This window comes from Oryzias latipes, chromosome 3 (genome assembly GCF_002234675.1).
Source record: "Oryzias latipes chromosome 3, ASM223467v1".
Lineage (NCBI taxonomy): Eukaryota > Metazoa > Chordata > Actinopteri > Beloniformes > Adrianichthyidae > Oryzias > Oryzias latipes.
Window position 1 is genome coordinate 35,808,968 of NC_019861.2, and position 72,089 is coordinate 35,881,056.

The 72,089-nt window shown below is 42.1% G+C and overlaps 1 protein-coding gene and 1 long non-coding RNA gene across 2 annotated transcripts; one reads left to right on the top strand and one right to left on the bottom strand.

The window, feature by feature from the left end:
- Positions 1–48,248: 48,248 nt before the first annotated feature.
- Positions 48,249–51,641, top strand: LOC111947174. Its single transcript, XR_002873000.1, has 2 exons — positions 48,249–48,638; positions 48,881–51,641. It is a non-coding gene; the product is annotated as an uncharacterized LOC111947174 (long non-coding RNA).
- A 1,799-nt stretch (positions 51,642–53,440) lies between these two features.
- On the bottom strand, positions 53,441–57,126 carry LOC111946710 (dynein heavy chain-like). The gene is given in 3 exon segments (XM_023950490.1): positions 53,441–53,829; positions 54,057–54,205; positions 57,040–57,126. Coding segments are annotated over 3 exon segments (384 nt in total). The 3' UTR covers positions 53,441–53,681.
- Between the last annotated feature and the right edge of the window lie 14,963 nt (positions 57,127–72,089).

Consider the following 72,089-nt stretch of genomic DNA (forward strand, 5'->3'; position numbering starts at 1 on the left):
GAACTTTCGCTGGCACGAGCCACGTTTCCCCCAGGAGGGCAGTTAGGCCGTGCACAGGAAATCGTAGGGAATGCCAAGTTACTTCCTAATTCCGTGAGTGGTTTCATTACCTCAGACACGGGATGAGTTCTGGCCAAACGACGGACCAGGGAACGGCGATTTGCACCGGCTTCAGCTCAGATTAGCATGTGATGAGCAGAGAACTCGTCAGGACGTGGACGTTGTCGCGAAGATCTCCTCCTAGCCAACGTGCACCTCGACAGGGCAATCGAACCCTCTTCTTCCAAGCGTAATTAAATGATAACTTCATATTTGATGGCACAATAGTGCGGCGGTCGGTCATGGCGTGCTGTCGTGACAAATACCCTTATTAGAGGCCGCGCTGCACCCTGTCAAGAACAGGGCTAACCGGAGAGTAGAGGTCCCATCCTGGATCACACTCTGGTCCAAATGCGTTGTCACAGAATCGACACGGCCGCCGCTGATGCTGTAAGATACGGCGGCGGAGGGCAGATGGAGGTAAAGGGGACGTGCTCTCCGGAGTGTCAGTGCAACATGCATCTCTCTGTAAATCAGTGAGAGATGATGCGCGCTGCGCATCGCAGCTGCTTGATATGCAAACGGCCTTTCTATGTAAATCTGTCCTGACACCGAGTGGGAGAGAGGCTTTAAGGCCCAGGTGTGCTCACGGATGGGGGATAAAAGAGGGAAATAAAAATCACCACCGGATGACAAACACATGATTTAGACTGGAGGTTTGCTTCCCCCCCCCCCTCCCTTCCACCGCCCACCCACCCACCAAGTCTCTTTTATTTAGAGTGAAGCTGGGATCATCTTTCAAAATGGCAAAAAGGTACTTTGCAGGCGTGATGCACCAACAGCTGTTCTGACGGGCCGAGCAAACATTTCCACTAAATGTTTTCATCAAATAATAAAACAGAGCGCACCTAAAAGCATTCTGTGCACACAGCAGCCCCTCCTTTTCCTGGCATGGGGGGGGGGGGGGTATTTAAGTGTTTGGCTTTAATCTGGTATGGGGGGGGCTCGGTGTAGTGCAGGCCGGCTCTCAGCAGGACTCCCATTGTGCTTTTGGCTCATTGTGTCTGTGGAAGAAAGCTGCCTCTGTTGTCTCGCCAGCTTCCTGCTTCAAACACCACTGGCTGCTGTGTGAAGATCTCCCTCCTCCCTCCCATCCTGCCGCGTTCTCCATCTTTGTCTCCCCTCGCTCTGTCATTCAACCTCTAATCTCGGTTGTTTACCTTCAAGTTTCTGGTCTGTCTGGACGGCTCCGGCTCCGACTCTGGGCCTGCTCCTCCCATTTCCCTGTCAGAGGGGAGCGAACCGTCTCCTTTGAACCGAGGCTGCACAGAGAGGAGCGCTGAGAGAGGCGAGAGGTTGAAATGACACCAGAAAGAAAACAAAATGCCCAAGAAGGGACAAAAAAGGTGACAAGGAACGCTCACGAAGAACGAGTCTCTGCTCAGAGAGGATTTTGAAAGAAAAGTGTCAGCGGCTCAAAATCTGAGACAAACCAGAGAAACATGATGTTTTTCCCCTATATACCATCATGTTTACAAGTCCCATCAAAACAACACTGAATGGTATTTATGACAACCATATAATAATAAATACAAGTTATATCCTCTAAATATAAATTAATTTCTGAACAGCAATCAGGTAAAGTTTCACAGACTTCTTCGTTTGGCCGCTCCCTTTTGACGATTGAGTGCGTGTGACGTCACTCACAGGAAGTCAGTGCAGTCGCCTTTTGTTTTTTGTTTTTTTTGCCCCATGTTGGAGCCAGACTTCATCAGTAAGCAGTCCAGGTCGGTCTGAGTCGACATTTCTATGGCAACCACTCTCACCAATCCGCAGTGAGCTGGTTGGAAGTCCTGCCCTACCAACTGCACACAGGCTACAGGAAATCTGTCAGATATTTTGGACATGGGGGCCAGCAGGCCCCCTACTACTTTTATGGAGGATTGGTCAGTTTATAACTTGAATAACTTAAAACACAGAAGAAATATAATGAACAAAATAAGGATCATCAAGAACAGGTTTAAAAAAATGTGCCAGATCAAGAACGGTTCTTCTGACCAATAGAATGACTAACAGCTGTTTGTTTCTCCATGGAAGTCTATGGGGTTTTGGCTTCTTGGAGCCAGCGGGTACTTCCTGTTTGGTACAACAGGGGTAGGGGGTCACTCAGTCCAATTCTCACAGTACTTCCCTGTTTAACACTGAGCATGAAGGCTTGGGTTGGGGGCGTCAGACCGCCATGACTGCAGCTCAGCGCTCATTGGAGGGATGGATGAGGGACAGATGTGACCCCTGATGGCACGTTCAGGTTTGGTGTGTGGTCAATCGGCTGCTGGTGCGACTCTCTGGGTGCAGATACGACGATGACATCTAGTTTTGGTGTAACTTTTCGCTCTTCCCCCATGTGCACACGAGGGTTAATCTCCACGGATGCTAAACTTTTTCTGCGCTAAAGCAGGACTGAGCTTGGGGGTGGTGGGACCGCCTCCCTGATGGATGGATGGCTTCTAGATGACTAAAATGAGCGCAGTGTCCATCAAAGTAATACTTTAAAAAAGCCCCCCCTTCCACCTCTCCTCCCTGCCCTCTCCCTTCACTTAGAAAGGCCTGTCAGATGCACTTTGCGCTGATGGCTGACGGATCGGGCCAAGACATTCGTCTCAGGGCACTCCTCTATATATTGTTAATTTAATGCATGATGACGTGGCCAATTACAGCCGGGCTGCAAGCTCAAATGGCATGTCAAAACCTGTGTATCAATCTATTAGGTCCTGTCTCCTCACACATTACAAGGTAGCTTAAAGGCCCTCTGTGGCGCTACAAGAAAACGCTGACCTCATGGAAACGGGCCTCTGATCCCCTCTTCAGCCTTTTAACATCCATAAAAACACAACAGGATTTACGCCGGGATGAAAGCGCCATCGGAGCAGAGAGGAAGGAATATACGAGCGCACATCTGCATGGATTTGTTCCTCTAATACCTGAGCTGCTGTGGTCCACGGTAATGGAGGGGTTGGGCGTTGCTCTCTTCAAATCCAACTATGGATCATAAATCTTCCCTTCAAACCCTTTCCTTTATCTTCATCATTCTCCCTCCTCTTCCCCGTCTAAGTGGGATTTTCTCCCTGACAGGAGGGGCTGTGAAGTTTGACTGCTTCAGCTCACGCTTTGATGCTGTCACTTCCCATCCTCTCAGAGAGATCAAGGCCATCAACTCCTTCAAATGAGCCGACTTCGGCACCGGGAGATTAGCTGAGTGGAGAGGCCAGGGGCATTTCGTCTGTCCCCACGCCCAGAGCACATTTTCTCCACCATCGCAGGTCTCTGCAGACTGTGACGGCTGGGTTTGCTCAGGCAAGGCTTTCTTCTGTTACAGATGTTGGATTTAAAACACGTTCTGCCTTATTGTTCATAAACAGGTTTTATTGAAATCCATACTTGGTTTTTCTCTGTACAATATTTTAGATGACATCCATGAAAACTGCAGTGCGGTAATTTCATGGGATTCTTGTCTGGTGTTGTCAGAAGAAGCTGGATGTCTTTATCTTGAACCTTTGTCTCCCAACTATGGATCATAAATCTTCTTTTTATTTTCTTGTCCACAGAACAAAGTTGCTACATTTGGGTATTTTATCTGGTATATGATACAAATATAAATTAAAGCCGCAAGCGGCATTGTATGACCCGCCGGCGCAACTCGCGCCCGCCTGCCTCTCTGACCACTTCTCCTATCGCTGCCCACCTCTACGCAGCACCGCCGCCCTCACCGGCTGCATATGCTAAAAATCCTAACTATCCTAGTTATGCTAATGTGGCTAAAAGTGCAAACATCGTGATCAGCATCATCAACTTACTCAGAAAAACATATTGCTTAAGATGCTATTTATGTTAACTATGCTAGTTATGCTAATGTAGATAAAAGTGCTAGCATCGCGATCAGCATCATCAACTCACTCAGAAAAACGAATTGCTCCATTGGTAAGAATTGGGGGCTTTTCTGTTGATTTTATCTCCATATCAACCACTTTATATTTCCATCTCCTCGGGATGATGAACAGATCGATGTCAGTCTCAGATGAATCGGAAAAAGTAAACTTTTGGCCTTGGATGCATGCATTCAATTTTCACAGTATTCCATTTAAGGACATCGGAGTTATAAGAGTGCGCCACTTTTGCTAGCTCGCCACACGCACACCATTCCAAATCTACAACTTCTAATTCCAACATTTTTTCCACAGTAGCTTGCCATTGATGCCCAAGACGTTTCAAGACGATTGATAAAAATCCCAACTACACCTTTAAGGCCTGTTCACACCGGGACGAATTTCGCCGGCGATTTTCGCCGACGTTTAACGCCTCGTGACTAAACAAAGGGCACCAACGAGAGTGTGCACACCGACGCGAAAAAACGCCAGGCGTTAAAGCGTCAAAAAAATAAAACGCCTCGGGTTCGTTTTTTTTTTTCGACGCGTCGCGTCGAAATCTACTCGACCAATGAGAATGGCGCTTTTGCTCACGTGTCTGGAGCTTCTGAAGTTACAGTAAAACACAACTTGGGGGCGCTCAAACACAAAACTGCCTTGCTGAGCACACATACCAGCGAAGAAGATAGACGCCAAGTAGCGTCTACACAGCCGCGAAGCAATAATGACGGACATTCTAAAATATCCCCGAACCAAGCACCAGTTGGAGCTACTGGTGCTTGAAATATTCATGTTTTCTTTGTATGATTCTGACAAGCACGTAAATACTTGCTCTCTTCTTCTGAGTGAAAAGCGACTTTAAGAAGCGTAAAGTTGCGCAGCGCCACCTTGTGTACAGGAGTATTTCTGTTTTACATTAAGCGCCATCTAATGTCAGGGAAGGAAATTGCATGTTCACTCCACTCATCGTCAGCGAAAATCGCCTGGGTGTGAACACAACAGACGTGGCGAAAAACGCTGGCGAATAACGCCTGGCGAATATTCGTCCCGGTGTGTACGGACCTTTACGCTTGTATCCGGTAATAAAGGTGCTTTTCATGAAAAATTCAAGATGGCGGCCTTTTTCCCGAAGTTAAAAGTCAACAGACTTTAGACTTAAGTTAGCAACATGTGTGTGAAATTCGTGAAAATAGCTTTTTTCATATTATGTAAAAACGCAATAATTGTGAAATTGCAGATTTTGGCAGCTACTGGACGCCGAACCGTGGGTCATGTAGCCATCTCGTAATGATTTCAAAACTTTGTTTGGACAACCCCGACAACATTATATCAGTTTCTTTAGACGATTGTTAAAAAAAAAGAAAAAAAAATCTGATTTTTTTTTTTTTTTTTTTTTTTTTTAACGAGTCAGCACTTTTTTATTGTGACCGTTTTTGCTTACCACGCCCACATTCCTTTATTGGTATTGTCGTATCTTACGTTGTTTTGTTCAGCGTGGACCAGGGAATCGAAAATTTAATTTTCACGACATTCCCATAAAAAATGTGCAAGCTAGCTAGAATCGCAACAGTTGCGAATTGTTTTAGTTTCGTAACTGTATTTAGAAATATTTTTTTTCCGGCCCATAAGCAATATTCGGCCCATTTGTGTTTTTTTTTACAGGATTGCTCGTGGAGTGACATTGACTTTGTGGAAAATTCATTGTCAGTTTATCCCAGGGTTGTGCACATTTTGGTGACTTTTTGAGAATGCGGCGGGGGTCACATTTTTGCTGAAAGGCGCCGAAATCATTCCAACTGTGAAAACAATATGGTCCTTGTAGTCAGTGACTGCTGACCATAATAAGGTATGAGGAAAAGCGGTGCACGACTTTGCGAGCTCGCCGGGGCGCGGGCGCCATTCAAAACCTACAACTTCTAATTGCAACATTTTTTCCAGAGTAGCTTGCTATAGATGCTCGAAAAGTTACGAGACGATCAATGAAAATTCCAACGACAGATTTGTGCATCATTTATTTATTTAAAAAAAAAAAAGAATTAACGGCTGGGTAATATAAACAGTTTTTATTTAGTCATGATAAACAGGAATTTATATTTAAAAGAGTTAACATTGTTTTTTTAAAGGTAATAATAATAAATGTACTTAAATTCCCACTCAGAATATTTTTTAATCTATTTTTAAAGTGTTCCCAGTGGTTCTTTGAATCATACTTAGGCAGTTTGTAACCAAAATATAAAAAAAAAAAAAAACCCTGTGTGGTTTTTTTAGGACACGGTTTCTGCAGAGCGGCAGGATTTTGTTAGACATTCAGATCTGAGTTGTTGGCACGGAGTAAGCCCTTTCCTACTTCTTATCATCCTTCCATTTACTCTCTACCACTAGCTTAGAACCCCCCCCCCCCCCCCCCCAACCTGACATTAGCAGTGCAACAAAAATGGCAGCAATATCATAGTTCTCCAGCTGTACAGTTTGGATCAGGATTCCAGCTCAGACCAGGAAAACAAAGACATCCATGGATCTGTTTGTCTGCAGGTGGATGATCAGAATGGAGCGGAGCAGGAAGCCTGTGGCCTGCTGATTGTTGCTCCTTTTACCTCACACCATTTTCAAATGCCAATTGTTCGTCTGCTCCTAATTCTCAACAATTTGAGTGAAGAAATATTCAGAAATGCATATTTCTTTACATGTCCTCCATCATGAGAAAAATGCCACGAGAACATGTTAAAAACACCAAAAATACTCAATTCATTGGATTTTTCAAGATATCCCTCTACCATGGTTGTTTGTTCCCTCGTTGTTTGTAGCTTTGATTCTGTAAAGTTTGGATTAGAAGCTAAGTAAGTCTTTTGGAAAAGGCTGTTTTGGTTTAAATGTTTACATTTTGTTTCAGTAAAGGTTCGTGCCAATTCAGTTTGATTCCACGTCAAAGTTTTAGTATTTTCCTTAAGCTTTGCATTTGTTGCATCTGTTTTCCTTTAGAGTTTTTGATTTGCTGCAGGCTGAGATTTCTGCATTTAGAAAAAACCTTAGCTTTAAAGATTAGAGAGTTTGAGGAATAAAAGCAGTGACCCATAGATCCAAGGATGGAAGGTTAAATAAAGATAAAACAAGATGCAACAGCAGCATAAACGTGCGTGTCTGTGTGAGTCTGTGTTGGACGGGGCCTGAGCACTGATGGGCACTGATCTCTGGAGTGACAGGCCTAATCTCCCAGCTCCTGTCCCGCTCTCCTCGTCCCGTCGAGCTCCCAGCAGCTCACTGATCATCTCGCGTTTAGGCGAAACTCTTTGACTGATTTGGAGGGAAATCAAAATCAATTTGCAGTGGGGCCTGGATTCAGAGACGTCTCCCCCCGGGGCCTCGAGGTTGTCACATCGCCTCGGTGTGGAATTGACATTTTGACGCACATGATTAAAAATGAGACTGGACGGAGTTGAGTTTTCCTCTTGTTCACTTCTCTGAATCTGGCCCCGAGGTCCAGGTGGGCGGGACGCGTCAGCAGTGACAGCTGTCAGTCACGCGGCGCCGCTTGGCCCTGAGCTAACAGACGCCTTTGTCGTCCTGCTACGTGAGCGGGATCGAACTGTCGGCACGCGCTCGGGAGACGAGCGGAGTGACAGGTCTGATGGAAAGCAGGGCCACGGAGGACTAACAGACGGACGTTCAGATGCGGTGTGACAAGAAAAAGCCGCCGTGACGCCTAACAGCATCAGACGCACGGCGACAGCTCCGGCATGCTGACGGACGGAGGGCTGTCACAGCCGGTCACACCGGGAACGGCTGATCGCCACGCCGACTTTTCCTCTGCCTCAGCGTTTGGGCCTATGAAGCCAGCAGACATGGGGAGGGGGAGGGGGGGGGGGGGGGTCAATCTGTGTTTATCAAAACAGCAATTTCATGTGTTTGACAACATGGATCAGCCCAGACGACCCCCTCCCCTTAATTAGCCTGATTACACTGTTAGTTTTTCCCAACACAACCAAAGCTGCTCATTTAATTAAAATTAATTGCAGTCTAAATGGAGGTCTTTCAAAGAACATTAATATAAATTGTTAACTAATTAATCATCTGGTTGCTGACTCTTCCACCGCGCATTAAAGCCTGTCCTGACCTGGGGAGGCCCAGGAAATTTCCCCCCAAAGGGGAGCTGTCGCCTTGGATCCCCGAGCCGTCCCGTTTTCGGTTTGTCCGGGGTCACCCCTTGACCTTCTGACTGATATGATACCACGGCAAGCGGATGAGTCGGCCGCGCTCGCTGACATTAAAGGCAAGCCGTGCTCGCTAATGGGCGACGGCTCTGACGTCCAGTGACACGATGTGGTTCAAGCCTGCGATGTCATAGAGCTGACAGGCCTATTAGCCGGGATGGGGGGGTGCTGACACTGATAGCCCCTGACAGGGGGAGACGGGGAAGCAACTTGTCGGTGCTCAGACAGGAAGCCCGGAGAGCAGCAGAACGCTCACATGAGGAGGAATCTACTGGAAGTTTGATGACCCTTTTCTTGCCACAGCACAATAAAAACCATTAAATGCTTAAGAATCCACAGAAAGCCCATCCTAACCCCCCCCCCCCAACAGCATCTCATCGAGCTGTCAGGACCTGCTGAAGACCAAACTGCTGAAAAACACTCACATCAGTGACAGTTTTCAGTTGGAACCAGACATCACAGGAATCAACGCTACTGAAACGCATGGTAGGTGAAGATGATCCAATCGTCTGGCTGCAGCTGGTCCAGGAAACCCAGGAGCAGGAAGGACTCAACAAATCCAGAAGGTCAACAAAAAGTCACCACAAGTGTGGGAAAAAGGGAAGATGCAAAGACGAATAAATACTGGATGTATAAGACCTTGATGATGTGCTGTGTGTTTTTGGAGTGCACGGCCCCGTGGAGCGTCGTAGACGGGAGCAGCTGCATCCTAACGGTGTGTTTTGTAGGACGTCATGTAAATGGAACGTACCATTGTTCTCACCCTTAGGTGTGGTATAAATGGTCACTAAGACCTGTCGCCCGCAGCATGGCTCTAGGAAAAAATGTTTTCTTTCTACGGGTTCACCGAGCGGTCTACGACCTTGATATTCCACGAGGGTCACCTGTGCGCTCCATACAGATTTGAGCATTTTTCACCCTCAGACACCTGTCAGGATGGACGTGTAGATGAAGAGGATAGAGCAGACAACCCCATAAAGAAAAGTCCCAATGAAATAATTCCAGGAAGCTTCAACCATCTCCGGGAGAATCCCAGAGGGGGCGGGGCTTCCAGGAGAAGGCACAGCTGACCTTCACCGAACAAATCAAATCAAAAACTCAGAAACAAAAACAGAGGAAATCTATGGCAGTAGCTTATAAAGTTTGTCACATGTAAAGTAATAATAAAAAAATGTAAAAACTGCAGCTTAATTAACCATCCATTTTCCAAACCCGTTGATTCCCTTTTGGGGTCACAGGGTCGCCAGAGCCTATCCCAGCTACTGTTCAGCCTGGACAGGTCGCGTGTCTGTACCATGGCAACACAGTCACACTCACATGCACACCTAGGCACAATTTAGAATCACCACAAGCAGATCGAAAGACTTGTAAAAACAAAGTTTTTTCAAAAACTGACAAACTTTTCAAAGTCAGGCTTAGGCTGCTGGTGTCGACCTGCAGTCACAGGACTGACACGTCACGCGACCGTCACGTCACAAAACAGACACAAAGAAGCACAGTTGTGGTGAAGTCTGGTAAACAGTAAAAAGCTGAGATCAACCTTTTTTTTGTGGTGAAGAACTTATCAATCAGTCACTCATTATTTATATCCCACTGTTCATACGAGATAATAAAGAGTGCTGTAGACAAACAATCAATGGCACATAAAAATAATAATAATCAAATAATATAATATAAATATAATATACTAGATTTTAGCTAGTGGGAAATAATATTTTCATCCAATTATCCATACATTCTCTTCTACCGCTGACTTCCTGTTGGGGTAATGGGGTAGCTGGAAATGATCCCAGCCATCACAGTTCATAACGGGGGCAGCACAACGGCACAAGCAAACCAAGGGACGCTGATGCAGCGTTCACGCTCAAGTGACCACTTTCACTGAATCTATGTAAACACGCGTTTCTGCGCATTTCGGGCTTCTGCATTCAAAGCTCTCGCCTTCACACGTCGCCGTGCTAATTTTTCAGTCCGTCTTTGGGCTGCACGTACAAACCGCGTGATAAAGTCAGACCAGTTGAACTTTGTCCAATCAGGGACTCTAATTTGGTAGTGACATGCGGATAGCGTCCTTTTCAAAACATGGAAGTTCCAACCGTATGAAAATCAATCATGGGGCGAAACTAATACGTTTGTGTCCGTCCGGAATTCTATAAGACGAAGTTGATACAAGCTTTTCTGCTAAGACCCGTAAGAAGAAGGTTTGCTTTGGTAAAAGCCCGTTTTTAGGATCTCTTCCGTCTGTAACCTTAGGTCCCTCCGGTGTCTGAACCGCCGTCGTCAGCTTCCCCCCTCAGAGCTCAGCAGACTCCCTGCACTCACCAGGGTGTAATCTCTCTTTGTTTACACTGCCAAGGGGTTATTTGGCTGTCTGTTAGAGTGTGACACAGACACTGTCAGAGACAGCCGCGGCGTGCTGCAGACAAACACGTTCAGGGCTCGCATCAGCCCACACTGACACTGTGTGAGGGGCTGCAATCACACAATATGCTGAGGAACACAAACATGACAAACCGGGGGGGGGGGGTCGGACGCTGCTTCACGAATATCTCACGTCAGGGATGTTGGGTTGGGATTCTGTTTTAGTTGCATTGCAGTGATTTCTTTTACTGGGCATATTTATCAGTTAATGATAACACATGTCTGCAATAATTTGGAATATAAAAACACAAAAAAAAATGTTTAGTTTCCTACAAACCTGTCAGTGACTCTTCTGGAGGCTCCAGAAGAGTCCCAAAATGAAAAAAGATCAAGTTTTAACACTTTATCACCTGGCAAAGTGTTTCATGAGCAAAGGTGTTAAATTCTAAAATATGTCTGAATTATTGCTGTTTATATAAGTGCTTCTCCTATTTGTTCTGAATTTTGACAAAACATGCAAAAGTTCCCTTTGCTATGTTAGTAATGGATATTAATAAAAACTCAATTATCTTTAAATCTCAGCGCAAATCAGCTGATAATCATCCTTATGGCTAACAGAGATTCATACTTGAGTTCTTCTTTTTCTTTTAGTCACCAACTGAATTGAAGGATTTTCAAAGGTGAGCAGCTTCATCCAGAGTCTTCATCAGTTTTTGAAGGAGGCTGCAGGTTGTGTGAAACAAAAAGATTCTGTAATCCTCGTTAGTGACCGGAGCAATAACATTTGCTTTTTTTTTTTTTTTTTTAGATGCATTTTCTGAGAAAGGAAATCATTTTGTCTCAATGGGTTTGAAGATTCACAGAATAAATGGTTTCTCGGCTGAAACCATCAGGCAAAGGATGGAGTTTGGTCAAACGTTCGGTCAAACTGGATCCAGCAACTCAGTGAAAAGGCTTAAAACTAAACATCTTACAGCATCAGAACTAAAGAAACGCCGTCTTTTTGGCACAGGTGGTGATGATGGTCAATTTAAAGCTCCGTGAAGCATGAAAGAATATTTATTATTATTACAGACTCAATGTCCATTTGCCACAATACATACAAAACCAATAAAAGACATAAGTATCCAAATAAAAATGAAAAATGTTCATAATAGTACAAGTATAGAAGCAGTGACATAAAATGACCAGGTATCATGAACTTCAAAAAACCTCAAACTATTGCAGACTAAAAAACGTAAAAGTGTAAAAGAGGCGACCATACCAAAACCTCCATATAGGGGACTGGTATCTAAAACTGCTGTACCTTGTCTTTGTGAGAATTAAGATGATTTTGCTATTTCAAGTAGTAAGACAATAAATGAAACCAGAGATAAAACCATTTGTGCATCACATGGTTTCTGTCAATCAACTGGTGCAATCTTCATTTGAATCGTGAGAAGCAGCAGATCTTGTGTTGTGGAGGACATTCTCTCTCTCTCTCTCTGCATGGTGGATCTTTGCTCTTCATTGGGGCTTCAGGTTCGCGACGCATCTTTTCTTCGTCCACACAAAGACGAGCGTCCACCGGTCAAACTGGAGCGTGTTTGCGTGCGCCTGAAAACGCCCAGAGACACGTTTCATCAATTACGCCAATTATGAAGTGGCACCTCTCTCTCGGCTCTACCTTTCTCCTTCTGTCGGCTGCTGTCTTCGTTAGCCAGACACGGGACATCGTCTCATTCTTCTAGCTGCCCACGCTCATCAGCAGACACACACACACACATATATGCATGCAGACGCACCAAGAAACTAGACGACACACGGAGACGAGACGCCCATCCACAGGATAACTGGAGAGCTGAAACCAGATCTAGTACATGCATCAGATACAGCAGGATTCACATTTATGATGAACTAATATAAACGCAGCAACAGACAAAGAGTTAAAGTATTAACAGCTGCACATTTTTAAGTAAATCAGGGTCGTGTTTGATCATTTTTCTGTTTCTACTGATTACTTATGAAGGAACTTGGTTGGCCAGCCGAGCTGTGGTGCAGTGGGTGTTCCTGACCTCCAGTTTATAAGTTACAGTTCAGTTAAGTTCAAGCAAAAAAAAAGAACAAAACCCAAACACATGATGAGAATAAACCATGTGCAACAGGGTGAAAAAAATTCAAAAATATATAAATCCTAGTTGTCTTTCCTTGTTTTAAAAACAAATTTGAAAGAAAAAAAAAACAAACTTCGTTCTGCAAAAACTGCACAGATGAACAGGCCCATGAAAAGTATCTGATTATTTGGATATTCGCGATCTGTTAAAGAAAAGCTGAGTACAATATCTGTGATGTCTGAGATCGCTGATTAATGCTCTTTATAAATATGCTAGAGAGTGGTAAAAATCCACCTCAGAGAGTTTAGTCATCTTTCTAAAATTGCATAATAATGTTGGATTTTGGGTATTCATCAAACCAAATGCACTACTGTCACTGGCAGTGAAAAAAAACGTGTTGGTTCATTTTTAAATTCAATTCAATTCAATTTTATTTGTATAGCCCAAATTCACAACAGCAGTCGTCTCGATGGGCTTTCGTATAGGTTAAAGTAAAAGTATCAAATGTTTTTGGTAAATACAAAAAATAGGATTGAAGTTCAGTTTGTTCTGAAAAAACCCTTTGTTCCAAATGTACTGGACAATTTGAATGAGAGAAACTGAATGTGAAACCTCGTAAACGGTTAAGCGACGTCACATGGTTCGTCCATGCTAGCATGGTGGAGAAGCCGTGCAGGAAGGCAACAGTCAAATGTTCATCTACTGTTTGGGAGATGAGAAGAAATAACTTTGGAGAGCATTTTCAGGATTTATTGCTAAAGGATCCAACACAACAGTGATGTTTATGAAGTTGACAGAAAAAAATTTGAGTGTGATAAATACCTTTTTTCTCCCCCTTCAAAATAAAGGTATAAACGAAGGTGATCCGATACACTTTATTTTGATTTTCATGTATCCAGTAGAACCAACACATCACAACCATTTAGACATAAAATATGAGATGGTAAAAACTGTAGTTTGATCTGTGAATAATTGATCTTGATTTATGAATCAAATCAGAACGTTCGTAACGATCCACAGCCCTTCAAATGAAGCCCCGCCCACTACTTTCTTAGCTAGATTTGTACTTTAGTTTTGTATTTAAAAAAATGCGCAGCTGTCTGAAAATAACTTTTTTTCAAACCAATGTATCTTCACAAGCTTTATTTTATTCTTTTGTATTTCATTTCAATCCACTGTAAAGACCAACAATTGCTTGAACACTTCAGTGCTGATTTCTAGTTTCTACTGAAAAAAAACAAAGTCTTGTGGCGGCTCAGTTTCTTATCCAGCATCAAACAGGCTTTTTTTTTTTACACCGAGCTAACCAAGTTAAAACTGGGCTGCTGGCTCTGTAATAAAGCGTTTAATGGACACCCGGCTCCCCCCTGCCTTGTGGGAGCAAACACTAAATCCCTCTTTACTGTCTCTGGCCCAGATGTTACCGAGTTATCTGTCTCTCTCATCACCCCCAGAGGCTGGAGGCTCAGATTCACAAAAACTTGCTTGTTTCCAGAACACAGCTCATGAAAGTGCAACCGGAGGCGTCCTCTGCTGCACAGCACTGGAGCGGCTCCTCTGGAACCAGGACCAAGCAGCTGGACGAGTCGCCCAGGATCCCAGGTTTCACGATGGGATCTTGGAAAGAATTAACATCGTTTTTTAAGGAAATTTGAAAAATCTCTATACATTTACAGGTTTTAGAAATAAAATAATGAAAAATAGATTCTTAAAAATATGTTTTTATGGCTGACACAGAATTATTTCTTTAGATCATAGCATTATTTATTAGTTCAGTTCATGTAACACCTTTTATCTATGCAAAGTAACACTTAAAAACTCAAGAATTTCATAAACGTTAAACAAACTACTGTTTTCACACATAATGCTAAATCATCTGCACGTGACTAAAATTTAGGTTGTTCATTATGAAAATATTTTTAAATTTTTTTCAAATTTAACATGTGATTATAATTATAGACGATTAGAGTCTCTTGTGGAAGCGTCTTTGCGATTTTCACGTCATCAGTGAAAAATAACGCAAACCCAGTCATTAAAAAAGGTACAAAGGAGATAGTGATAGTCAAATAAATTTTTAGGTTTCTTGATTAAGAAAAAATCATTTTTGTTGCTTTTAACGGAAAGTTTGGATAGATCAGAAAAATAGGGATTCAAGTCAAATTCTTAACACATTTGAAATTAATGATCTTTGACCCTTTAGCGCTCTTGGATGCTGTTGGTTTTTCAAAAAGCTGACAGTTAATCTGTTTTTTAAATGTTTATACCAGACTAAACCAGAAAAAACTACATTCATCATTTTCACAGTAAATGTCAGCCGATATGCAGATGATGTGTGACTTTGCTTTTAAGCCACAACCTGCTTAGATGGTTACAAACGAAAGGTTATATTGATCTCTATCCTGATGTCCACAATCTCTTAATAAATGCAGGTTAAATGTAATCTGATGTTTTTTGAAGCTCAAAATAATCTGAGATAAAAAGATTTTTTTAAATCTGCCACACGTAGAACATTTGATTCTGAAACAGAAGGGAGTTTTTAGGTCAGAAACAATTTAAATTAAGGTCAAACTTAAAATTTAAGTTTTAGACAAAAATAACAGCAGTGGTTTTTAAAAATATTTTAAATTCCTCTGAATTATGTATTAAAAACGGCTGAAAAGTCACCTTAAAAAAATCTGACATATTTGACCATCAAGTCCATGTCAGGAGGTTCAGAAGTGAACCTGCAGGATTCCTGGGACAGCTCCTCAGATCCTAAGCAGACCCTCATGGTTTGCATCTCTTTGTATCTCTGGATCCGTCAACAATTGAAATAATCTGTATACTGCAGATTAACTGGGATTAGTACGAATCCGTTTAGGCCTTTATGAGGAAAGCTACCTCAGGAAAATAAACTGACGGTGATGTGTCCCATTTCTAACCTGGGGGAGGACAGACTGAAAGGAGCAGGGGAGGGGGGACAGCAGCGAAAAATTCAAAAAATGCTCATATCTGGAAGCGTGACAAAAGCAACTCTGCTGGAGGCTCCTCCCCCTACGTTTGTCAACGGGTGTCATACTCCAGACTCCTCTGTCCTCTCTGGTGCTCCACCACCTGGACAACCCCCCCCCCCCCCCCCCCCCACATTCACCTGCATTAATCGAATGTCAAACAGCAAAACCAGAAGCTTAGATGATGTTCGGAGGATCTCCACCTGCAGGGCGGCGCTGCGTGGACGCTCCACAGAGGGGTCATTCAGAGTTCAAAGACGGCGGCGCATGAGTGATGGCAGTGAAGTGGTGGGGGTGGGGGGGCCTGTTTTCCCGGGCCTTGTTCTTTTCTGTGCTGCCTGTCGACCCGCACAGCGGTACACCGGGCCTTGATGGATTGGCAGCCATTGAAAGGAAACTAACCCCCCCCCCCCCAGTTTCTTCTCCCTCCTAACCAGAATGCTTCAAGACCCCCCCCCCCCCCCCACACACACACACACACACATTCTTCATGCATGCAGCTGATGTTATGGACGTGAAACAGAAACACACAGATGAAGCAGAAGTGGTGAGTGTTTGTAGGCCTTAAGTACAGGACATCCCATGACCTGGGTCAAGCTCACCCCAACCCCCCACCCCCAAAAGAGGTTTGCTTTTCCTGCAGCGGGGATTCTGTTGTACCTGGGCGAACACAAAAGCAGGCCAGGCGGGGGGGCTGGCAAAAATAAACATCAAAGCCTGCAGGCCCTGTCCTGCTTTTGTTGTTTGGAAATGGCGGCCCTGCTCCCGGGAGGAGGCGGGGGAGACGAGGTGAGAGGGATGGCACATGCTCCATCTTCAGCCGGACAAACTTCCTTTGGAATTCCCGTTTTTTTCTCCGTCTTCTGATGAATGAATCGGGCGACCTTTGTGATCCGTTCCTTCATTCTTCATTCTTCTGGATTTCATCTATTCTGGTCACAAAGAAGTCTAATAAAGGAGATGAGGACTGACCCTAGACTAAGAATATGAAGTCATCCCTGAAATACTGACTAGTCTTTGTGGTCAGATCAACTGACAATGGAAAATTCCACTGCTTCACCAGGATCATCAGAAAGTGTCAGGAACTGGTGGTGAAGAACCCAAGAAGCAGGAACTTCAAGCCTCCAATAAATAAAACCTCATAAGGGAGAAACAAAACATGTGGCCCGAGGGATAACCGGACAAAGATGAACTAAAAAAGTACACAGAGGACGATGAACTGAAATGAAGACAGTTGTGGATCCCTATCCTATCAAATGAAAGCAGGTGAGAAACAACCCTGAACGGAACAAGAGCCAAGAAAACACAACCAAAATAAAGGAACGTTTACCTGAACTCTGGTTCAGACCAAACAAGAGAACCCTGGTCCTCTGGTCCAGTTCAGTCTCAAAGGAGACAGAAGTTCTGGTCATATAGCCTGAATGTTCTGTACTACTGCCCCAGTTGGTGAATGATCTTGCAATAACAGATAGATAGATAGATAGATAGATAGATAGATAGATAGATAGATAGATAGATAGATAGATAGATAGATAGATAGATAGATAGATAGATAGATAGATAGATAGATAGATAGATAGATAGATAGATAGATAGATAGATAGATAGATAGATAGATAGATAGATTTGCTTTTATTGTCATTGTCCATTGTTCAATGAAATCGAAGCATCACCATTTCAGTGCAAGAATGACAAAATAACGAAATATAATATTGAATAAATCTGTATGTGCAACATATACAAGTGTGCAAATATAAACTGTAATGCAGAATGTCCAAGGTTTGTGTGCAAAATTGAGTACAAAATTGTGTCCAAACATGTCAGATGTGCAAGAGCTAGCTAGCAAAGAGGTAGAGTGGTGAAGTTAGGTGGACTATTAAGTGGACAGAGGTATGGATGAGCATATATAGATATACAGATATATATATAAGCATGTACAAATGAGTGTGCTATTGCAGATTTTACCTGTGCATTCTGGAATTGAGGATGGTTATTGCCTTGGAAAGTCTGTTCGTTTTGCTTCTGATGCCTCTGTAGCGCCTCCCAGAGGGCAGCAGGTGGGACAGGTCTGAGCCGGGGCATGAACTGTCCTTGATGATGTTCTGGGCCCTAGTGATGCAGCGTGCGGAGTAGATGTCCGTCAGGGTGGGAAGAGGGCACCCAATGATCTTACATAACAGCGATGTAGGAAACTACTTGTGGACTTTGTTTCTTTGAAAACAGAATTTCTCTTCGGTATCTGGACGATAACAAGCGATCAAAGGTGAACTTTCCCTCTGAAATGACGCTTTGGATCACCTAAGATGACGTTTGGCATATATACCACTTTCTTTTGGAAGCGAACATGGTTTAGGCGGGATCATATCTGACAAGGTTTCCATGAACAAGGTCGTCCATTCATTTCAAACAGTGGCCACCTTGTCGGGATTATGCCCTTTCTTTTAATGTTCTTTTATTTTGGAGTTTTAGGAGTAATGGTACTCTGTTTTACTCTTTACAATACTTGGTAAGTTTTTTGAGGGAATACACAAAATAGAACATTAAAATCGTTTTTTGTTTTTTTTTCTTGGTAGTTTGGACAATTTTACACATGAAGTTTACTTAAAAACAAACCTAAAAGAGACAAAAGACATCAACACTTTAACTATACAGTCACATTCCAATATAGTGCTCATAAACTGAACCAAAGATGTGATTGTCTCTGAAAGTCTGCTTCCAGTCGTCTCCTCTTATCAGTTTTGGTTTCATCCTTTCTCCAGTAAAATTAGTTTGTCTTGATTGTGTACTGATATGAAAATGTGTTTTTATTTAAAGTTTATGTGAAATTTTTACTCAATCAAAGCCAAATTAAAGTGTCTTTCTGTGATGATAAAGCTTTTGTCAGCTGGACCAATTCGGATAATTCAACACTGCTGTGATTGCTGCTCAAATCAGAGCGTATGAGTGGACTCATTTTGCTCTGTGCATAGGAGTATTCGTGTGTGTGCGTACGTGTGCACGTGTGAGTGCGCCTCCCGGGAAGGATGATGTGGCGGGGTGGTGGAGGGTGGAAAGGAATGGGGGTACTAGGGAGATGATTATGCCCATCTGTGGTGGATGCCAGGTGTGCACCGCCACCATCTTTCCCTGGTGTGCATCTTTGCAGAACACCCCGCCTCCTCCATGCACACGCACACACACACACACATTTGTAATGCACTCAGTCTTCACTTGCATACAATTACGGTCCTCCGGCGGTCTCCAGCTGGCAGGAAAAGCAACAGTCACTGTCACTCTAACTGGTATCACGGGGCAGCAGTCTGTGCATATGTGCACGTACAGATTGTATGTAAATGTTGGTGCAGATGTTTGCGTGCATACCTTTACATGTCACTGTGTGTCAGCACACCCGCGCCTCTGCGGTTGTTAAAAACACCTCAGGTGTGCATCAACGCCTCACTGGCGTTTTGGACCTGCAGCAGCATCATACTCGGCTTGATGCATGAATTCCTGCAAAGTCGGATGTCACTGGATGCAAAGATTTAGCCCACTGCTGTCGGAACTGTGTTCAAACTTCACCATCTTCCCTCCGAATGGCTGAGTTTTGAAATAAATCCTATCCTAAAACCACACCGTACAAAGCGTTTCTTTATTTGTGTGTGAAAGACAAATGATTGGTTGCTGTTTCTTTCAACAACAAAAAACAATACAAATTGAATAGTCTATGCTACATTAAATATTCATGATTTTTTTTCTTTTTTTTTCTATTTCACCTTGATTTAATAAGTTTAAACCATTGACTGTATATCTGAGAACCGGAGCGAGTGAGTGGAACCGCCATGTCGGAACCAGAAATAACCAATAACCAGTGATCGGTCCGATCCGCTTATAGTCATCGTTTCTATGGCAACCACTCTGGCCAATCAGGAGTGAGCTTGTTGGAAGACTACACCCCTACCACTGGAAGGCAGGCGACAAAATCTGTCAATCAAACGTTCGACGTGAGACCACCTCCTTTTATTTAGGCATCTGTTTGTTCAGTTTATAACTTGAATAACGTCCCATAAAGAAAAATAACATTTAAAAACAATAAGGAGGATGATCCAGAACAGGTTAAACAATGGAATCTGATCAAGATTGATTGTTCTGACAAACAGAATGACTGAGCGCTTTCATTAGTCTATGGGTCTATATACTGCATGTATGGGATTTTGGCTTCTTCCTGTTTGGCTGTTACAAGAACAGGACTGGCTTTCCAATGACCTGACTTTGAAGTTTATTTTCTATGTTATAAAGTAAATGTTTAAAATGCACTTTGTACATTCATATACAATGTTGAACTTTACTTTTTGCATTTTTAATTTAAAAAAACACAGCAGGAATAGATGGGTCCCTGAAGCCCCTTTAGCTCTTCTTTTGTAAAATGGAAACTGTTTTGATGTGTTTCTCAAATTTATAATGCATTTGACCAGGAATAGAATCATCAAGGAGTTGTATGTTAAATACAAGGCGTTGGTATTCGAATAAACATTCAAGGTGTTCAAGGTGAAGCCTGGTTAAAAAATAAAATAAAAAAGGTTTACAGACTTTACTGGTATACAGACAAGAGGCAGAGCAGACTTTTATTTTGAAAGCTGTTTTACTTAAGTAGAGATTGTAGTTTCTGAGATCTTCATTGTGTTTCGGCTGATCCGTTCATCCACCTCTAACTCTGCTGTCTGCATCCTCATCCTCATCTTCGCCACATCCATAAACCTCCTCCGCGCCTCCAACTTTCAGAGTAAATTTGTTTTTGTTTTAGCGCGTCATTTTCAAATAGCAAGGACTGAATCTTTGTCGTGTAGGAATTAGACAACTGAAAGAGGCTGAAAACGGCTCCTGGCCTTGTTTTTGGGTATATTTCTTTGGTCCTGGAAGCTGAGAGTCATGCTTGAAGTGCCTGCAGATCGATGCTGTCGCTTGTCAGGATGTTGGAAGTTACAGATCTGTGGACAAAGGAGGACTCAGGGGAGAAACAGAGGAGAACTCTGGACCGGAACCGCTGGAGATCAATCTGGTTTGAAAAGCCTGACTTTCACAATAAAAGCCATGCAGTCATATTTCACATAAAAACTTTATTAGAAAAAGCCACACGCAAGAATAAAAGAAGAAGAAAATAAATACATTTTAAAAAAAAGCAAAGCAACCATTCTGGTTTACTGTAAGTAAATCTGATGAGGTTTGACGTTTTTAGCTGAAAACAAAGTTACAACGGCTCCACAGTGAGGCCATGAGGAAAATATTACAGAGAAGTTTTCAACTTTAGTAGAAACTTTGAGTTTGTGCTCCAATATGTTCATAGAAACTACAAATATCCATATAAAACTTTACAGAACAAATCTAAAAATGAGTTTTTCCACAAATTCTCCTCTGGGGTTTGTTTCTATATGAAAGTGGATCTATTCATCTTTGATTTTATTGTTTTTTTGTCATTTTGTGAGAGGAAATAGTTTTGGTTACCAAGGTAACCTGATGGAAAAAATGTTTTCACAAATAGTACCTTAACTATAATAAATAAAGGATGTAAAGATTTGGGTTCAAAGCCACTGTTCAGAAACGTAAATAAATAAAAAGGATGCAAACCGTCCGCCTTCTAAAGAGGACACGCTCACGTGCACGGAGGCTGTGAAGCAAGGGGTGACGAGCTGATTGATCCCTAAGTGAAAATAGGCGATATTCCCCCAACATCGATATCAATAAGGTCTCTTTGGCTTCAGGCTCTCTGGCTCCTCTTTTGTTTCTCCTCTGAAGAGAGCAAAGAAAATCCATAGACAATTGATGGTGTCTGGTAAAAAAAGGCGCCATTGAAGTATATCAAATCAAGATATTGGAGAAAGGAAAGTTGTGCGAATGAAACCATTTTGTTTTTTTCTCCACGATGAACAGCACTGAAGAGAGCAGATAGAGCCGAGGTTTAGAGCTGAGGAAAACGGGGGTTTGTGTTTGTCAAAGAGACGCACGCCAAAGAAAACTGGATTTTGGCTCCGAAAAAGTCCCTCTGGGTTGATGCAGAACTGGAATGGAAAAGTTGCCGTTGCATGGAGCAATGGTTGTACAGTGAGAAGCAAATGTCTCAGGTAAAACAGGTGATGCATGAAGCTTTGAAGACAAATAATTACACCTTTGTCAAATAAAAACCCTTAAAATAGAGGACAATAAAGACATTTAAAAGATCATAAAAACAAAGGTATGGAATGTTTGTCCGATAGTCAAACCTCGGATTCAGGAACAACAGTGCGGTTTCCGTCCTGGTCGTGGAACAGTGGACCAGCTCCACACCCTATCTAGGGTGCTGGAGGGATTGTGGGAGTTCGCTCATCCAGTCCATATGTGTTTTCGACCGCGTCCCCCGTGGTATCCTGTGGGGGGTGCTCTGGGAGTATGGGGTCCGGGGAGCCTTACTGAGGACTGTCCGGTCTCTGTATGACCGGAGTAGGAGCTTGGTTCGCATAGCCGGCAGTAAGTCAGACCTGTTCCCGGTCCACGTTGGACTCCGGCAGGGCTGCCCTTTATCACCGGTTCTGTTCATAGTTTTTATGGACAGAATTTCTAGGCGCAGCCAGGGGCCGGAGGGGATCTGGTTTGGGGACCACAGGATTTCCTCCCTGCTTTTTGCAGATGATGTCCTGTTGGCTTCATCGAGCCAGGACCTCCAGCGTGCATTGGGGCGGTTTGCGGCCGAGTGTGAAGCGGCTGGGATGAGGGTCAGCACCGCGAAATCCGAGGCCATGGTTCTTGACCGGAGAAAGGTAGCTTGCCATCTCTCGGTGGGTGGAGTATCCTTACCCCAGGTGGAGGAGTTTAAATATCTGGGGGTCTTGTTCACGAGTGAGGGAAGACCGGAGCGTGAGATTGACAGGCGGATCGGAACGGTGTCCGTAGTCATGCCGTCGCTGTATCGGTCTGTCGTGGTGAAGAGAGAGCTGAGCCGAAAAGCAAAGCTCTCAATTTACCGGTCAATCTTCGTTCCAATACTCACCTATGGCCATGAGCTATGATAGGGTGAGAAGCTCGGCCACCTGCGGAGAGCTCGGAGTAGAACCGCTTCTCCTCCACATCGAAAGGAGCCAGTTGAGGTGGCTCGGGCATCTAGTCCGGATGCCTCCTGGACCCCTCCCTGGAGAGGTGTTCCGGGCATGTCCCACTGGGCGGAGGCCCCGGGGAAGACCCGGGACACACTGGAGAGACTACGTCTCTCGGCTGGCCTGGGAACGCCTCGGGGTTCCCCCAGAGGAGCTGGAGGACGTGGCTGGGGCGAGGGAAGTCTGGGCATCTCTGCTTAGACTGCTGCCCCCGCGACCCGGTCCCGGATAAGCGGAGGAAGATGGATGGATGGATGGAATGTTTGATCTATTCTCTCCATACACTTTAGTTAAAAGGTTTTCCGGAAACATATTTAGGTATTATCGGACAGAATTATCAGATATGAATGAATTAGAATCAACTTTCATGTGGATTCACAGTCAACAACCGATTTCCAGACTTTAGGCTCAAATCAGTCGGGAGAATCATCCACATTACACAAATACAAAAGAAATGCTTTAGGTTTTATGCACCGCCTCTGTTCTCTCTTTGTGCCTCCTACAGGCCCCTCCCACCCTGAGAAGGTTTCCAGCAACGTCTAGTGGTCTTTCCCTTCAGGTTTGGTTTTTCTCTCTTGCATTTGAACATTTTGATTTACCTTCTGTTCTCTTGAGGTCAGGATGAAGACCGGTTTATACTTCACAGTAGGATTGGGCGATGTCCCTTAAATTGGCCGTTGACGATGTTTGCTGTCAACCATCGGGATGGACGATGATATCGTCGTGGGGGGGGGGGGGGGGGGTATTTTTAATATTTCGGTCTTATATAATTGCTATTCGTTGTTTTACTTTATTAGTTTATTTATTTTATTTCCCAACTAATGACTCATCCGCGATTATCCAGTATAAACTGAGGGAAGTGACTTTAACAAAAAAAGTAACAAACAAACTAGAAAAGAAATGGTCCGCTCCCACACTTAACTAGTCAAGTGGACCGGTGGAGCGCAGACTTACAGCTTTGTGTTTGAGGGGAAGGGTGCTTTGTCACATGAGCGCTAGTATGTGGGAGATTTAGAACTGCGATCCGTTCCGCAGCTCTAGGGGAACGGGCTACCGAACTCAGACCTGGGTCTAAAAGTGTGTGTCTGAGCAGAGGATCATGAGCACACACACAGCGCTTTGGGGCGGTGTGAGCTTCAAAGCAGAAAGGCCGCTCAGTCCTTAGAATTCATTCAAACAATCACGTGGATTTGTGTTTCGAGTCGTGTCCCGACTAAATAAAGGCTGATGTTATTCCCACATGTTTACATGCAGCCAAGATGCAGATTGCAGCACCACCCAAAGCTAATGTTGTTCATCGCGTCAATCCTATCCACAATCGTGCGGTCTAACTCACACTACTGATGGCTGGTTTTGCTTGCGACCGTCCCCGATAACTGTGATGAACTTCAGAGTGGCATTTCTAATTTCTAGTTTTCTAATTTCTAATTTTTTCTCCGTTCATTGCAAGGAATTGCATTCTCTAGTGCTGCAAGAGTCATAGACATATCTTTCCAGTAAGTCGCTCTATTTTCTCTCTGATTGTCCGCTCTCTCTGTGTCTGTGTGTGAACTAACTTCTTCAATTACGTTTTTATCATTTGAAGTGTAAAAATATTGAAAGACATTTTTCTGGACACAGTTGCTCCGTCACTCAAATCGCTTAAAATCAAATCAAGATAAATGAGGCGAATTGCCCACGATTTTACTACGGGCGTACAATCCCAGTCATGGATGATGTCATCACACTTCCCATCAATCGGGGTGGATCCGCTCCAATGGCCCTGCGACCAATGCGACCCGACTGTCCTCCATGACTTGAACCCTGCCTTCATTACACTGGTTCTCGCTCTCTCTCGTCTTTGAGTTTTATGTTTTGGCCACATTTGATTTGATTTGGTGCCACATGGTGGGTTAGTGGTCGGCGCTCTCGCCTTAAAGCATGAAGTCCCTGGTTTAAATCCCAGCTTGGTCATTTTTGGTGTAAAATTGTGTTCTCCTCCGAAATGCATTGGTTTTCTCTGGACCCTCCGGTTTCCTCCCGCGGTCCAAAAACCCGCTTCATAGGTTTACTGTTGATTCTAAATCACGGATGAGCGCTGAGGGCAGCATTCATGCTCTTTTTCCAACATATACTTGTTCTGAACGCCTGGACACACCTGATCCAGATAATCCACTGTGAGTGAGGCAATGTTTTCCGGGAAAGCAAGGTACACTGCCCCCTAGAAGCCTCGACTTGTCCAGCCCTGTTCTGATTCGGCCCTAAGTGTGAACATGAGTAAGTAGTTGTTTGTCTTTGTGTTGCCTTGTGATGAACGGGCAAATCATCCAGGGTGAACACCACCTGGGGTATTTTATTAGCCACGCCCACATTCCTACTAGGTTCATAACGTATGTCATATCTTTTCGTTCAGCTTGAACCAACAACTCAAGGATTACATTTTCATATTGCAGGTAAGGGTACGGAGGGTACGCCACTTTTGCACGCTCGCCACGCTAACATCGTTAAAAATCTACAAACCAACTTTTTTTTCAAAATTCTCTATAATGCTCACAGAGTTAGGAGGCGATAGATGGAAATCCCTGGGAGGAGTCTAAATTTGTGAAAAGCAAAAAGGTGATTTATTAAGAAAATTCAAGATGGCAGCCTTTTCTCGAGGTCAAAGGTCAATAAAACTTTGTTTGTGGTTGTAGACACAACCTGGTGGTGTGTGTGTAAAGTTATTTCATGATTGCTAGAAGATAATGTCATGAAAAAAAATGTAAAATTTGCCAAGTTTCACATTTTCCCAATAAGGGGTTGGGAAATTTATACTCTCCGTAATTTGTGAGCTTCTCCTCTTCTCTGCAATTTTTACTTTTTCCGCTCCTGGATCAATGTTGTCAAGTCTTCCGGGAGGTCATGTGGGTTGTTCATCTTTGTTTGGTCAGGTGGAGGGGGTTTAATTGAAGGTCACCTTACCTGTTTGGTCTCGAGGGTCTTTGAACTGTGTTCTGTCCCAAAACCGCATCCGTCTCAGGAATGATTATTTTTAGCCCAGCAAGTTTTAAAGTGCTTTTTTTTTTTACAGTTGTGCTGAAGATGAGAAGGTCCTAACCAGGACAAATCCTTGCTTGTTTTCTTTTAAAGTCACTGTGATTCAAATTTATGTACGTCTTTGTTTTCTTCTGAAAAATCACATGGAAAAACACACATCAAACGAGTTTTGATATGTAAAGAATTGAGCTAAGAAGGCAGCTTGAGTAGAAAGTCCTTGTTATTTTCACAACAAGTCAGAAAATGAGGGAATCGAAAGTCAGATAATGATGTATGGGTCCAAATGTGGAGCCAAATGCATTTTTTTTTTTGCTCCACTTGAATACATTAGCATATGTTCTATGTTTATCTGCCTTAAGCCCGAGTTATGTGGGGCAGACTGCTGACCGTCATTTCCACGCTGTTTCTGCTCAGAATGAGGATCTCACGCCGCCAATGTTTGGATTGGAAGGAAGAAAGCTGTGATGTGGTTGGCGCTGAATGAATGCGCATAAGCAGCTGAGCCCCCCCCCCTCCGTTCACACGTGCTGACACCAGCGCAGATGGGAACGGCTGTGTCTGCTTTATGCATGAGGACAGGTAAAAAACACAGGAATCCACAGTGGACACAGACTGTAATTGAATGTGACTCCCTCTGTACACTATCCATAGCTCGGGGATCCGGCCCAGTAATTGGAATATACAGCTTCCCAAACCAACTCCATGGAGAGGCCGGCTGTCAGGTGCTGATGGCCCACCTCTGGTACAGGCGTGTTGCGGTGGCGTCGTATGTCATGCTAACATTCAAGGTGAGCTCCTGGATTAAAGATGCATGGAAAACCTCACTTTATAATTTCTACAATCAGTTTGCCGGAGAAAAAAAAAGGTTTGTGCCGCAGGTGTGACCAGAAACATAAAACCAACCGCCTTCACTTCTGACTGTACCACATGCAGCAAGTGGATGTCACAGCATTGAAGTGATGGCGATGGTGGTCCTGGCATCAGCATCCTGGAATATCCTTTTCCTGGAACGCTTCTCAGGTTAGCTCCATCATGTCCGTTGTCTTTCACACAAATGTGAAATGGCAAGAAAATATGCAGATTTTACCTTAAAAATGATCTGGAGTGGAGGAACCCAATCCAGTTACAAATCCAGTTCTAAGTCAGATTTTCTGACTTCAGACACATGTGGATCCTTATTTTCCCCAAAGATTTTTATAGATTTCTTTTTCTGACTTCAGGAATCATCCGGGGTGACTGGTTTGTCTCAAATTAAGGAAACCAGCTCCCCCATAAACATGAAGATATTTGAGGAACTACAGCTCACAGTTATTGGCCAATAGTTGGAGCCCCCTACATATTTGCCCCTTTCCCCCTGCAGACTGTCAGGATCGGTGTGGACACAATATGTGGGAAGCAGAAGGATCAAAATCAAAGGGTTCCTTTTTCTCAAAATACTGCTAGATGCTTGTATTTCTGAAAACACACAAAACAATCCGGCAACGAATGTAGGGAAGATTCAGATTATAAAACAGGAGGAGTGATTGACCAACGACTAACAGGTGCGCACACAGGGAGAACAGGTGATGACACTGAGGGAGAAGTCAAGACCCCTGGAATGAGAGGACAACAGGAAGTAACAAACACACAAAATAAAAGCAGAAAAACCCACCCTGGCGCCAATACCTTACACAGACGGCCCGTATCCACCTGTAAGGGCAGTTGAAAGGGACTTCTACACCGGACGTCATTGGCTCATCAGATTTCTGCTCGACGTCTGTCTGAGATGGGTCTTCTAACCAAAAAAGCATCTACATTTTGGGTTCAACGCAGAGAATTTTTTCTGTAAAGCTCATTTTTTTGCTGCTGTAGTGAGAATCCTTCTTTCACAGAACGAAGGTTATTCTGTTTAAACTCTTAAAAAAAAAAAGAGTTTTGTTCTTTTCAAATTTCTTCCACACAGCAGCTCTATAAACTCAAGGTTTGAAACCTTTTGATATAATTCTTTCTCTGCCATCTATTAAAGACTGCAGCAGGAATAAAACATTTGCATGTTCAGAGAAGTGTAACGGCGTCTGGAGCGTTCTGCCCCTTTGCTGCTTTCATTTCTCTAATCTCAGCATCGCTCATCTGTCCAGCCTGAACTCCTCTCTCTTCTGACCATCCTCTGCTGGTTTGAGCAAGTAGTAAGCCTTGAATCTTTTTCACATCAATAGTGAAACACATAATTATCATATCATAATTGCAGTCAAGATGGCTTTGACAGAAACCATTTCCCGTATCTAATACAGCGCTAATCAAATCTGTTCCCCCACTCGCTAATGCGACCTCTGGTGATTGAGTTCTGGACATTTGTCTGCGCGCTTTGGCGGCATCCACAACCCAAGGGTTCATCAGACAGTCAAAGCCAAGCAATCAGCAGCTGAACTGAGGATCAGTGAAGAAGAGGATGAAGAGCAGGGAGCTTCATAGCAAAGTGGTCCTCACAGGTTCTGGGAAAAGTTCTTATCAGCACAAAACTGTGGCGGTCTGAAGCTACGGACACACCCAGGGTGTTCACACCGGACAAGCGTGGAGGGCTTTTCTTCTTCTTCTTTTACTGTTCTGCTGCGCATGTTGGCCACCTACAGTTGGACAGGCTTGGTGTGAAATGTCAACCCGATGCAAATTTGGTCTGTCTTGCTCCAGGGTTTTCTGTCATCCATCCTGATGAATCAAAGACTTGGAATCATTTCCATCAATTAAAATGGACGTCATCCATAAGTCACTACCAAACCCTGTTTGGGCAAAGTTCAACTGGTTAAACTTTCAACATACATTTTGTACGTAGAGGCGGAAAACTGATGTGAAAATCGGTGTAGCTTCCTGAACACAAGAGATTTGAACGCAGAAGCCCTAAATATAAAAACAAACAAAGTACACCCATACATATCCAAATATATTTCAAAGTATTTCCATAGACTTTTCACTGGAAGTGGCTGCTTGAACGCGTTTTGCCAAGGCTGGTGTCACGCAGTTTGAGACGAGATCCTGTTAAACTCGACGTGCATCGACAAAAAGTGAGAAAAATGGTTGGAACTGACATCTGAGTATGTTTCTGCTTCTGCTGCGATGCTGAGCAGTTTCACATTCAAGTGAATAGGAACTGGCTTATTTTGTGGGAAGTCACAGTCAGTTTAAGGTAATGTGCGATGGCTCCACTTTTGGCCGCAGACAAAGCCTTACGGTAGGAATGTTGCTCCTCTTGCAAAGCTGCCTTTGCTCTCCATACATCTCCCCATATAATACTTTATTTATCTTTTAAGCAGTTTTTATCTGTCTCCCACACAAAATAAAACCAGAAAGTCGTCGGGTTACTGTGTCTAGATCTGCTGAAGGCTTTGCTGAACCTTTTTAAATTTAGTTTCTTTATTTCTTTTCATTTCCACAAGAAAAATAAAAGATCGAGTTCAAGTTGTTTTACAGAGGAAACAAAAGGGAACAGAATAAAGGAAGCTTGTTTTTCGTACATCTTTACATTATCTGAATAGGAGAAATACGTTTAAAGGATAAAAAGGTAAATATATAGATAATATATTAATGCACAAATGTACATATACATGCACGTTCATAAAAACAAAAAAGACATTAAAATAACAATATTACTAATAAAAATAAATGAACTGTATCTAAACATGCATTTCTGCAATATAGCCTTTAGGTTATGTAACTAAAGTTACTTCTAACTACAACTAAAAAACCTTAGTTACTACTACTACTACTACCGTATCAATTCCAGATTTCAAAGATTAAAACTTCAAATCTTCAGACATAAAGTCCTCTGCTTCTTCTTTTGTCTATCATCAGGATTTACCTGCCCGTGCACAGCTGATCCACCCTGGACTCACCTGATCTTCTCCTTAGACAGGAGACCGCCTGGGACAACCAGGTGTGAAGCTTTTAAACCCACATGGGACACTTTCTTGTGTTCTTGCTTGGTGGTCCCAAGCTGGGTAAATTAAGAGTATGTTGGGTCACAAAGGTCATCGATGACAACATTGACGGGGGGAAGCAAAGTTGGATTTGCCTGCTTTTTGTCTCTGAAAACGTTCAACACAGTCAAAATGTGACAAGAATCCACAGTTTTACTTCATAAGTACTAATTGGTTTGGAAAAGGAGGTGAAAGCATGTTATTTGCATGTGCTCATCAGTCAAACATCTGGCCTGGTGTTCAGGAGATGCAAAGACGCCCCAGAAGGCCTCAGCCTGTCAGTCCTAATCACAGAACTCAGGGCTTGCTAACCCTCCACCTCTGTTTGCACGGATGAATGAGTCCTGGTGAGAACTTTATTGCTTTTTGCCAAGTTAATTGCCGGATGAAAAGCTTTTTTGAGTGGTGTGCATACGTACCAGCTGATTAATGATCATGCAGTAAGTGCAGATTTAATAAACACAGCTTGTTCTTTTGTTTCTGGGCTTCGTCGACTGACAGCCTGTCAGAGGAAGCGCAGCCCGCCCTGATTCGACCACAAAGATGGCTCAGGAGTCAGCTGCAAATAATTGATCAAGCCTGAAAGAGGCAGAAATATTTATAAATGGTAAAAAGTTCATATTGGAATGGATAAGAACAGCTGGATGGATGGATGTGTGGATGGATGAATGGATGAGTAAAAAGCTAGACAGTCTTAGAGGGTAGATTGAGGTGTGCCTGAGGACAGCTCTCCAACAATAAGTGATTATTGCTCTAACAAGGCTGGTGGCTGGAGGGGATGTTTGTAATGTGATTGATGCTGGCTGCTATTTGTCACGACCAACTGACATGTGACCAGGCCGTTCCCCCAGTCCGGGTCAGCCAGAGTTCAACGAGAACCAATGATTAATCCAGATGTCGGTTCTTCACAGTCAGACATGGAAAAACTTGAGATTTGACTCTTTATATTCGCCATTTTGGTGCAATTCTGTCAGAAATGGGACTTTGCAGAGAAGTTTACGTTGGTATTTGCTGTACCCAAGAGTTCGGAGTCTTCCAAAACTGTAATCTAATGTTTATTTCCGCCTCTGTTAGCCAATTATTGCCGATTTCCTTTTTTCAGTCCCAGTTCCTTTTGATTTCATTCCTTTAAACAGTGAGAGTTACAAAGAAAGAGTGGAAACTAAAGCCAGATAAAGAGAAAGTCCAATAGGAAACGAGCAATGGAAGGAGAGAGGTTTGCATGTAGCGAGAAAAGGCGAGGCATGTTGAGTAATGAGGGCTGCTGCTCCCAGAACAATCAGGGTCTCCATTTTGCCGCGTGTTTCTACCTGATGTATAGCATGAGCTGTGGGAGCTGCTGTAATAAGACCATTTGGGCCTCTCATTGGAGAGCATTAGCAGCAAATATCTCCTGCAGGTCCAAAGAAAAGCTGCAGGGCTAAGAAAGAGCAATGTTATCTGTGCTGCTCATTTGGTCCAGTGGTGATGTAATCTGCAGCGAAACGCTGCTGTCAGCGTCTGCCTACAAGATCCGCCTTTCAGGATGGATTCACACATCGCTTCTTGTGTTTTCTTTTATATGGAAAAATGTTCATTATGGTCTAAGAGGCATTTTAGCAACATTTAGTTCCATTAACTGTTACTGTTGCCCACTGATCTGTGCTTTGCCTCACCAAAACAAGCAAATGAGGAAAAGGCTTTTAGACATCCAATAATGAACCTGCAATGCCGTTTGGCGCCACAAGGAATTAGGACGTTTAACTTCCGAGGGTAACAGGATGTTTCCCCGTTTACTGGGAGACTAGGGGTCAGAAATGAACGAAAACCAAACATGAACCAAGACTAGAAGAGTGGGGAGGATCTCACCAGAGGAAGGGATGGCAATGTGACCAACAGCTGATCTGACGATTGGCCCAAAGTAGGCGGAGCATTTGATCATCTTAAAATAGTTGTTAGAATTAAAGGCGTTGAGTCCAAAACTAAAGCCTTAGTCTCAACTGTCCTTAACCCTTGTGCTATCTTGTGGGGTCCAGATGACCCCACTCCCAACGCAAACGTTAACATTGGCAGTTGGGTCATCTAGACCCACTAGACAGTGCTCTGAACCTTTTATCTTCAATGATTTGTGATCTTCACTGGTGTCCATGGATTACATTAAATCCTCTTCACCTTTATCCACCTTTGTCATGGTAGGGAGAACACGTCAATGTAAGGGTGGGGTCATGTGGACCCCACAAGACAGCACAAGGGTCATAGGTGGATACGGGCTGTCTTCGGGGTGGGGCAAGCAGGTGACCCGCGTGAAATATTAAGGTGGTAGAACGCTCAGTGACCCATAGAGAGAAAATGCTCATGCACATTATTTTCTATCCTGCAGGTCACAGGTTGTAGTGAATACTTTTGCAATACAGAAGGGTGAAGGGCGCACAGATTTTTCCTTTAACAGTCGTTTGTGTGGATATCCTAAGGGCGCCTACGAGCAACTACCTGCACACCCCGTGCGTGCAGCATTTGGTTGCGGTCAGTAAAGGGCCATATGCACTCGTACCAGTAAAACCCCAAATGAGTACATGTGACTAAGGCCTTAGTCATGCTGAGCATGAAACAGAGGTGAGGCAGCTCTGAATTCTGTCCATTTAGCAGAACATCTGATGCCACAAATTTACCAGTCCTGACATGGCAAATTTTTTCCATGTGGATGAGAGATAGCGTGTCAGTGAGCCACACTTTAAAGAATGGATAAGCCGTAGATTTCCACTCTCGCAAAATTTGTCTTTTTGCAGTCATCAACCCAAGTTCTAGTGGTTCTAGTTCTAGTACGTATGCAGCCAAAAATGGCAAGCTCTGCATCGGGTGTAATATAGCAACCATAGGCTTTGGAATACCAGTCAAATACTCTGTTCCAAAAGCCAGCCAATGAGGGAAAAGACCAAAAAACATGAGCCAATGTGCCTTCAGATATTTTACATCTATCACAAATGGGAGTAATTACAGGATATATTTTGTGCAACCGTACTTTGGAGTATTGGAGCCGATGGATGATTTTAAATTGTATGAGTTGGTGTCTGCTGTTAACAGAACACGAGTGAATCTTGGATAAACACTTTTCCCACATTGATTCTGATATTTCTATGCCCAACTCCTCACTCCAAGCATCTTTCATTTTTGTTGATGTCACCCTGGTGCTGTCATCAAATAAATGCACTATTCTAGAAACCAAATGTCTGGAGCCAAGGGGACTTTTGAAAATGTCATAAATATCATGTTCAGCTGGAAGATCTTGAAATGGTTAAATTTTGGACTGCAAGTAATGTCTAATTTGTAGGTAATTGGTAATGTTAAAGTTTTGTTTAAGTTGATTAAATGATGCAAATTTGTTATCTATGTATAAATCTTCAAGCTTTGACAAACCCCTCTCATTCCATTCTTGATACAATTTGTCTTCCCAAGGAGCCAAGAAAGAGTGATTATGGCATATTGATGACTGAAAAGAAATGTCCGGCAAAGAAAGAAAGCTTCTAAGTTGATTTAAAATGCACACTGATTGCTTTAGGACAAAACCCAGTTTCCGGAGAGACTCCCCCCTCTCCAGTTTGGAGAAGAGCAAAGCCTGTAAACATGACAAAATCTCCCACTCCGCCGGTCTCCATTTTAACCCACAGCGGAGTGGTGGGACCAAAGGTGTCCGGCGATCCCTGCTGCCAAAACATCAATGCTCTGGTATTAGCAGCCCAGTAATAGTGTTTGAATTCCGGTAGGCCAAGACCTCCTTCCAACTTGGATTTTTGCAAATGTGACTTTGAGATTGAAGCATTTTTATTATTCCAGATATAAGAAGTGATTATTGTTATTGTTATTATTATTATTGTGTACCCTGAAATTTTTCCGAAGGATGTTATCAAATCAATAAGAAGGGGCACAGACTCCCCAGCATTGGGCAAGTATAACAATACATTGTCTGCATACAAGCTAATAACAGTTTCTAACCAGAAGGCCCTGGATATGTGCATGTGCTCTTATTTTAAATGCAAGAGGTTCCAAAGCCAAGGCGAACAGGGCAGGAGAAAGAGGGCAGCCCTGCTGGACTGAACGCTGTAACGGAAATGGCATTGATCTTTTCCCATTAGTCAGGATTGAACACAACGGACCTGCATATATTAGTTTCACCCAAGATATAAACATTTCACCAAACCCAAACCTTCGCAGTGATTCAAACAGGTAAACCTGTCAAAGGCTTTATGCGCATCAAGACTCAAAACTGCAGCTTCGTCAGAGCCATTGTGATCGGTATAGATGGTGTTTAGAAGACGCCTAACATTGGAAAAGGAAAGTCTGCCTGGGATGAATCCTGTCTGGTCAGGGTGGATAATAAAAGTCAAATACGTGTTTAATCTGGTTGCTAAAATTTTGGATATTACCTTCGGATCAAAGTTTTAGAGAGCAATGGGTCTGTAATTAGCTGGATCGGCCTCGTCTCTGCCTTTTTCAAATGAAGTTTAAGTAAAAATTTTGCATTGAGTAAAAGTTCAACACTGTTTACATATTAAAAACTTTCATCCGTTTGTGTCAAATAGATGCCCAAAGACTGAGAAAATTAGAAATTCTTTTTTTCCTTCAATTTATTCTTTTATAAAAATGTGTTAAAATAATGGTCCACTTGCCCACACATCGATGACTTTGTGCTCCTCAGTGGTCTGTGGGTGCTGTTGTCATGGCAACTGCATAATTGGTGTTTTTTTTTTCAAAGTCTAAAAAGTGTGTAACCCTTTATTAAACATATAAAGACATGAAAAACACTCTGTCTACATACAACCTCACACCCTTCTAGATCAGTGTTTTTCCACCTTTTTTGAGCCAAGGCACACTTTCTCCTTGACAAATATCCTGCGGCACACCAGCATTTAAAAATGGAAAAAAAAGGAGAAACTTGGACCAAACTCTGTTAATAAACACAAACCTTGAAGGAGAACTAAACTGTTGAACCTCTGATTTCATCAAGAAGATTTAAAATTGTGATGTGTGTTCGTCGTGGTTTCATGACGTTTAACAGGGAAGACTCATTGTACACTGAGACGCTGTCATTTTAACCCAATGCATCATGGGAGATGTAGTGATGGCAGACAGACTAGCGTCTCTGAGCTTCATTGTTTTGTTCACTTGTTCCATGGTCTGATACCGGATTCTGTGGAAAGCTACAGCGCTAAAGACGAGCTTTAGCTGGTATTTTTGTTAGAAGTGAACGACTTTATGAGCATAATCAGAACAAGGAAGTGAAGAGTTGAACCACTTCTGATTGGTCGGACTGATGACGAAGGATGAAGCCTCCAAGAATGATTGGTGGACACAGTTAAAGGGTGTCTCGGTATTCCAAAAACAGAGCTAAAGCTGCAGCTAAATCGTGTTACCGTCATTCTTATCAAAATTTCTTTAATAGAATCAAATAAACACAAAGAAAAAAGTCTTTTATGAGTTTATAAAACACATGAGTGTTTTATCAGGGCCTGTTTGGATGAACAAAGAGCTGAAATCCTGGAGATGGTCAATGTTTTTAGATCAGAGAAAATGGGTAATTTCCCACGACACACTGGTTGAAAAACACTCTTCTAGAGATAACATCTCTGGACAAAGGGACCCATCAGAGCTCCGCCTTAAGCTTTCACAAACTGTCTTGAATTTTGCCTCTGAGTTGTGGGTGTGACTGTTGTCACAGAGGGAGCCCTCCTTCCTTTCCCCATTGCTGAGAGGTCTCTGTTTACACTCACTCCCGCTAGTTTACAGCCCCTCACACCTCCAAGATAACATTAATACAGCAATAAAAATGGCAAGCAGGATTGGAGCTGGTAAAAAGGAGCAGCGAGCCTTTTGGCCCTGCGGTTGTAGTTTCTACTACAGTTTTTTTCCTCTGCTTTTAATTCACAAAAAGAAATCCTCAGAAATATAATTTTAATCTTAAATTTCTGCACCATAAACACAATTTCCATTAAAGTGGGTCTTCAAAAATCCACTTATGTCTTTGTTTAAATAAGTTTTTTCCGTAAATTAACTTTTTATTTCTTTAAACCTCTCAGCTGATCTACATATAAAGAATAAATATCCATTACCATCATTGGAATTGTAAAAAATATCAAACCCTCCTTTACATTCATCGCCTTTTTTTTTTTAAATTTTAAGCAAAGAGTTTGAAGTTAGATATTCTGGATAAAGACGTTGTTGTTTGATTGCTGAACATCTGTTGTCCTTACCCTATCCATCCATTAGATGCAAATGAGAAGCAACTTCTTTTGTACTCAGGTTTGTTTCATTACCCAAAGCAAAGACGAGAGGAAAAATGAGGTAAAGTCAAAACGGGAGATTTTTTGTAAAAAAAACACCAAAAAAAACAGCAAAATTGATTTTCAAAGAAAAGCCAAAGTGACAGCCTGTTTATACACCCATCAAACCAAACCCATCGGAATACATTTGGAGAGATGGGATGCATTTGACTCATGTGACAAGTGATGGGGCTTTATTGGAAGCTATCTTAAGTGTCAAAGCGAATAATTCAAGCAAAGGTTTTGAAAACATATGTAAATACACAGCATATGCTGGCCAAGCTAAGGGCAATCAGCGCCTCAAAGCCCGCTAAAATTGCAGGAAACAGACGAGGCAAAGCGATGCTCAAACGCTGAAGGGAAAGAATGAGAGCTCCAGGCGGCGGTGACAGCTTTTATATGAAAGACAATTGCAGAGACAGACCTTATCCTAAACTGTATACAGAAGCAATCAGTCAGAATGTTCAGGGATTATGCTGATTGCAGAAAAAGTGGTACTATCAAGAGCATCATCATAAACATGCATGGCAGCGAGTCGAGCACAAAAATGCTTCCCATCCCGGTCTTTCAATGACACTTTCATTGTCTGAATATTTGTTGGAGAAAGCAGAAAATGAGAGCGTGCATGCGCGCAGGCAGGGGGCGGTTTGCTGCAGAGGGAGAGTAGAAGGCGATAAAGACTCTGTGAGTGGCAAGTGAACATGGATAGCCTCACATCAACTGCCAATATGTTGTGAGGCGGTGGTAACAGGCAGAGGTCTCCGGGGAGGGCTGCGGCAGAGCAGGCCGGCAGCAGACGGAGAGGAAAACAATTTCTGGTGCCAATAACCCCGAGCGGTGCAGATGAAAAATGTTTTAATATTTGCAGCTGCTTTATGGCAGCCGGGGTGACAGTGATGGAGTCGATGTCAGCTTTTTCCTTTTAAATGTCATGCTCCGTCTTGAGCTGTCGCCGCGCCTGCGTGTGCAGGAGTGTGTGCACAATTGGTCTTTTCCTCTTGTAAAGTGTTCAAATCCCTCCCCCCTTCACCAGCACCCCCCCCCCCTTGCGCCTCCGCTCCTCCTCCCTCCATCCTTTAGACGTTCAGCTGTCAGATGAAACTCCCCAAAGCCAGCAGCCATCATTTAGATAATCACTTCCTCCTCTTTGCATTTTATTTGGATTTGATTATTTTTCATCTGCAGCAACATGGAAACCATAAATTACATCGCGTCCCAGATGTCTCTGCAGAAATCAAACATGCAGAAAAATCAGCGAGTGGAAAGGCGTTTGCGAGTTCTTCAACTTTCCCCACAGCTCAGAAACATGGCGGTGTGCTGCTCACGCTGCAGCAAAGGTCACACGTTTCCCAATCCTGATCCATCATCCCCAGGCTTTTGTTCTGAAAAACCGGGATTCTTATTCTTCTTCCTGACCTGCTGCAGAGCCTCCTGACCCAGACTTGCCCCCACTTAGCGGGGTCAGAGGTCAAACCAGTTACCATAAGGAAGACCCCTTCAGCACTGAAAGTCAATGGAGGCTTTTCATTTGGCTGATGGCATCATCTGTAATGTGTGAGCAGAGGGAAAGAAAAGACATTCTGGTACTTCCTTTAAAAAGTGAACACTGCTGCTGTCTGATGGGCCTGTCAATCATCCTGTTAGAAGAAGATTTAACATATTCTTCCGAAAGTGTTCATACAAACTGTTTGGCTCTGAGAGACAGAAGTAATGTCCTGATGCAGAGCAAAGAGTCTAGTTTACAGTCGCAAACAAGGCAACACTGAGCAATGAAATTCTTACTGGAGTTCCCAAAGCTTAAAAAACAGAAATAGGCAGCAAAGATAAAGCTTTAGTCCCAATGGTTCCTTCGGGGGGATACGGGCTGGAAAATGGTCAAACACGCAGGCGGCCCGCAGGAAAGATTAAGGTTGTGGACCACTCGGTGAACCCGTAGAGCAGGGGTGTCCACACTTTTGGCAAACAGGGCCAGATTAGCTGAGGTGGAAGTGGAGGTGCAGTGGCCTACTTTTCATTTTCACCTATAGAACAAATACATCTAATGCATTTTTACCAAAATCACAGTTAATGTGTCAAGATTTTGTGTTCATTCCCAGTTAGCTTTTAATAGAAAGCATGTCTTGTTTGGTAAATATAAAAATGGGGTTTAGCCAACCACAATCAAGAAATAGTACTCACAGTTTTTAGAAAGTGCTGGGGGCTGCGTATTATTGATTTTTTAACAGGAGCCAGGGGGCCGTTGGAAATTTGAAAGCGGATCGCATGTGGCCCACAGGCCGGACTTTGAACGTTTGGACTAGGGACGACAGGTTGTAGTGAACACTTTTACAACACGTAAGGGTGAGGGAGGGGACACATGCGCATCCTTATGGATTTTACTTTTTTTTTTTAACCCCCCAAGTCCTGCAGACATGTTAGTGCCATTCACATGATACGTGCGCGCTCCTTGCTGCAGCCTGACTGATAGAAATAGGAGAAATAGACAATCAGTGTATTTTGCGTGGACATCCTACGGGCATTGGTGCATGGTCAGTAAGGAGTCAGTACCCACACCTTACTAACGACTAGAGTGTGGTGTAAGAACGCCGTACAAGTGCGTGTAACTTCCATGATCCTTACAAATACTTACTTACCCCCTCATGACAATGGTACAATCCATTTTATGACGTCCCCTTAAGCTCCGCTCCTGTTTACGAGCCTCCACAAACCCGGACAACCCAAAAACCTTAAACCCCTTATGGGTTAACCCCCCAAAAGTGTTTTCATGAGACTACTGCTTTTTTTGTTGTTGTTTTTAATTGAAAAATTTAGTTTCTGGTTCCAAAATAAAGACAGAGAAGGGGTGCACCTCCTGGGTGGTAAGAGGTTAAAAAAAATCATAGAAAGATTTTATTGTATGGAAAGAAAATCCAGGAAAGACTGAGTAAATTGTCTTGCTTCCTCATGTTCACACTGTGATCTTTTCAGAGAGCAGAAGACAACATGAATCATGTCCACATACATTCATTGTGATCCAGCAGGGTTTGAATATATGAGAAACTGTTTGGAAATTCACACAGGTGGGGGCCATGAAATAAAAAAATAAAAATGAAAAAAAGGAGCAGTAACTAAAGCACATGCCGGTTGCCCAGCATAGCCGCATTGAAGTATTTTCTCAGATGATATTAAAAAAAACTATTTTAACAATGTTAAAAATGCAATATTTCAAAAGTTTTTAATGAAAAAAAATGTTAGTTATTTTGTCTTTAAATCCACGATTGTTGGTGTTTATTATCTGTTTCATTTTTTTGTCTTTTTGTTTATTGTTTCGAGGAAAAAAAGTGTACCAATGGCTTTCTTAATAAAGTAAAAAGGGCAGAAATAAAATACATTTTCATCTGTCTGTTTCTTTTTGTTGTCACAAAAATAAAACAAGTCTGTGCTGTATTGATTTGTTTTAGTAATTGTTTTGTGGGAATGAAATAAATAAATAAAACAGATAAAAATAAAGAGTTTAGGCTTGGTGTGTTTTGGTAGAAACTCATTTTTCAACAATCTATGGATGTGATAAATACAATTTAATTTGCAAGCGGAAAAAGCACAAGTTTTGTTAAGAACTTTCCATCAAAAAACCTTCTTCTCTCTGTCCATCTGTGCTTCTTTTGAAGAGTCCTGTCAGCTGCTTTATATTTGTTAGTTCTGCCCAGAGAACCAATATACAAGTTTCTATCATCTAAGCATTAATAACTATTTTTGTTTGTTCTGTTTTATTTGTTAGAAATGCATTTTTGTTGTAATAAGTGTCCAGAAATGACAGTCCTCGGATGGTACATATTTATAAAGGTCCCAAAGAGACAAAATAACAGGAATGTGTGTGTGTGCATGTGTGGATCTCTTCTGTGAGCAGACGCTTTCTTTAAAAAAAAAAAAAAAAAAAAACATTTTTCAATTAAAAGAATTCTTCTGCAGCAGCGCAGCAGGACAGGGCTGGCTGCACACCGTCTGGAAGTAGCTCACTGGGCTCATGCATTCACCTGCTGTTCCCATCAATGGGATACTGAAGTGTAATCCAGGGCAAGACTGCTGGACCCACACAGGATATTTCACCACTAATAGAAGTCTTCTCCCTGAGGCTGGACCCCCCCACAAAGGTGTTAGAGTGCAAGAAGTCACAGACTTCCCTTTGTATGCTGTTTTCTTTTTACCAGACTTTCTTTTACATCCAAGAGGTCACTGACAAAAACCTTTCTCATTGATTTATTAATATACTGTTTATTAAACAATTGTTATTTTCAAATTACTATTCTGGAAGTGAGCAAAGCAGACAGTTAGACAACAGTCGGACAGGTGCGGAGCTTCTTAGGAGTCTTTAGTTCATGTTTACCTGTGATGGTCAGGAAGGATCTGCTGAAGCACAGTCACACCTGTTTCACAGAGATTTAAGCTCCTTGCTATGTAGACCAAGAAATGCGTCATGAGGGGCTGTAGAAGGGGGTGGGATCATCAGTTCAGAAGTAGGGTTAGGCGTTCATCATAAATCAGAGGGGATCCATGTCATAAGGCGTTCCTCAGAGTTTGCTTCCCGGCCTTCTCCTTTTCGCCTGGAATATACTCCCCCCTAGGTCACATCATTCACTTTTAGGGTGTATTCAGACTGGGGAAGTCAGTCGGTCCAGAGGGAGTCCGCCTTATTTGGTCCGCATTGTGTCCTGAAGCCTGCGTCTGTATTCAGACTGCCGTCTAGCGGACATTTCTGATTCAAACCAAAGAAAGAATGATAGAAGACCTCCGCTTTGTGGTCCTTGTCGGGATAGTTCACTTATTCCAACTTTATCTTTGACCAATTTTAAAAGTCTGTATTGTCAGGTGCAACACTTTTTACATGTTTACCAGGAAGTCTCTTTTTTCGAGAGACACCTGGCCAAGAGGCATTATCGCACACACACAAACAAACATAAAACATCAAAATAAAACAAATTTTAAGTCAGCTTAAGAATAACATGTACAGTCTTTACTTTAAAACAACTTAGAGAGATTTGTTCCTGCAGTCGCAGAGAGTTTTGAGCGCAATAAAGCCCCATCGGTTGTTCTGAGCAGCAAAGGAAAAGGCAGTTTCCCAAGCTCTGTGTGAAGCTTGAGTGAGGTGCAGGAATTGTATCCGGTGTTAGCAATGCTTTACTTCCTCCTTTGGTACAGCAGAGGCATGCTGCAGGTGACTGAGAAGACATCAGTTAAGAGGGTACGCCAAGAAGTGTTTATGGTATACGTACTGTTGAGAAAACTGTGTGAGAAGCAATGTGTATCCTCTTAAAAGTTGTTTTAATGAGCCTGCATTCATCCGACCACATCTTAATAAATTGCTGGGTAACACTAGCTGCGTTTGTATGGACAAAAGTAATCGGAATAAAACAGCTGATCAGAATAAAAGTCCGTCATGTAAACACAGCGTTTGGAATACGGCGTGTTTACATCAATTTATGGATTTGGTTTATTGACAACAATTTCCAAAATGGGAGATTGATTCAATACAGACTGATTAAAAATTTGAACCCAGCTCTATTTAGAGATGTTTTACTTATTCATTGTTTAGCCCTAAAGATAAGCTTTGCGGCAACATCTTTTGGAATTGAGTTCAATAAACCGGAAAAGGAAACAAAAACTGGAAAACAACATAAGGTCCATAGTGGGTGGGGGCTGCATACGATGCAAAGCTTTGTCTGGCTACAGCTGACGTTCAGGTCACCCAGAAATGTTAGAGTTAAAAATTACAAAAGTTAAAATATAAATGTTAAAGAAAAAAATTTACTCATGTACTCATCATAAATGCATGTGATGCATTCAAGCCTCCTTAAAAACTCAAAACCAAACCAGCATCATCCATCTGTTTTATCCCAAAGACGGTTTGATTTGAGCTTATCTGAGATCAGATGGAAATATTTGTCTCTCAGAACCAAACTGTGGAAATCTAAAGAGCTAAAGCAAGTAAAGCTCTAACAGTTTAGGACATATAAGAGTGTGTTAGTAGTTAATGACATCTGACACAGAACGAAAAGAACAAAACATGTAAGGGGCTGAAATGAAGGCAAATATCTCCTGTTCTCATCGTCACGTTTCTGTCCACTGGAACTAAAGGCCGGCCCCTCGCTCTGCGATGCGTGTCCTTATTAAACTGCTTAATCAGTAAACGACTCAGGGGAACACAGTTAAAAGAGAATTAGCCTGAAAAAATGAATGAAAGGAGCCGTGGAAATGCTGAGGAGACTCTTCGTCCGTCTCCAGTGAGAAATAAAAGCAGAAAAGAAGCTGAGGTTGAGGCCATAAAGAGGGGAAGAGAGGACTCTGAACTATTTTCTGTCATTTTGAAGAGATCATTTAAATCTGTTGAGATGTTTGTTTCACTGTTTTTAGAGAAGGCAAATTAAAAGTACCTTCGATGGAAGGGTTGAAGCATGTGGAAGCTCCAAATCCTCCAGCGACTTCAGGAAAACTGGACTTAGAGGAGCTTAATAGGAGATTTGTTTAACTCCGATTTTGGCAAAAATGCAAAGCTGTTGATGTTCTAACAAACCTCTCAATAGACTAGAGGGAGGTTGGTTCGGTCATCGCTCAGCTTTTCTGTCCATTCAGTAAAAAGCAGCCAAACTGCCACTGAAACAGAGCAATCACTGCAGGATGTTTAACCTTTATGTCTGTTTGGACCATAAAAAAGTCAAATGTTTCAGAATATATATAGACATATGTGTTGGTAGATTGTCAATATGAATAGTATACAAGAGTAATTATCCTATTATTAAACCTAATATTAAGACAATAGGACATTAGTACAGAAGTTAGGACACCTTGAGAAATGTTATTTCTGCACAGCTGAAGTAAAAACTAGCATGGTCTGAATATCTTGGTTTTTCAAGAAAAGTTTCCATCAAGAAAATGGACTTAACTGCCACCTCATTCAAGAATAATTACTTGTAACATTGTGGTTTGAAATTGAAAACCATCAGGTTTGCTATGAATGTTTTTGTCAGAACATTTACTCTGAACCTCCAACAGTCAAGGCTGTTAACACTGAGGTGTCTGGAAAAATCCTGGCTCACGCCTGAACTTTTTGCATGGGGGGTTTAGAACTAATTAAAAGATGTCTTCTGTATTCCACCGCTCAGCTTCGTGCTGCTCTGTAGGTCCCTGGATTGAGCCCAGCACGATTTACACAGGACTAACAAACAAGAGGGACAAACACGAAAACAGATTAAAGGGTGAAAGATCTGACTATTTAGTGGTTTCCATGACACCAAACACATCACTCGGCTGTGCTACTACAGATTTTGCTTTATATATAGAAATTAAAGAATAGAACTCTTCTTATTCAGAGTATCTGTGTGTGTGTGCATAAAAATGGTGCACGTGGGATTTTACCTATCCGTTTTATCAAGCTTTTTTTTTTTCCAAGAGAGCTACCTCTACCCACAATTTTGTCCGGCTTTCTCACCTTATCGGTAAAACCTTGCTAATCTTTTTTATGTTTCAAAGCACAAGAACCACAAATCTGTTGCCAACTGCAAAATTGACGCCACTTTGGATTTTAGATCTTATCAACAAACCCATATTTGATGCAGTCGGATATTCTTGTTTCTTGTTTTATGTAGAAACATGCCTGCATGACAGTAATTTCATGTAAAAATCCTTTGAAAATTATGTAATTAAGAACAAAAGGCTTCCATATTCCTGCTCATTAGAGACCATCCCCATGTATACTAATGGAAAACCTAATTAGCTAGTACCCGACATGAATGCTAACAGTAAGAGCGGAGTTCTTGAGTGCCTAATGCCACACTTTCCTGTGCTGATTGGCTGCACAGTTCTTGAGGAAACCATCAAGACATAAATGATGAAAGTATAAAAACACGGCAGGATAATTGCAGAAAATGTACCTGTTTACGAAGATTGATAACCTGTCAACCAAACTGCTTTAGTTTAGGTTTCTAAAAAAACACAAGATGAAGCAAAAAAAAAAACAGAAAAGTTTACATCAACAAAGAAATTCCCTCCTTATATTAGAATACTAATGTATACTGTATACTAGAATACTAATGTATACTGTTTTCTAGAATACAAATGCATAGTGTACAAAAGCACTAATGTATACTGTATACTAGAATACTAATGTATACTGTAAACAAGAGCACTAATGTATACTGTATACTAGAGCACTAATGTATACTGTATACAAGAGCACTTACGTATACTGTATACTAGAGCACGGCTGTATACTGTATATTAAAGAACGGATGTATACTGTATACTAGAGCGCTGATGCATACTGTGTACTAGAGCAATAATGTATACTGTTTACTAGAGCAATAATTTACACTAAATACTAGTTCACAGATGTATAATGTGTACTATAATACTAATGTAAACTGTATACTAGAGCACTAATAAATACTGTTGAAGCACTAATGTATACTGTATACTAGAGCATGGATGTATACTGTATACCAGAATAATAATGTATACTGTATATAAAAGCACAAATGTGTACTGTATACTAGAGTACTAATGTGTATTGTATAATACAGCACTAATTTGTACTATATACTAGAGCACTAATGTATACTGTACACTAGAGCAGTGTTTTTCAACCAGTGTGCCACGGCACACTGGTGTGCCGTGGGAGATGGTCAAGTGTGCCGTGGGAGATTGCCCTCATTAACTGATTTAACAACATTTCCCATCTCCAGGATTTCAGCTCTCTGTTCATCCAAACAGGCCCTGATATAACACTGAGGAGTTAGGAATATAAAAGATCGCAAAATACTTTTTCTTTGCGTTTATTTTATTTTATTAAAGACATTTTGATAAGAATGACGTTACCACGATTTAGCTGCAGCTCCGGCTGTATTTTGGAAAAGTCCCGCAGCTTTTACTGTCTCCACCATTCATTATTGGGGGGCTTAATCACATGTCATCAGTCTGACCAATCAGAAGTGGTTAAAGTCTTCACTTCCTTGTCCCGATTTAGCTCGTAAAGTTGCTCAGTTCTAACAAAAATACCAGCTAAAGCTCGTCTTTAGCGGTGTAGCTTTCCACAGAGTCCGGCGTCAGACCGTGGAACAAGTGAACAAAACAATGAAGCTCCGAAAAGCGATCTTCGGCCGTTTTATGCACTACATCTCCCATGATGCATTGGGTTGTGAGCACAAGGAGATCTGTTGTTAAACGTCTTGAAACCAACGAACACACTTCAAACTGTTTTTAAATCTTCTAACTAAACTTTTATTGCATCTTTTAGAAAAAGAACAGCTGCAGTTTCCAGCTTTTTCTGCAACAATTATCTCAAAAATGCATGTGAAACTGTGAAGGGAGGGGCTGTAGATCAATACAGACTGAGTTTCTCCTTTTTTTAAATTTTTGAATGCTGGTGTGCCGCGGGATTTTTTTTAAGGTTAAAGTGTGCCGTGGATCAGAAAAGGTTGAAAAACACTGCACTAGAGCACGGATGTATACTGTTTACTACAGCAATAACTTATACTAAATACTAGTGTACGGATGTATAATGTATACTAGAGCACGGATGTATACTGTATACTGGAACACAGTGAAGGAATTTATTTTTGTGGTTCTTATTTCTCCTAGGTTTTTATCTTATCTTTATTTCTTTGAAGGTTTTCTTTCAGGTTTACTGTGTGTGGGTTTCAGTCATTTCAATTAAAAGGGACTTCCTGATAATTGCATATGTAAAGAGGTTTCAGGAATGCAGCTCCAACCTCCAACCCCCTTCAGGAGAAAATGGTCTTTGATCTTCTGGGGCCATTTGGTTGTAGGTCTGACTTGGATCATAAATCAATCATCTCAATCCCTGGGAACCGCCACAGGCATCTGCTCCCGTGTGGGGAACAAAGGTGTATTGTCTACTGTATGTTAAGAAGATCCGGCCACACGTGGGGGCCACCTAGGGAGCCATTTGGTTGCGGGACCATGTCAGTCTGGGAGGTGACTTCAGACGCGGGAAAACGGATGCTGACTCCTAACATGGACTGACAGAAGTGGGCAGGCTCCCTGCCAGCCAATCTCTAGCGACCAGAGGCGGAGATTCGGCGGCCATCTTGCTCCCGGGGGAGGATGTTCTGCCCACATGCTTAAAAGTCTGAACTCAAGGAATTTTCCTGTGTCTCCAGACAAGCTGCATGTGAATTCGGAATGTAACCTCTTGCGTATTGCAGGCCTTGATTTTGGACACCCAGATCGATCTGTTTTTATTTTGCTCTGTTTTTACTCTGTTTTTTAGAAATATTGTTAGGGATTAAATTTGTTAATCTTTAATCCGGCCGAATCCCGTGGTTTTCTTCTTCTCGACTTTATTGAACATGCAACAAAGGAAAGTAATCTCAAAGCGACAGATTATATTTTCCAACATTAATTGGTGACCCCTGAACGTGAAAAGTGGGGAAGAAACGCGGAAGCGCAACGCGGGTAAGAGGACCGATAGTGGTTTATTATGAGATGAGATATCTGGGACTTTCGGCGAAAAGTCGGTGACGCTCCCCCCACGTGCTTGACTTCCCTCGAGGCCTCACAAACAAAAGGTAAAGCAGGAACCTGTTCGTAAATTCTGCATATTGAGTACGTTATTCTTTTAGTGAATAACTCAAATTGTGGGGAAGTGAAGTATGTGGACGGCATAGCGCACCTGTATAAGTTTTGTGGTTCACCCTCCTGAAACAGCAAATTGGACTAAGGAAATTCATGAAAATTAATTAGAGCTGAGCAAATTGTGCAGGTGTTGTGTCTGTTTAGCCTGTCAAAATTGAATAAACACTAAATTGGGAGCGTGTGATATTTGGATTACGTTAAAATTTAGAAGGTTTTGCGTCTGTTTGAGCCTGTACGAAATCCCGTACGAAAACAACAGTGTTACTATAGGAACTAATTTTGCGCGTTTTAGGATTTTCGGAAAAACCAGGAAGGCAGCGAACCTTCACAAATTATTTTAATGCGTAGAGAAACCACAGAGAGATTCACAATAAAAATGAAAGGTGCACTAGGCAGAAGAAATGAGGAAACCGGTGAATTTTCTTTTGACGACAGACGACGCTGACGACTTGACTTGACAACAGCGGTGAAAATGGCTTGAATGAGAATGAATGTAATGAAATGTATGCGATTTTGGAAAGAATGGGATGAAAATGTTTGAAATCTGTGTATTTTAACTGTATTTTCCACATTTCCCTGTGTATTGTCTGCTCCATGGACGCAGCCATCTTGTTCATCATGTTTACATCGAACGAACCAATGACGGGACGTTTTACTTGTTTTCGAATGTGTAGACGACTGTGATTGGTTTTGTCTGTACCACGTGGTAAGCGTGACGGAGTCCTGGCCAAAATGGCAACGGTGGCTGTGATTTGCTTTGTTCGTACCACGTGGTTAGCGAGTCGGCGTTCCTAGCGACCAACATGGCGGACCGGCGCTGAACTTTCACAAACAAATCTGGAGAATTTGGGACCTAGTTTGCGGTACAATCATCACGGGGATTGTCTTATTGGGCTTAATCATGACCTCGGTTGTAAAACAGCGTTGAAAAACAAATTTCAGTGGGTTTTCGGTTCGCCGAAAAAGGTTTTTATGTTGCACAGCGCCTCCGACGGGAGCCTCTGCCGCAACGGTGAGATCAACGTGCATGGTTGCAGGGTCTAATACATTTGGGGTAAAATAATTTTGTAATTATTTCGGTTTTCTTGTGAATACATGTCTCTAATTTGTTTGTATGTCCTAATAACCGCGATTAAGTTAAGCTTTGTTTGAAGAAGTATTATTGACATTTTTAATTTGTTTAATTTCGTTTTTCTGTTTGTTTTGATCTTGTGCACTGCTGTTTGAATGAGAAGCGAATGAGTGGTGGTTTTGTTTGTTTGAATTATAATCAATAGTATTTGAAAATTGTTATCAGAATGGGGAAAAGGACGAGGTAAAGGAAAGGGAAACATGGTTTTTGAGGATTTGGAAGGATGTTGCAATGTAGAGACAAGAAATGTAAGGTGAAAAGCAGGAGAAATGAAAGGCATTGTAGGTGAAATAGAGGGTCTGTGGGCATGGAAAGTTGTGGTATGAAAGTGCAGGGTCTGGTAGAACAGGAGAAGAGGGAACATGAATGTTAAAACGCTAGTTATGAACGATTCATTTCAGTGAAATGGTTTATTTTTATTTATGTGTAAGGTACCTAATTTGTTGTGTTATGTCTTTTGCAAAAACGGTTAAAAGTTCTTGTCTTTGTATTGATTGTCTGTGTTTTAGAGTGTGAATTGTGTTTTTGGTTAAATAAGGAAAAGCTTAAATTGTGGGATTTTGTTGCTTTTAGCACTTCTCCAAATTCTTTTTGTAGGGCAACAACAGTCCTTAATGGTAAGTCAAAACAATTTGTCTCTATTTTTTGATTAAGAGTGAATGATTAGCGGTCGGAATGCATGTCAGACAATATATTTTCCAAAGACTTTGCTCCATGTCCGTCATATCGGACAAAGAAAATTTTAGGGATTTTTCCCTTTGCTGGTTTTCATTACTGATCAACTGACTGTGTTGGAGACGGTGAAGACTGAACATGACTAATCCATTCTAAATCTCTTTCCAAGCAGAAGAGCAGCCCCCCCGGGATCTCATAAAACTTTAGGCAGAAAACCCCCCTCTGTTTTGTGGGTGAGTGACAAAAGACGCATAAGTTTACCATCCTCCGCAGCTCACTACCTTCACAGGAGGGAGCCGAGTCAGCGGTGACTGACCCCAAGAGCACATTTGAAGAAACAGGACAGGAGAGAGGGGGAGGTTGAGCAGCTGAAGAAAAACAATTCTTTACCTTGCTGAAATAATTCACACAGGATAAAAGGTGTTTTGAAAAGGAAAAGGAAACTAACATGAATTTTGACTTTTGATGCCCTCAGAGACAGCAGTAATGACGTGTCATGCTCAGCCATTCGGAGACCAAAACAGGAGGACTGGTGGAAAAATCCTGGGAGAAGCAGGCCACCCAGGGGACCCCAGCAGCAGTTGGAAATGGCATCTATGGCGCTCTGACCCCTTACAGCCCACAACGAGGTGCCCAACAGCAGAATGTACAGACCAAGAGGCAGATGGTCTGGAGGAAAAATGAACAGTACCCATGACCACTCCAAGCCCTCCTCCACCGTGGCGAGGACCACAGGGCAAGTCGGACAACACCACTTGATGCAGGAGCCATTGTCTTTTTCAAGCTCAAAGGTAACCACTGATGAGTCTACTGGACACTCTACCTGCTCTGACAAATGAACAAATGACTCCTCAAAACCTGCAAAAGACCATCCGACTGACTTTTGACCAGATGGTGGAACATTCATGCGTGCATTCACCAAACACGCCTGTGAATCTGTTGGGATGGGACAGTCTTGTCAAAACAGGAGACAGCAGACTGGATGCCATGCCGGACACCACAGCCGACCCCCACTGCAGACATGTAAAGGGCCCTGAAACGCCAGGTGGTTTCGTTAATTTCAGGTTTGAAGCCTGGACTCCTGTGTTTGAAGCCTCCGAATGGTCTGACCTGTACCTCCATTATGACAGAGAGCATGATTAACAGTAAGAAGTATTTCAGCAGGTAGAAGACCACACGTGGCATTTGAACTACACTGACATATATTAACCCTGAGGGCGAGCGGCTTATTGTGCATTCATACACTCACAAATGCAATGATACTAGCTGTCAGACACAGCTGTATCTCACATAGGATTAGACTAAGCAGGACATTAACAACACATTGGTTAAATCGTGTTTTTTCAGGTGTTCACTTTCCTCCCTCGATAAAAATGTACAGGTTAATTTTGCCGTTCAACAACTGAGCAGAGAGGAGACGGCTCATGAAGATGCAGAGGTGATGTTAAAACGCTCTCTGATGCTTCATGGTCCACAGGTTCAGTTGATGTTGGTTCATTCTTCATCGTCCCCCCGGTGGTGATCCAGGTAACTACAGGAGCACAGATTTTAGATCTCAGTGCAGCTGAGTGACTGATGCAGATGAAGGGAGGAAGGAAACTCAGTCTGGGCTGTGGAACTATGGTGTCATTGAATATTCGTATTCTTCATGGTGTACTTCTTTGAAACCGGTTTTAAAAGTAGATGGATTGCATATGATTTAAGCTAATGTTAATTTGAGTTGATGACGTCACCATTATTATAAAACCTATACGTCCCTGATCCATATTGCATGCTGTCACCTTTAACCTCACAAGGTGTGTTGTTTGTTGCTATTGACTTAGCACACGTTTTCTTTTAATGGAATCATTACATAAAAATAGCAGACCATTGTTCGCATTATAGTACAGAGGGGTTCATAAAATCCTTCTTGCATTTTTGATCACTGTTTAAAGTCTCTCTGACAGAACATTATGCTATAAAAGGTTTGTGTTTTCATGATGTAGGCTGATGACCTCCTGCTGGCAGTACCAACTGCTGAACTCTGCCTGCAATTAATGAAAGATCTTCTGTTGCAGTTGTATTATTTCTTCTTGTGACCTTGCCTTTTACAGGAGCGTGGACAGGACGCTTGTTCACCTTATCGGTGCACCAAACAGTTTATTGTTTTTATGTTCTTGCTTTACATTTAATTCGTTTTATGTGTTTGTCCTGGAGCTTAGCCCCAGGCCAAGAGAGGGAGGTAGACAAAAGAGGTCTTAATGATTAAAAGAAGGACATTATTTTATCATTATCGTTTCAATGTATTTGTCTAGAAAGAATGTTTAAATAGTAACACAGATTGACCATTTTTAAAATTTTAAAGCTTTGTGTGTCTGTTCATTTGATTTTCTCTCATCCACAGCAAGGATGAGTAGGTTCTACGGCTGGGTCATTAGACAACAGCCCATAATAAACTTTTTTCTTTTTCTTGAATTTATATTTTCCCCACTTGTGTTCTTCATAAAACAGCACGAGGGGAAGCAGACCTTTGAGAAGAGAAATGTGGTGGACCTTTTCCATCATATTTTCTCTTACTGCGCATGCGTAAATTGATTCTTGTCTCATTGTCTTTTGTGTTTTATTGTTTTTTATTTTTTAATTTCCTGACCCTAACACTAACAAAAACTTAGACCCACAGCAGAATCATCTTGGCAGAACAGTACCACAGCAGTGGACACCCCAAGTCCTTTTGCAGCCGTTCTGTTGTATCAGATGTGTCACATCTCTAATAACAGGCTTATTGAGAAGTCCATAGGAGGCCAGGTCCAAGCTTGCCAGAGCTTGTGGGACATGCAGAAGGAGGACGCGAGTGTTCGAGGCCCGGAATGACCTTTTTTGGACTTTGTTGCATTTTATAAAATTGCTTACTGTTATGTTTGACAATTTTCTTTTCATCGTCTGTGTGTTTTTTGTTCTGCTCTAACATTTCTCAATTCCCCCCCCTTAATTCCAGGTGTTCCTTTTCCTTACAGGAAGTGCTATTTTATTGTCTTTATCTTTTACTTTTTAGAATAATTTGAATTTTTATTTGTGCATTTTCTTTATTTACTATTTCATGTATTGTTCTTTGTAAATGCCAATGTGCCAAATATCTAATGAAGCATAAGTATCCTTAGGGATGGTCGCTGATGGGGCACAGGACCGTAGCGAGAATTTTCCCTGTCCAACTGAACGTTTCTTAAAGATGGTTAATGCAAGCTCTGACAGGTTTTCGCTCCTACACTTATGAACAAATCATTCACACCTTTGAAGGGCACATTGGTTCTGATAAAGATTGTGAGGGCGAGAGACCACAGCTGTTTTGATTGCATGATGTGATGATGTGTTTTTATTTTTTGTGTGACCTCACTTCGTGAGGTCAAGAGAGGGAAACTGAAGGAATTTATTTTTGTGGTTCTTATTTCTCCTAGGTTTTTATCTTATCTTTATTTCTTTGAAGGTTTTCTTTCAGGTTTACTGTGTGTGGGTTTCAGTCATTTCAATTAAAAGGGACTTCCTGATAATTGCATATGTAAAGAGGTTTCAGGAATGCAGCTCCAACCTCCAACCCCCTTCAGGAGAAAATGGTCTTTGATCTTCTGGGGCCATTTGGTTGTAGGTCTGACTTGGATCATAAATCAATCATCTCAATCCCTGGGAACCGCCACAGGCATCTGCTCCCGTGTGGGGAACAAAGGTGTATTGTCTACTGTATGTTAAGAAGATCCGGCCACACGTGGGGGCCACCTAGGGAGCCATTTGGTTGCGGGACCATGTCAGTCTGGGAGGTGACTTCAGACGCGGGAAAACGGATGCTGACTCCTAACATGGACTGACAGAAGTGGGCAGGCTCCCTGCCAGCCAATCTCTAGCGACCAGAGGCGGAGATTCGGCGGCCATCTTGCTCCCGGGGGAGGATGTTCTGCCCACATGCTTAAAAGTCTGAACTCAAGGAATTTTCCTGTGTCTCCAGACAAGCTGCATGTGAATTCGGAATGTAACCTCTTGCGTATTGCAGGCCTTGATTTTGGACACCCAGATCGATCTGTTTTTATTTTGCTCTGTTTTTACTCTGTTTTTTAGAAATATTGTTAGGGATTAAATTTGTTAATCTTTAATCCGGCCGAATCCCGTGGTTTTCTTCTTCTCGACTTTATTGAACATGCAACAAAGGAAAGTAATCTCAAAGCGACAGATTATATTTTCCAACAACAGATAAATACTGTATGCTAGAGCACAAATGCATACTGTATGCCAGAGCACGGATTTGTACTGTATACTAGAATACTAATGTATACTGTATACAAAAGCACTAATGTGTACTGAATATTAGAGTACTAATTTGTACTTTATACCAAAGCACTAATTTATACTGTATACTAAAGCACAGATGTATACTGTATACTAGAGTGCTGATTTATACCGTTTACTTGAGCAATAATGTATACTGTTTACTAGAGCAATAATTTATACTAAATATTAGTGCACGGAGATATACTGTATACTAGAGCACTAATGTGTACTGTATACTAGAGTACTAATGGATACTGTACACTGGAACACAGCTATATACTGTGTGCTAGAGCACGAATGCATACTGTATACCAGAGCACAGATGTTTACTGTATACTAAAATACTAATGTATACTGTATACAAGAGCACTAATGTGTACTGTATACTAGGGTACTAATGTGTACTGTATACTAGAGTACTAATTTGTACTGTATACCAAAGCACTAATGCGCTGATGTATACTGTGTACTAGAGCAATAATGTATACTGTTTACTAGAGCAAAAATGTATACTAAATACTAGTGCACGGATGTATACTGTATATTAGACCACGGATGTATACTAGAATACTAATGTATACTGTATACAAGAGCACTAATAAATACTGTTAGAGCACTAATGTATACTGTATACCAGAGCATGAATGCATACTGTATACTAGAGCATGGATGTATATTGTATACTAGAATACTTATGTATACTGTATACTAGAGTACTAATGTATACTGTATACTAGAGCACTAATGTATAGTGTATACTAGAGCACTGATGTATAGTGTATACTAGAGCATGGATGTATACTGTATACTAGAGCACGGATGTACACTGTTTATTTGAGCAATACTGTATACTGTTTACTAGAGCAATAATTTATACTAAATACTAGTGCACGGATGTATACTGTATACTGGAGCAATAATGAGTACTTTTTACTAGAGCATGATTGTATACTGTATACTAAAGCACTGATGTGTACTTTATACTAGAGCACGAATGCATACTGTATACTAAAGCGGATGTGTACTGTATACTGGAATACTAATGTATACAGTATACAAGAGTACTAATGTATACTGTAAACTAGAGCATTAATGTGCACTGTATACTAGAGCACTAATGTGTATTGTATACTAGAACAGTAATGTTTACTGTATACTAAAGCACAAATGCATACCCTATACTAGAGCATGAATATATACTGTACACTAGAGCACGACTGTATACTAGAGCACGAATGCATACTGTATACTAAAGCAGGGATGTGTAATGTATACTAGAATACTTATGTATACTGTATACAAGAGCACTAATATATGCTGTATACTAGAGCACTAATGTATACTGTATACTAGAGCACTAATGTATACTGTATACTAGAGCACTAATGTATACTGTATACTGGAGTAAGGCTGTATACTGTATAATAGGGCACGGATGTATACTGTGTACTAGAGCATTGATGTATGCTGTATAATAGAACACTAATGTATACTGTTTACTAAAGCACTAATGTATACTGTTTATACTGGAGCACTGATATATACAAATGATCTCTGAACCCTAATCACAACGATACGAATTACAAATAAAGATATACGCACACACAAATGATGTCAGTCTTCAGGGTGGCGCGCTTGCATCAAAATCTTAACTTTTGTGAAGTCGACAAGTCACGTCAACTAATTTGGGACTCAGTTTTGGGCTTGTGACGTGTTCAGTGGCTTGATCAGTGGGTGGAGTGCAAATCCCATTCTCATCCTGAACTTATCCATTCATGTTTTTAACCAGCAGTATTCCTCTCATGGCCAGGGGGTTGACATAGCCAATCCCTGCTACTGTTCAGCAAAGGTGGGTACACCCTGGACTCGTCAGCATTCTGTCCCAGGGCCCATGGGGCTACGCCGGCCCCCGGAAGGCCGGCTGGGGGGTAAACAGCAGAGCAGGTGCAGCATGGAGAGGCCACAGATGCTCGGGGCTCCTGAATGAACTTTATGATCTTTTTCATATTTTCAATGTGACACAGTTTGGTGTTTTTCTTTTGGTTTCTGACTGCCTTAGTGTTTTGTAGGTCAGCTGTCACTCCTCCTGGACGGTCCCTCCCTCCCCTACCTGGTGCTCTCTGTAGAGGAGTGCACAGCTGCCTGCACTTTGTAATCAAGCTTATTTAAGTTGAAGTCACTCAGTGTCATTGCGTACCTGTTTGGTCTGTGGTTTTCCTGTTCAGTCGACACTGAGGTCTGCGTGTCCGTAGGGTTTTTGACTTTACTCAGCTTTTATCTTATATTGTCTTTTTGCAGTTTTCCCTCTTATGAAGAGTTTTGTTTTCCTGTTAATTATTAAATCGCTTCTTAGCGCATTCCAGAGACTCAGCCTGATTCCTCTCTTCACTTGGGTTTCCATCTTTCCAGCCCCAACACATTGAGACAAAAATAAAAAGTTCCTCTATTCTTATTTTTTCCTCTCTCGGGTTAATGCGGGACAGCAAGTCTTCAAACTGGGTCGCAGAGATAAGGACCCAACGCAGAGGAAGCAAGAAAATAAAATGGACTTAACTGCCACTTCATTCAGGAATAATTACTTGTAACATTGTGGTTTGAAATTAAAAACCATCAGGTTTCCTGTGAATGTTTTTGTCAAAACATTTACTCTGAACCTCCAACCAGACAAGACTTTTAACACTGAGGTGTCTGGAAAAATCCTGGCTCACGCCTGAACTTTTTGCATGAAGGGGGAGGGGGGGTTCAGAACTAATTAATCTTCTGTATTCACCCGCTCAGCTTCGTGCTGCTCTGCCGTCGTCCGTCATTCAGACGTAGCTCCTGCTGCAGGAGTGACTGTACTGGGGGAGTCTCTGAAAGATCTCACCAACCCTGCATTGGAGACGCAATTACTGAGATTTTTGTAGAGCTTTTTGAAATGAATCAACCTGATCCATGTAGCGATCAGGCTAACGTCTGGCAGCAGCTCCTCCCACACGCATCTGGGGTGTAAAGGTGATGAACACATTTCTGTACCTGCGTCGAGAAGCAAATTCGCTGCGCATCACAAAACAGGCATCCGATGCAAATTTGACACATGATTCTCATTTGGTGTAAATGTAGTTCAGACTTCTCTGACCACTGAAGACACTCAGAGCTTTGTTTAAAAATGATACGTTTTGGTTTAACAAGGTGAAGAACATTGAAGGGTTTTGGGAAACTTTCTGTAGGATTGTTTGTAGTTTCAATTGATTATTCTTAATGATGAAGGTGATTACAATGCTGCTGCAGATTCCTATTAATGTCACCAAAAGGGAACTGGGCTAAAGCCGCCTTTCATATTTAACAAACCCTGCAGAATCGCTGTCATGTTCTACATGAAACATTGTGTCACACACCTGGATCCTTAAATCACTCTTAGAGGGTGATGCCCCCCACCACCACTAAGCTGCTATTTCTACCCGTTTGACTGGCAAAAGCTTTTTGGTTCAATGGAGTTACAACCTGATTAATCAGCCATGATTAGCATTTAGCCGACCCGTGGAGCCGTGATGTGCGTTATTTATTCCTATACCTCTGCCCTCCCATTTTTCGCCGACACATTAAGCTGCCAGTCTGGTCAGGCGGACCGGGTCAGCGGCCACGTTCATTACAGGACTTGAGTCCTACTGCAAGCCACAGTGCTTCTGCTACCCTGCCTTGACCGCATCTCTTATGTCTCTTTAATGAAAGGAAAAAGATCATATTTATTTTTTTCTTTATCTTTATCCCCTAAAGACGACGGCTTGAGGTTGTTTTATTTGAAAAAACTTTAACTTTTGGTGTACAGTTGTGTTCACGATAGGAGTTGGAAAAAAAAAAAACGCAAAGGTTCAGACTTCTGGAGATATCTGCAGTCATGACACTTTTTAGTAACGACTTTGGGTTCCGTCACTACAGTCCCATCAAGTTATAGCATTCTGGAGGCATTTAGACGTGGACAGGAACCTTTTATAGGATGCTTTGACAACTTCTGACACCAACACATTTTCCCTCAAGACAACCTGGGGAACTGACTTGAATATTTGCGTCAACGAGGCAAAATGGAAAGGGATACTCAAAAATATTAAAACAATGTCAAAGGAACTAGGAACAAGACTGGTTTAAATTTAAGATCCTACGTAGATTTTACTGGACGTCCAACAGGCTGCATAAAGTGGGATTGTCAAAAGCCTCTACCTGTTGGAAGTGTCACGATGCTACAGGCACTCTTCTACACATGCTCTGGGAATGCCAAAAAGTTCAGAGCTACTGGTCATCCATACATAATGAGGTGGAGAAAGTGGTTGGTCACACAGCAGGCTTTAGTTCTCTGTCGTGTACCATCTCCTCTTTCACAGTGGGTCCAAACAACGGTAATGCTGGGAAGGAAACTGCTAGTGAGGGAATGGAAGGGCCCATCGGCTCCATCACTTACCCACTGGCAGACCTCTCTGGGTCAGCGTGCAGCAAAAGGGAGGTTATCGTAAAGATTACTGAACAGAGTTAATGACTTCAACAACAAATGGTCTCACTATTTTAAACACACAGATCAATGACATCTCCAGCTCGAGAAACCAGAAATGACCTCAACTCTGTCATGTAAGGTTGCATCCAGTTATGTATGTATAAAGGATAAATGTCAGATGAAGCATCTGTTTGTCTTTAAAATTTAATAAAGCTCAAGTCATGAAAAAAAAAAGATGCAAAGTTTCAAATTTTAGAGAAAAACGCTGCTGTAACTTAGTCTTAAGATTCTTATGATGGTAATAATTTTTTAATTTTTAACCTGTGGGGAGAAAATGTTCATGCGTGGAAACTTTTTCTTAGCGGATATTCCACAATACACAACAATGGTACAACAATGGTACGTTCCATTATTATGACTCCTGCAACTGCAAGACACTCCTCCATTTCCCTTGAGGGGCAGCACCCCCTCTTCATGACCCTCCATGACCCCGGACAACCCAAAACCTGCAGCACGCATACGGCTCAACCCAACTCTCTAAAATACAGAAATCCTCCTTGTGCATGTAAACAGAAATGAATTAAATACTTACATTATTAATGAAATGTGCTCAAGCAGTTGCTCAAGACTCCAGTCACTGTTTTTACCATTTATTTATTTGTAGTTGAGTTTGGTTGGATGATTTCATTTCACTTCAACCATGGCATTGCTGTTTTAAAGGTACTTAAAGTCCAGGCTTTGGTGATTCCAGATGCCTTCGTGGGTACGATAAAAGAGGATTCAGAGTTTTGAAGTTATGGAGAGCGAATGCAGCCGAGGAGGATCACAGACAGACGGTCTGCAGTCGCTCCTCCTCCTGCCAGCTTTTATCCGCTCACAGCTGCAGGCGTGGCGTCAGCGCCGGATGGCGACGCAGTGCTTTCCTGGACTTGGAAATACGGCTGCCACGAAAGGAGGTGGCAGATGGCTGACGAAGCAGTTTCACTCATAACGCTCCAGTAAAACTTTAGCTCCCAAGATTTAGTACTAGCCCCCTGCACTTAGTAAACTGCAGCTGCTGGCATATTTTTTCTCAAGTCCCAAACTGATAGTTTGGTGAGCTGTGCATAAACAGGCTTCATTGATTGTGTTGTTAAAAAGTGTCAGGGGTCAGTTTCAGAGCTGCTGCAGGCATCGGCAGCAGTGAAGCGTTTCGTTCAGCCGCCGCTGCCGCCACTTTTTTCTGTGGGTTCGAGCAGAAAACTGAGCACGTGCAGAGACCACACAGATGTGAGCATTTTCTGATCATTTTTAATAAAAACACTGCCTCAAACTCAAACTGCTGCTAAAATTACAGATGCAGGACAGGAGAAGGTATATCCAAAGATTGGATGGAAACAGGGTGTGGGAAAAGTGGAAGAACAGAGCGGACAGAGCCATATGCTGGTGCTGAAGGAAGAGTCTTATCGGGTACAGGTGAGACATTCACCCATCTGCACATCTGCAGCTGTGTCCAGATCAGAGGGAGCACCACTGGACACTGATGCTAGACAGGTTCTTCTAATGTGCAGCTGACATCTGCAGGTTTCTGACTGAAGAACATCAGAGATTTTGCAGAGAAAGAGCTTCTTCATCCAGTTTCATAAATCCATATAGAGAGTTTTCCTGTTGGTGAAGGAGATGCATTCACTGAAAAGCAGAGATCAGAGCCACAACTGCAAACATTGGGGCAGCAGAAGAGATTCATATTCATGTTCAAGCCTGCAATTTCTGTTTCCAGAATCTCTGGAGGAAAAAAATAGTTTATTGTTTAAAAATTATATCATGCAAATTAAGGTAAAAAAGCCAACATGCTGAAAGGATTTGAACCACAGATTCTACAAAATATGAAGGTCTTTTAAGTCCAAAACCTATGTCAGTTACCTCATAGAAAGTTGTGCTTCTGATGGATCTTTTAAAGTGCTGCATTTTATATAACCAGTTTAAATTGTTGAACAGAACCAATCCCATAATCCTCATTTCGCTCGCCGCATGCACGTTCAGTTCTTTGATTTTTATACTTTACACTTAAAATGAGGTACATTTAGCAGAATTAACAGGAGATCCATCTCATCCCTGCAGTGCTCACAAAGCAGGAGGTTACCTGGAGGTTAATATTGGCCCTCAGCAGGTCATCTTTTAAGGAAGTGTCAGAGGCTGCACATCTGTAAATGTTCATGCAAAGCCATTCTCATCTTCAGGATGTCAAATGCTGCCGTTTCGTCAAAGCATGATGTCTTTCTGAGATATGAATGAGGTGTCCTCTGGCGACCGTGTTGGCATGGAGAGAGGACAGCTCCTTGTGAAGCCTTTAAATGTGTTCCCTGATGTTTGAGGGGCTTGAAGCGCAGATCTGAAGGAACTCACTCATTTTCAAAGCAACAAAGAATCCGTGAACATGAAAAAATTAAACTTTTTGGAGCAGTTTGAACAAGAACATATTGATTTGGAATTCTGTTTGTTTTAACATAAAGATTCAATACATGAAAAGTAACATTTTCATGCAGCGTGAGACACTGAGCTGAGTTTGTACCAAAAATATTAATTAAAAAAACACACAACCAGAGCAGATAAAAAGACAACAGTGTAGCAATAACTTGTTAATGCTGAAAAAACAGACACAATAACAACATAATGGAAAAGCTTAACACCAAACACACAGAAAACTGGCTCCAAATTGACCCTCCTGTATTATGTATAAAGGTACATATTATTGTATTATTTCACATTTTCTTGTACAGAATCATGTAAATATTATATATATACACATGTGTGTTTTACATGGTCACATTCCTTTTCAATTGGTGTCAACATCAGCTTTCAGGCTGGAACATGATTAAATTACAAAATGGTAAACATACAGTCCCTAATTTGAAACACAATTCTGCAGTAATAATAAACCATGTGAAAAAGTTGGTGTTTAAAGATGCACTCCAGTTAAAATAAAAATTTGTATCTACAAGGAAACGTAAGTCCAAAACAAAACTGGAATGTTCTCACCCAGGCAAAGTGTTTCAGTTCCCACACTAGATTTCCTGGGTAGATTATGAAAGGGACGCGTTTCAGGCTTCCGCGTAGTGCGTTAAAAAGTAATAACGCACACTTCGACGGCCATTAACCCGCTTATACCATGGTCACGTACAAAAGAAATACATATTAACCAGTTTTTAGTCCTTAATTCTTGTTTTTTTTCCCCGATTTGGATCGCTTTTCTCACAAAAAGCAGACTATTTGTGAGAAAGAAAACAGTTTTTGAAAGCAGAGAACTTCCAACAAACGTGAGCAATGGATGAACCTAAGCATCAAAAAAATGAATCATCAAAAAAACTGAACCATCGATGGAAACGCAGAATTCTCAAATAGTCAGTGTCGCGCCGCACCACCGCTGCATTCAAGACTCCGCTATATATATATATATATATATATATATATATATATGCTGATCTTTCCGATGTGTAGAATAAAGCATCAGTTCAGAGAGAAAGTTCTCCTCTAACCGCTCGTTTTTGTCCAAATGATGAAGCAAAAGGTTGTTTTAAAGAAGCCGGCGCAGTGATACGAAACATTTGAGCTAGCTGACCGGAACTTCTTTTTTCACCGTGCGGTTATCAGGTTTTAACGCACACGCAGCAGCCAATCAGAATCGAGTATTCACCTGGACCATGGTAAAACCTTTTTTTGATGTTTTTCTGTCTCCCTTCATCGTCTTCCCCAGAATTTTTGGCTTGTTCTTCCTCTTACTGCTGCTGACTGCCCAAAAGCACCTACATGACATATAGACATTAAGAAAACTTCCCATCTGTGCCAAATCAATATTTTAGCAAATGTAGATTTTGTTCATATCACCATTTCATTTGTCATTTAGTTCTGTATTGTTTTTTTGTCTTCTGAAAACATTTGTGGTAAGGCTACAGTAGTGGACAATAATGCTTCTACATTTATGAATGAAATTCCTGCAAACCAAATAATTAACAGAGCACATTTAAAAGAAATGCTTAAATAGTCTTTAAAGTAGATTTTACATTTCATCATGCCTTCTTTACAGCTTTTCTGTGGTTGAGGCTTCATGAATATGTGTCGGAGGCCTAAAAGACCACCTGTGTGAGGACCACTAAAGCTCTGGAAAACAGGGAAAGATGATTTGAAATCCTTTCATTTCCACTGTGCTCTGTTGCATTCACTGCCGGTCCTGGATCTGAAATGAGCTCCTAGTCTTGGCCTAATAGGGTAAGAATAGAAAGTCACATGTGTAGGAAAAAAACTGCCTCGTTGAGATGTGTGAGATTTACAGAACATATTAAGCTGGAGTGAAGCTGCGATGTGCAGACTGATAAATGTGCCCAAATTACTCAATTCTTTCTTTTTTAATAATTCTGTCATCCTCACCCACCATTTGACCATTACACTATAGAAGTCATTTTTTTGCAGGAATAGGTAATGTCATCAGTCACTGTAATCATTGAATACATCTTCTTCCTCTCCATCCTTTTACCTGCGGTGCTTAAAATCCTTCACCTGGTAGTTTGCTCTCCAAAATGCAGACATGTCTGCAGCCAGAGGAGGCGGGCTGCATGCCCTGCAGATGTGTGCAGCTGTGAGCAGGGATGGGGAGTATTTTTTTTTAGAAACATGCCCACTCCTCTGGTCTGAACACAGCAGAGAGTCTGCAAAGGCCAGTCTGCCATCTCATGGAGGGATGACAAAAATGTCTTCATTCACAGACGCCTCGGCATTCCAAAAAAACAGGAAATTTTGTTCAGAAAAATTAGATTTTCCTGTTTTCAGCATTTATGAAAAATATTTTTTTTTAAAACGCCGAAAATAAAAAACTGGCAGTAGCAGCATTAAGATGTGCATGACTCCATTGTCTAACCTATGCTTCATATTTCACTTAACACATGCCCGACAATGGTACGTTCCATTTTCATGACCTCCTTCACATTTGAGCATAAAGAGAACTGCATAACACACCTGCGATCCCCTTAAGGTGCAGCCGCTCCTCTCTACGACTCCACCGACCCGGAGCACAACCGCCTGTACGGGACCTTTCCTGTGTTTCATATCAGACATTCCCATCATGCCTCTACATCATGTGTTCAGTTGATTTCCCATTTAAAAAAAAAAAGGAGTTGCATAGTTTATGCACCCTCCGGAAGAGGAGGTAAATTGATTTCTAATAATGTTTTAAAGAAATGCTAGAATTCTTTTTACTTTATTTTATTTTTCCAACACATTTCCCAGCAGTGAAGGAAAATCTGTTTTTTTAACACAAATATGATCAGATTTTAAATGCCGATAAAAAGAATTGACATTAAAAGCTCAGATTTTCTTAAATATATATACATTCATTTAGTTTTTTTTATACATCAAATATTGCAGTATAAATTCTGAAATGTACACATTTCAAACATATATTTGATAGATTTATTTTAAAACAGTTTTGTGTACGATGAAAAGAGGCCTGCAGCAGAAGAGCCAAAGGATGGGACGGATCCTCAAAGATGTGAGCATAAAAACACCAAAACTGGAGAAAAATCTTTTTATTTTTCTGCTGTCAGGTCGGATTCAGGTTGTAGCAGAAATCTGAGAATGTTGTCGGGTCGTCGCCTCACAGTCGGAGTCCATGTTTGAGGAACGTCCGGAGAGCCGTCAGGGCTCAAAGACGTCTGCGGCTCCTCGAAGAAGTTGGAGGAATGCAGTTCCTCTTCCTCCTCTTTGATTTGATTGTGCTCGCTAAATACAAGGGACTTAATCAAGCTTAAAAATAACAAACAAACAAATAAAGGGGGTCCTGGGAGAACTCATTAGAGGCCTTGTCAAACTCCAAGAGACTACATAATTACTATACCAAAATAAAAATGCAAAGTTGTTTTATTTGTATTTGCTGTTTTATTCTGAATTAGTGCTGAACTCGGGTCAATGAAACTTTCTCCTTCATCCTTTGAAAAGTTAGACTGAAGCCGATCGCTTCTCCTTCCGCCACGTTTTCAGATTTGCCCATCAATCTTTAATTAAAGTCACGCTTTGCAGATTTCTGCGACGCTGAGCCTGATGGAGAAATGAATCCAATGATATTTCTATTAGTTTGTTTTATTAATAACGCGTGGAGGCTTTAAAAACGTGTCTGAGAGACGGCCAATCCCAGCGCTGCGATGGACACATTCTCCCGCTGACACCGATCTGCTTAATTATTTCTCCCTCGCATAATTACCCCCCCCACACACACACACACACACACACTACTTTAACAGTTTTATCCAAAGCAGATGCTGAAAGGAAAGCGTCAGATGGACTTGTGTGTGCATTCACAAATTATAAATTGGCTTCACAAACATTTTCTGTGATGGAAATCCAGATGAAACCAAACAAAAAAGAACTTTTTATCCTCTTCTTTTCTCCTAAATCTGCATCCCATGAAGCTCAAGTCCTTCCCAGAGCGTCTGCACGGACAGTTAGAGCATCTCTGCAGCTCCTTCCATCTGCATCTTCCTGCTTTTTGCCTCTTGAAATTAATCGGCATCGGCTTAAAAGTCTTTCAGTTTAAGCCCCGTTGGTGTGCAAGAAGCTCAGGAATACAGAAGTATGTTCAAATGTTTCATTTCCTGACTGTCTTTGTTTTATTTTAGCTTCTATTGGTTTCAAAAGATTACAGAAAAACTTCTTATTGGTTGGAAATGGGAATCTTTTTTGGTCAAAACCTTCAGTTGATATTTTACACCTAGTTGTTCATTTCCACTTGATCTGTTGATCCCAAACATCAGAATCGGTGTCGGCAGAGGAGGAGTATGAGTAGAGCAAACCACAGGAATTAAAGTGATTCCATCAAACCGTCGTCTCACAGTCGACATGTGCAGAACAGACGCGTCGTATTGTTTAGGGGAAGGGGTCAGTAGGACGTCCACAGGTATGGAAATGTCTGTGTTTTTAAAGGAGCTTCATCACAGAGGTTACAGACCCAGGTTACTAATCCTTTAACGCTGGAGCTTTAGCTTCTTTCCACTATTGTCACTCTCCAACCATTTATGCAATTCCAGTGGATTCTGAAGCAGAGAAAAGCGACTTTGTGTCAGTGTACGTACCAAAACTGTTGGGCCTGCAATAAGTGTTCGAGTGCCTGCGACTGATGATGACGTCACGCTACTTGATTGGCTGTACGTTGGTCAGATGACGTGTAGGATAGTGATTGGTCTGGATAAATTACGGTAGGATCGTAGAAGAAGTGGAGTTCCGTTGTAAACAAACAAAGGTCTGACAGAGCGAGATGATCGTCTAAACGGGCTCTTAATATTGTTATGATTTTTACTAAGTGCCGGCTCGCGTATAGTTTTTTTAAATCCTTCCGGCCAGTGCTTTATTATTGGTAGAACAGACTTATTGACGATGGAAGAGTTACGACGTGTCAAAGAGCGTGTGTTATTTAGCCGATGAAGGGTTAAACCAAACCTGAGTCCAGCATAGATCTGAAGTGGGATTCAAACGCGTGACTTGCCATAGATTTCTCTTAGTGCTAATGTCTTTATTTATAAGCAATTTTAAATATTTTCCTTTACACCTAAATGTAAAATGTAATCATCACCTTTATGACTATGATGAGAAAACAGTTACCATGACAACGCATCCCACTACGTATCCAATCATCTGCTATGTAAAAAAACAAGAAGGAAGTACCATTGGCCATTTGGGGCTTGTGTGCCGCGCAGTCACTTCTGATAACGGACAATAACCCTGAAGTAAATCAGAAGCATCTCCTCATCACTCTCGTCTTCTGACCTGATTCCACCCTTTAGCTTTTACCTGAACATAAGAGTTGTGATTTTCTTCTGTTTTGGTTTATTTGTATGTTTTTATTGATTATTTTGCTGAGAATATTTATTTTTATCATAATCCCTTCTTGTCATAGTTTTGAGTGTTTGCAGGACTTTTTGGATAAATCTGTTCACAGACGTAAAGTGAATGAAATAAATCCACATTTGTAAATCTGGATTCCCATCATTCAGCTGTGCCGGTTTGATGTTTTGGAGAGTCCGGATGAGCGTTCGCAGCTCGGCCTACATCGTCTTTTTTTTTGGCTCCTGAATCCCTCCCGCCTGCTGACCAAACGAGCGTGGCGGCCGGCGAGAAGATTCCCTCAGAGCTTCATTCAGACAGAAGCTGAGCGGCTCTCACGCCACGTTTGGATTCTGCTGTTTTTTTTTTTTAATGCATAAGGAAATAAAGTCCAGAAAAAATCAGCAGCAGCAGCGAGTTAATCTGGATCTAAGCTGAGGACAAAGACGGCCAGAAAAAAGTGGAGGGAACTTGTAAACTTCTTTGCATCTGGCTGCGCAGTCGCGGCTATATTTCCTCCCAAAATGACACTTTAATTAAACAAATTACCGCGCCTCAGGGAGTGGGACCTTGAAGAGCGCGATAAGGGCGGGGGGAGATAAAGGCCTTATAGGCAGTGTTTATCAAAGACGCGGGGTTTTAAACCTTTAATAGGTAATGCCCAGATAAGTAAGCCTTTGTGATGTTACTGGTGCAGAGATATTTTACACAGAGGAGCTTACCAAACCGGGGGGGCTGAATCAAACCACTGACTTAAGAGTCTCTGATTAAGAACCGCAGAGAAAAGAGGGGCAGCGGAGAGTCTCCCGTCTCTAAACTCTTTTCTTTCTGCTCAGATATCTGCTGCGAGACTGAGCTCCAGCTTTAACCTCGGAGCTTTTTGCTGCCAAAACTCGCATTTGATAAGACTGTTTCCACTTTTTATGGATTAACAGGGATGTAAACATTTGATGGCGAGCTTCCTGGTCCTGGATTTTACCTGTCAGACAGCCGAGTCTGTGTTTTCTGCTCTTCTGATAACACTGAAGACTTAAAGAAACATCAAGCTGAAAGGATGCAGCTCTGTTCCCCTTTGTGATCTTAAGTTCTGCCCCCTCTAAGGGCTCTCCACTTTTACTTGTGCGGAGCAAAGGATGATAAAAAGTGGAGGCTGGCCTCTCTCATCTTTGTCCACAAGCCAATAGTGTTTCAGCAAATGTCAACCAAGTACAGATGAACTGTAGAAGCAGCGTTTTGTGCTGCTGTGGGATCTCCTCCTTGAACTGCGTTCACACCAAACGCGTGCCAAATTCCGAAAGTGTATTCATAAACCTGCTGCTCCCACCATTTGTGGGAGGAGCTACCTTTAACCTTTGTGCTGTCTTAGATGACCCCTCCCTTACATTGATGTGTTCTCCCTACCATGACAAAGGTGGATAAAGGTGGAAAGATTTCATGTAATCCATGGACACCAGTGAAGATCACAAATCATTGAAGAAAAAAGGTTCAGCGCACTGTCTAGTGGGTCTAGATGACCCAACTCCCAATGGTAAAGTGCCTAGGATAGCACAAACGTTAAACGCTTCTAGCGCTTACATTATTGAAGACACAGATTATGTTTAGAGGTCAGATTTATTCATTTTGAAGAGCTCTACAAAGGCATCTGTGATTATGTCTTCATGTCAGAAGTTCTTCCATCTCTGTGGGACCCAGTTTGACGACTTGCTGTCCCACATTAGTCTGAAGAGGGAAAAAATGCAAATAAAATTGGAGGAACTTTTATATAGTTCATATAAAGTTCAAGAGGAGAACGATCAGAATCTTCTCAATGTTGGTTTTGAACTCTGATCATGTCAACATATCCAGGGCCAAAGCTGAGTTTCTGATTGGTTGACGGGAATTATTCAGCCAAGTTGAGATATTTGAACCCTGGGAACAAAGTCCATAAAAATCATCTTTTGACCTACTTTTAAAGCGTTCCCAGTGGTCTTTTAATTATGGTTATGCTGGTTTTTTAGGCTCTCTCCGGGGTCTCCGGCTTCCTCCCACCATCCAAAAACATGCTTCATTGGCAACTCTAAATTGTCCCTAGGTGTGAGTGTGATTGTGAATGGGTGTGTGATTGCGCCCCTGCAACAGACTGGCAACCTGTCCAGGGTGTCCCCTGCCTTCGCCCACAAGTGGCTGGGATAGGCTCCGGCAGCCCCGTGACCCCAAAAGGGACAAAACGGTAGAAAATGAATGAATGAATCAAATCTGTGTCGTTGTCTAGGACATAGATTCTGCAAAGCAGTAGAAGTTCATTAAAAATTCACCACTCGGTTGTGAGCGGGACTGTTGGCAATCCCATCATCCCTTTGTTCACACTCTTTCCCACTAACTTACAGCCCCTCATGCCCCCAACCTAGTAGTAGCGTTGCAACAAAAATGGCGAGCGGCAGTGGAGCTATCCAGTCGTATAGTTTAGATCCAACTTCCAGCTCAGACGAGGAAGACAAAGATGTTCATGGATCTAGTCCTCTAGAAGTGGATGCATCAGAATGGAGCGGAGCAGGGAGCTTGTGGCTTGCCGTAGTTACCTCTACATCACATCTAATCGTTGTGAATCAGGAGATTCACAACGATTTATATAAAGAAAAACTCATAAAAAGCCATTTTAATTTTTATTCAAATGAATCAGAAAGATTTATGTTAAAAACACCTAAAACCTGTGTTTTCCTTGGAGTGGTCTTTAAAGCAGGAAGAAGAAATCCAGCTCTCGATAGAACTGGTGTTCCACAGGTTTCTGTTCTCGACTCCATCTTTTTAAAACCTATCTGAGCTTTATCATTCGCTCTCACGGTTTTCCCTCAGCATTTCTACGCTGATGACATCACACGCATGATATAAACTAATAAAACACTTAACACGTTAGAGAAAAAGCTCAACAATAAACAAAATAACATAAACTGTCATACCTTGTTAGCCGCAACACCACAAAGGGGTTTAAAGAGATCTTTCTGCAGTAACTCTATTTCTGACACAAGTCTTGTTCCATAAAAAAGAAATAAAGTTCAACACTTTCTCCATGGTCCATGCGCTCAGTCTGAAGCGTGTTACAATAATAACAGTCCTGACAGAAACAAAAACCAACTTAAAGTTCCATTAACTAATAAATCGATTATTAACACTTATGATAAATTCAAGGACTATTCACTAGCAAATGAACATCAAATATGTTTTCATCACTGAAATGAATAAATAAACTTTAGCTTAAAACAACAACTTTTAAATGCCATTGCTGGCAGTAACACTTTATGGCTTTTAATTTCACTCCCCGTATTAAATAATTAAAAAACTGCTTTTTCACAGTACCCCACATCTTTCTATCTGTTGCTAAGTCTTTGAAACATAACTGTTGATTGTCTTCCTCTCAAACCGGATGAAAGTGACTGACATGCTACAGTGAGGTCTGCAGCTCCTGCAGCGCCCCTGTTCATCGCTGAACATTTACATTACAGTCAGAGCAGTGCTGCTTTGTCTGCCCCTCACTGGGGACGTCCTCTCCCGCCTTTTGATGGATCCAGTGAATTCACCTTTGGCGATCACACAGTCGTTGTTTGGAAGATGGAAGCAGCAGGGATAGAAAGCAGTGGAGTTAGTCATTGGCAGGCCTTCCCTGCCCTCCACATACCTGCTACCACCACCTTCTTTTGGCATGAACAACCATACATGAACATACGAAGGGGGGTGGGGGGCATTCAAATGTGTAAAAGAGACGTTGGTGGGGGACGACAGAGGCGGACGCACAATGTGGAGGGGGCTTGGAAGGCAGAAGGGGAAGTGTCTTTTGTCGGCGGTGGTCTCTCTGCAGCTGAGTCTTTGCCGTGGGATGAATGAAAGCCGCTGCAGCCCAGCTCACGCCATCAAAGCACGCAGGCATTGCCATGCTGTTCACGTCACGGGACGGGCCCACAAGAGCTGTCAAACTCCTGCTTCATCTCCGCACTTCAAAAAGGCCCGTTGATTACCCTAAGTGGCCATTACCAAACCTCCGAGCTGCTGCTTCAGTCCGAGAGGAAGCCGTCACCCGGGTCGCGTTTCAGGAAAATCTCACAAATGCAGCCAAAGCAGATAAACAGAAATGACAAATGTGTACAAGCACATGTGGTAGGATGGAGGTGTGAGCGCGGCAGATGGACAACAGCTGACTATCAAAGACGAAGAATGAAAAAGGCATCACAGATCTATGGATGACTGCAACATGCAGTTTAAAACCCTATCAGGAGCTTGATCTCCTGTCAACCAGAGACTCTTCTGCACAGACTCACATTTTATGGTGGAGGTTCTCATCTGCAGAGAAGGAAATCGGTGGATTCCTTTAAAGCATATGACCCAAGCAGATTTGATCATATCAAGATGGTTCTTCTTCTGCATTTGGGTCAACTTATGTAAAACTGTAGATTTCCACATGTTAACATTTTAGAGAGGATATAAATTCATCCATCCATCCGATGAGCTAACAGGAAAACCTGAAATCCCTGGATAAATAATTTAATAAAAGAGTGGTCAATGCATGCAGATTTCTGTGACTCACGTTTAACGGGTCAGATTAAAACCAGCTGGGGGGAAAAAAAACTAGCATTAGTATTCACCTTTACTGCCAAGAGTGAAGATTTTCTTCCTCTTTAATGTTACGGTCACACACACAATTGCCACCACAATGGGGAGGCATGGGCATAATCCTCAAGATTTCATGCCGTTCAATTTTTATTTTTCTTCTGAAAAATCATTGGCGTTGTCGTGAAGTTAGACGGCAGCAGTCAGGCACCCGTCAGTCAAACGTGGATGAAGTCTTTATGAAATTGGGCGACAGCTGCACGACCACAGGGCGGTGCCAGTGTCGACAGTCGATAGCACAACGCAAGGTGGACGATGTGTAAGTTTGTCCGGAAGGTGACCGTCCGTTTTAGCCACGCTGTAGCCCAGGGTTATGCAAAAAGTGAGCCATTCTGCCTGTGGCTGGACTGCCACCACTCTACCCTGAAATGTGCCCGGGTGGCCCCTGACCGACCTTAAGAGAGAAATGGTCCAGTTGCCGTAAAAAGTTTCCAATTTTCGACCCCGACCATCAAGTGGTGTGTAAAAATGCAATTGCCACCTCCTGATTACAAATGCAGCAGTTTTGGGTAAAAAATAACTAAAAATTGTTTTTTAAATCTTGCGTTTAGGTCCATGCAGCTTCGTTGCAGAAAATTTCACTCAGACCTCAGACCTCCATGAATGTAGCGTAACTCTGATCGTTTAAATTCCAAACTACCAGTCTATGGACTGCAGCACCGTCAGCCACCAACAGTACGCTCTTTTTCCCGTTTGAATTGTTCATTTTTGTTTTTCACTTGTGTCCTGAGGAGCTACTTCAGGAAATGAAATCTCATCAGATTTCAGCAGATATTTCTACTTCATTGTAATCCAGTTTGGTCCGCATGTTTCAGTCTCGACAGTTAACATATGCTGGAATCTCTACGGTGTCATAAAGTTTTGTTGCAGAGCGATGATGTGGCTTCAGAGTTATAGGTTGGTTGGATCTCTGCAGCTTTTGTACGATTCAAGTATTCTGTGAAATGTTGATGCTGACATTACGCTCAGATTGCATTAAGCACAAAGCATTTCTCTTACTGATTACACAGCACAAGGCTTGCACTTCAGAGCCCCAATGTGTTCATGCCCTGGCTCTACGCCCCCCCTGCATCGAAGCGTGTCGGTTTCCTGATGGAGCACGACATTTCTTTCCGTCCGGACTGACAATGCATTGACACATGCAAACTGATTAGCAGCTCGCTGCAGTGTCAGAATGGAGTATTTTTATCCCTGGTTTGTTGCATGTGTGGTGCTGGGCCCTTCTGCTTACAGATCACCGCCAAGTGTCAGAGTCAAGGACATTGCTGTCACGTCACATTAGCACACACATACATTGGAACAGGCAGTGCAGGCAGCAGCTAAAGTTGGGAGGCGATATATCTGATTTTCTCCCCAGACAGACATAAATCCAAAAAGATGAGTTCCCTCTGTCTTCGTCTCAATCCGCTTGAACTGGAGGAAACCTGTGTGCCTGATGTGGGTTGTTTGCAGAGTCAGGAAAAGCTTTACATTAGAGAAAATGCATCAGGATATCACATTCCAAGTCATTTTGCTAAAGACTTCACTCACCTGGTTTTTATGGACAGGTGAACAGGCCCGGTCGGACTCCATCAGGATTGGATGAATTCAGGAAAAGATTGCTTTTTACACAAGGAAAATATATGCGAAGATTTAGGACAATCCCAGCAGAGACGCAGGCAGGACTAAGTCAAGAAAATTATATATTATATATATATTTTGAAAGTTTGTGGATTTAGGATAGCGGTGGGAACTTCCTGTAACAGCAAAGAATAGAGGATCCCTTATGCAAGACAGAGTGCTCGGTGTGATGATGTGCGCTACGAAGGGAACTCCTCGAGCCTATGGAATTGGAGGAGGGAATACCCCTCGCAGGAAGCTGTAACGGGGCAAGAACCCTGCCCCTCCCCTCCCCTTTTACGACTTATAAGTCGTATACGGGGAATATACGATAACATATTATGTCTGAACATTTTGTTATTGAAAACCATAACAAACAAGTCACTCCTATGTTTTTCAGACACAAAGACCATAAGGTGCGACATTCGTTGTTTTCCTACTAAAACCCCATTGCCCTTCACCGGTTGTTTCCCACTAATAACTGCTAGAGGGCACTGTAACTGTGTGTATTAGTATTTGATGCTGACAGCAATGCAGAAAAAGAAGTGCCGTCCAAAAAAAACTAAATCTGATCGTTTTCCTCCTGAACTTTATTATAAATTTTCTCATTTGCCTTGAGACATTATTCTTCTTGTTTTTATTTATTCCTTTCTCGGACTAATGCGGGACAGCAAGTCATCAAACTGGGTGACAAAGTGACTGAAGAACAGCCACTGTATTACCAGTAGATGGGAACAATTAAAAAAAAAATACAATACAGTAATATTATGAACCCAGACATGATTACCGATGCTATTGTAGAACTCTTCAAAATAATTAAACCTGAGCTCTCAACGTCATCGGT